We start from the raw sequence: 59,259 nt of genomic DNA, 5'->3' as shown, positions 1-59,259 counted from the left end.
CGCAAGTCTCCCCACTTTTTTTGTTGGATTTTATTTATAATCTATTTATTTAAACTTATAAAATTGTTATAATCTATTTATTTAAACTATCAAATTGATTTTTATAAATACGTAGCTATACAAATATAGAGTTATAATAATCTCATAAACATAATTACATATGCATATAAGTTCAGTTTGAATTAGATTATATTAGATAATTTTTTTAAAATTGCATTCAAAATTTGATTCAATGTAATAAGAAAATTTTAGATTTTTCAATTCGTTCAATTTATTTATTTTTCAATGTAGTTTTTACTGTTAACATTGGATTAAATTAGTTTATGTATGCCTTGCATATTATTCTAGAGAACTTTTCTGAGGAGTGTTAGCGAAAGCGTGTGAAGGTATCACAGAATGGTGCGCGTTAATGATCTATGCCAAAATATGAGTAATTGGGAGTGATAAGTTCTTTTCTTTATCTTTTTTAATACAAGAGATAGTGCTTAATTATGGTAATTACTACTAGTTCCATTGTGATGAATCATCTTGTCCGGGGAATTATATATATATTTGTTTTGAAGATTGCGAAAGAGAAGTTAATGGACTCGAGATGGACTCAGTAATCGTCTATTGTAGCATGTCCTGATTAAAAGGGAAAGAAATAAAGAAAAAAAGGAGAGAAGGACCTAAAGAACAACGTGAGAGAGGTTGTGATAGATCTGTATCTGCAGTTGGTGTCTGTCAGTAACAATAATGTTACCGAACTCCATGAAAATTATTGTCATTTGTGAGCAACATGTTTCTTGAACCTTGAATGATAGCTTTTAACTTTTATCCACCCTATGCAGTCACAACATGTCTATGAAGCAGACATATCGAAAAAGGTTGGGGTTTGGGGAGACCCACATGTGGAGGACAGCCAAAGAGGTAGGTAAGAAAGGGTTCTTACGACAGCCTCCCACAAGTACCTAAGCACATGACATACTCGCGTTGCTGTGCTGGCTGTCACCATACTCAAACAATCATGCAAATGCAAATCGTACGCCACAGTTTCTTCCTAATCTCTCTTGTGTATTGGGGTGTGTGTGTGTGCAAGCACTGATTGCGGAGAGACGACCTTAGGTTGTTCCTCCCTTTTGGGTTAGCTAAAACTACCATTGTATATAGGTTGATCGTTTGTAATAAAAGTGCCCAACTGATTGCCACCACCAGTGATTCACAATTTATTAATGTGAGTAGTTATGCCATTTATCTGTCATTTATTATTGGTAAATTTAGAATTACAGACACGCTAGATCTATGTGACTCTCTATCAACACATTCAAATTGGGGACTGGGTAGTTTTGGGTTTAATGTTTTTCTTTTAAAACTATTTATTTATATATTTTAAATAAATCATATATTAACTATATTTGTATTTAAATAACATACACGAATTAATATACAAGAAGAACTTTTAAAAAAATTAAAAAACTTGAACTCAAATTTAGTCAGAGTGATTTTTTATTTTTTTGTTGTTGAAGTTGAGTCAGGAAAAAATAGGTACTTGCAAGTTCAAATTAACTGTCATGCCTAGATTAAAATGAGTTAAGACAAGTGATAACTAATTCAAATATACCCACCGTGTTTAATTAAGCGAGTCAGCTAATGTTTTTAAAATTTTGTTAATTTAGTGATTCAATTAGAATGGAACAAAAAACTTTCAAACATGATTGTATCAGATTAGATTGAATTAGTAAACTACAAACTCATTCAACTTTTTATTTATTTATGTATGTGTATGTGTATACAACTTTTTAACATATTTTGATATCTGTAACTACTTTAAAATTTTGATATTTTTCATGACCCAACTTAAACCAACCTAAAGAGAATGATAAATTATGCCAAAAATTCACCTGACTTGACTTTATTTTATTAGCTTGGATCAATATCTGACAAATGGACTAGAACCTACCCTTAAATGAGAAGACGTTTCAAGATTAATTGTTTATATTATAATATAGTTGAACAAAAATATTTTTTATTTTTGAAATAATAATTATTTCAACATAGATATTGTAGGTAAGCATGATTCCAATTGAATTTTCTTTTTTACAGCAAATTGAGAGGAGGGCGAGGTTCCTTTTCTATTTCCCTAAAATTTAACTTATTTAAATTGGAAAAAGTACGATTGCTCACAAGTTAGCCCAATCTTGTTTTAAAAAAAAACATTTCAAGCCAGTATCAAAATCAATTAATTCATTTGGCTTAGTTCTGTGAATTTTTATTCTAACAAAGTGAAAGGAAACTCACCTATTATTATAACTTTCAAGTTTAGGTACATCCATGAGGCTGCTGGGACTGTAGTGTACTTTCTCATATAAAGTCAAAATGATAGTCTAATAAAACAATTGCACTGAAATATAAGAAACCAATGGACAAGTTTCTTTGGAACCAAACGAAAATGTGTAATAATTAACTAGAGAAATGTGAAAGATGGTGAGAAATCAAAGATTTTCAAGTTCTTACCTCGTCAACAAATCAACAGGCAAGAGTGGTTCTGCTGATTTTTGTCGTAGAATGGCCAGTCGTGCATGGCATATTTAAGTTTTATAAAAAAAATTCATCGTGACCCCCCCCCCCTCCTTTCCAAATAGAAGAAAATAAATGATAGGATTAAATTTGATATATTAAAAAAACAATTAGATAAAAAATTATGAAACTAAAATCACTTATAACTCAAATAAAAAAAAACTAAAGTTACAATTAAAATAATAGTCGTTACATTTTAAATCTAGAAACCTAACCCAAACAAATATTTCATTCAAATAGTACATGCTCAATTCTTTTTAAATAAGGTATTAGATTTTACTATTGTGTATATAATTCCTACTGAAAAGTTAATTTTACCGTATTATGAATATATTTATGAAAAAAATATTGCCTATAAATCATACTTGTAATTATCTGCAAAATCTAAGATTCACATTTATATTGTATTTAATTATCATTGATATAATTCATCCTCAACCTCAAGTCAATTTATCATTTAGGTTTGATCTTTGGTGTTTTAGAGTTTCCCACAAGGCAACAGATAGGCACGTATAAATGTGTTAAAAAGAAAAACTCACTGACATATCTCTGTTGCAAAAATAGTAGGTGGTCATTGTGAAGTGTGTGCACCTTCACTGTGCAATTATTTTGTCGGTAGTGGCAATCTAAGTCTGAGGGAATTGCAAGGGCAGTGATTATAAGAGTGAAAAGTTGGGGGAAATGGTCACAAATAATTACCCAATCTATTTCCTCTCTCAGGCGTGGAGTTGCAAGGCCTAAACTTGGAACACAAGGTTGGGTTGGGGAGAGAGAAAAAACGGAAAGTGGAAGGTGAAGCAAAGGGCACAATACAACGACAGCCACACACTTATCTTTTTTCCGGTTCTCCCCTTCTCTCTTCTAGAAACGTGTCGCTGTCTCTCTCTCTCTCTCATGCATGATAATAAAGAACCACAACTACCATTCCCATCTCAATGCTTTCGCACATGAATACCCAAACTACCGATGCATTTCTTTCCGGGAAACCCACAACAACCCACTTCCTTATTTCACTCTTTTTTATTTTACCTTTTTCTTTAAAATGAATTTGTTCGATAATCACCTTGAAAACAGCTTCACATGTTATGGAGCAATTATTGAAAAGGGATTGATCACTGATTTATTTAAATTTAGGAATGGAAATAATGTAATTCTCTGATCTTAAAAGGGAGCAGAGATCACGTCTTGTCTTGGCTTGCCCATACTTTAATAATATCGTAACCCATAGTTAATGTGATTTAAGTAGTTAAATCATGTGATGCTAATATAGTACTAATATGATAAGAGAGAGAGAGAGAGAGAGAGAGAGAAAGGTACCAGACTACCAGTACCAGCCACTCTACTCTAACCTGTCTCACCAACTCACATCTAGAAGCAATAAGGGTCACTTCCATTGGGTCAAAAGCCTATAAAAATCACACCCAAACACTTCTCCTGCGAGGGCCGGCCCTTGATATTGTTTCAGCAACACAAACACAAAAACCAACATCAACACTAAATCTTTTCATTCATTCATTCATTCATTCAAATTTCATAGTCGCAACTCAACTCATATTGTCAATAGCAGTAACATGGGAAGGTCCCCTTGCTGCGAGAAAGCCCACACAAACAAGGGCGCCTGGACCAAAGAAGAAGACGATCGCCTCATAGCTTATATTCGAGCACACGGCGAGGGGTGTTGGCGCTCTCTCCCCAAAGCCGCCGGCCTTCTCCGCTGCGGCAAGAGTTGCCGCCTCCGTTGGATCAACTATCTCCGCCCTGACCTCAAACGTGGCAATTTCACCGAAGAAGAAGACGAACTCATCATCAAACTCCACAGCCTCCTCGGCAACAAGTAAGCAACTTACCCTTAGTTCAATTCAATTATCAAATGTCCAAACAATAACATTAAAAAATAAAAAAAACATCATAGGTGGTCTCTAATAGCTGGAAGATTGCCCGGTAGAACAGACAATGAGATAAAGAATTATTGGAACACTCACATAAGAAGGAAGCTACTGAGCAGAGGAATTGACCCTGCAACTCATAGGCCTCTCAACGACCCTTCTCCTTCTCCAAATCACAATAATAAAGAAGCTGCTGCCGCTGCCGCCGCCGCCGCCGCCACAATATGTTTTGCTGCTAAACAAGAGGAAAAGGACAATACCAACGCGTGCGTGTTCGTCGAGAATAAAGATTCCAAAGGACCCACTTTGGAACGCTGCCCTGACTTGAATCTTGAGCTGACAATTAGTCCTCCTCGTCAGTCTCAGTCTCAGTCTGATCAGCCATTGAAGAGAACCCTTTGCTTTTCTTGCAGTTTGGGTTTGCAGAATAGCAAGGATTGCAGCTGTGGGATTAACGCTGCTAGTGCCAACGCCCCTTCTTCTGGTTATGATTTCTTGGGCTTGAAAACCCGCGTCTTGGATTACAGAAGCTTGCAAACCAAATCAAATTACTCAAAGAACTAAATTCATTAGTTTTTCTTTTCTAATTTGTATAATTAATTAATTAGTTAGTTGTTGATGCAAAAGATACAGTGCCGGTACAGTTCTTGCCCAATGTTTTCCCCCTTTTTTTATGAATTGGAAAAAGCACAATTATTTATTCGTTCTCCGCCAGCAAAATATTATATCAATAGGATAAGATTAAAAATATAAAAACGCAGTGTTTCGTATGTAACACGGGTAAACAACGCAATCTTTCCGAATAGAATGACAACTGTTACTATTATTTCAACAAAATTCAATTTAACATTTGATGATTCACACAATCATAAAATATAATCCTGCATCATTATCTGTTTACTCGATTAATTTACATCTCGTGCTTCAAATTCGAATAAGTTTAGATTCAACAAATTAGATTCAGTGCACTCTTTTCCCTTTTTGGATTCGGTCACATTTTTAGTTATTTTAATCTAATTTAATTTCGTAGCATTTTTAAAAGTTATACATATTTGATCATTTTTGAAACTTTTTACTTGATAATGATTATCACTATTTCCATTTTAATTTTATCTTATTAATTATGAATGTCTAATAATTTTTCTTTTATGGATCACGAAGCAAATATAGTGAATGGTAAGCTTTTCGCCCCCTCTTTTTCCATTGAAAACTATTCAGTTTGTTTGTACTTTAGGATGTTTCTGAGATTGTCTTTTATGGATAAGATGAGAGAGAGAAGTTAAAATGAAAGGGTGGTAGGTAATAACCTAATTAATTAGTTTAATCTTCCACAAATCGCAGTAACAGCTGCTAGCTCAATTAATACGCTACCCAAATTGCGTGAATGAACTAACATTTGTTTGTAGTACCACATATCCATCATATATTCTACCATCCTCCTAACATTTAATTATTTAGGTCATGAGTCGACAAGCTTCATAACTTAGGTATGTAACGGTATACATGATATCAACCTACTTAGGTTGTGCCATTATTCCCTTTTTTTCTATTTTTCTTTTCGACCTTTCACAAACCTTATATTTCAATTTGTATATAACTCGTTTATGTCACCTGAAAAATACAGACCAACACATGCACATTACATTTTGGATGAACAGATGAAAGACAAATAAAACTAACTAGTGTTAGCAGTTTTATGGATGATATTGATCTTCCTTAAGCTAATCAAAGCCAACAACCCTAAGTAATTGCATTAATTAAGCAGCCTTGGATGAATCTATATGGTTTTGGTACTCAAGGAATGTTTCATGCTAACTTGGGCACTTGGCTAATGTAATGCTAGCTGCAGATTTGTCTTTAATTTCTTTGTAATTTGCTGTTAAAATCATGCTTGCTGGCTGCTGGTATTCTTTCTCAATAGTAGCTAGCTAGTTGCGTATTGACGAGATATAAGAAACCTTTTGAAGTTGAGATATAAGGAACTTGAATAGGTAAATGACACAAATCAAATTAATTAAAAGCTGGTAGCAACTAAAATACAACTAATAGTGAAATGATCCTACCAACCATCCCAATTTTATCTGCCACATTAAATTAGGGTCATGTCATGGGGTCACTCAGTAATTTGATTAGACTAGAGACCATGTCCATTCACTCGCTACCACTTCAAGGCTTACATTCATATGTCATTATTATGATCCTGCCACACATATTATTTAATTTTCTGCTATAAAACTCAACTTCTCGAGCTGCTTAAAATTTAATTTTTCAATCCATTGGTTAATTTTTTGCCAAAAATAAAACTACCATGTTATTTTAGTTTGTGTTTTCAACATTGGTTAAATGTTTATTATAATTTGTATTCTTTATAATGAAAATTTTAAAAATAAAAATCCTTATAAACTTTATTTTGATTTTATCTGTAGTTGATATGAAATCACAACACACATTTTTCATGACTGAAATTACAGATTTAAAGTGGGAAAATTATAAGACTATTTTTATTTTTAGTAAAAAAGTCACGAGATCAAATCAATTACACTAAAAAACTCGTGAAGGTTTTTTTTTTTTTTTTTTTACAATGAAAGGTGATCAGGTATTTGATCTAATATAGACTCTAATGCTGCCTTAACTTTAAATTTGTTCAACTCAATTTTAAAAGCTAATTCTCAAGCAAAAATCATCTAATTCTTTTATAAATTATACTTTAGTCGTGTTATTTAATGAGCTATATATATAACAAGTTATTCTTTTCATAATCAAATAAATATTAAAAAAAACTTTAAATTTATCGAAATAAGATAAAATTTATTTATTTTTTTATAAATACTTGTCCAACAATTTATTTCATTAACCGACGTAGACAAAAATGCACATATACTTAGAAAAAGAACAAATATATATTAACAAAAGGAATAGAAGTGGTAGAGTGAAATAGGAAGGGATGGATATGATATCGAAATGATCCGAAAAGCAAAGGGCATTCCCACATATAATGGGAGCGTCACTTTAAAAGCATCAACAGCACACTTTTTGATTTTCAAATGTGTTAGGTAGAGACAATAGAAGCTTCCATGAGATATTTTTATGTTTCCTTTAAACAAAAAATTACGGCTCTGAAGATTGAAGATATGAAGATATTTGATAGAGAGAAGAAGGTTGGGGTTATGGGTTATGGGTTATGGGTTAGGAGAGTTCTGTCATTTTAATTCATTGCTTTATTTTCCCGTCAACGAGGCTACTAATTGTTTCCACTTTCTACTTTCTACTTTCTCCATTGTTAAATTGGTTGAACCTCCACCAACATCACATGCGCTTCCTTTGTGCTCCCTCACTTCATACATTTTTTTTAAAACAAGTGTTATGCATTCAATTATATTTAAATTTTGGATTTAAATACGAGAACAAATTATTTAATATGTTTTCTTTATCAACTTTTTAGTTAACAAAATAATTTGATAAAATTTTCCGTATCTGGGACATATACAAACACCCATAATCAAATTTATAAAACTTGAAAAGAAAGGGAACGCAAGAGATAAAATATTAAAATGTTCAAGTAGCACTTTAAAGTAATGAGAGCAGTGGGTAGGGTTTAAATAAGGTATTACAATAGTCATCCGTACACACTGTTTTTAAAAATACCCACTGCCAAATACTAATCTGCGATTGCTCTTTAAAAATGTATATACATACCAACTAAATAAACTACCTAGCAATATAATAAAAAAAAATTACATACACACGCACACACAATGTCACATAAACTAATTGATGTTATATATATGAGTTTTTTCATCATCTGATTGATCTATCTATTCATTTCTTCTGTTTTTTTATACATTCTCAACATTACTATTCTGTTGGTATATAAATAATATATTAATTGGCCACACAAAAGAGAGGACAACATTATTTAAACAAATAATATAATATAAATTGGGTTGAGTTTTGTTGTTTAAAGAAATTCCAAAGAATCTCAACTCAGGACTCAACTCATTCTCTAGGTTGATTTTTTTTAAAACTACCTAACTACAAAATCAAGTCAACCCTTAATTTATAGATAGAGTTGGATGAAAACATACAAATCCGCAGATTGAAGTAACTCGATAAAAACCTATCTCTACTGGGAAATAATTATACATTAACAATTACACCAATAAAATATTGATAAAACATGTCAACCCGAGAGAGGGAGAGAACAAAACATTACAACTTTTGGATGTCTATGGCTATGAATTGCTACCAAATATTTTTACGATCTGGGGCCTGCCTTGGATCATTTGGGTAAATTGGACAACCATAGTCAATAAAAATCAGCTGTGGGTTTTATTCAGATCCTTTTCCCTGCAGCAATGAATTGAAAACTGTCAGAGTCTATGATGCAATGAACAAATAGCTAGTTGCTAAACCTCGCCACTTGTCAGGGACTGACAGGAACATCCCAACCCTTTCCTTCTTCATTGATTATTAAATGCAATAAATGTTTTTGTTTGAAATCGTTCTAGAAGTTCGTTCTTTTTCATCATATCAGTTTGGTTTTAAGTATAAAAAATTTAAAAAAAATATATATATATATATATATATATTTACTTAAAAATATAAAAATACACTCACTCGTATATGTTTTAATGCATTATGATATAACTTTTAATAAAAATTTATTATTTATTGATTTCTGAATTAGTACAAGCTTGGAAACTATAATGACAATCCTTAAGTTTTTATTGCATCATTATTGTATATTTACAGTTGGCAAATTAAAGCTCTGATGACTTTACTTCTTGTGGTTATGAATTTTAATGCTTTAATACTACATTGCAAGAGGAACTCCGGTAATGTCTTGGGCCACATCTGGGCCTCAGTGTACCAAATGGTGATAGTGACTGGGTCACAGGAGCAGGATTATTGGCACTTGGCGCAAGATAGGAAAAACGTAGCTGGTAGGAAAAGTTCACCAAGTTTGGTGACATGTCTGTGATGAAATCATGAGAAGGAGATTGAGATAAGGGTGGGAAGAAGAGGGTGAAATTAAAGGGAAAAGGAAGGGCATGAGCACAATAGTGAGGAGAAGGGAAATTAAAGGATATGATAGTGTGGGGAAGATAGGCATGGATTCCCATATTGTTAGGTAGTGGTTAATTGCTTGGGTTTGTGTGATGGTGATTGGTGTTGAGAGAGAGACATCCTAAAGTCATCAATCCCATGTAGTCCTTTATCAGTCAACTATCCATCCCTTTCAACAAACGGAACCTATCCCATAAATCTTTTCTTTCTTTTTTATGTTTTTTCCATAAAATTATAATTAAATATAATTTTTGCATCCTCTGTTCTCTTACTAACCTAAACCCAATCTTATCTCTATTTTTGTTCACACGTCCCACCCGTATCTGCCAACCAGCATATATTGCCAACATTATCGTTAACTCAACCTATTTTATGTTATTAGATCAGATACGGGTGGTGGAGTTATTGAAGTAGAGTGGTCCCCTGCCAAAAACCAATGGAAAAAGGTACTTTTGAATTTTAAAATTCTTATACACGTTTGTTTAACTGCTTTGCTGATTGGTTTGGTCATTTAGGCCAGATTTGAGTTATATCAATGATACATCGTGTCTTGTGATCCCAAAACACTCTTCTTTTTGTTAATTGGGGGGACAAAAAGTAATCGAGGTAAGAAATGAATTGGCAGTTTTATAAAATTAAAACATGCATGAGATGATTGCGTGGGTGAAGCTGAGAGCAGACACATATTTGGGTATAATGGATAAGGCGATTAATTTACAATTCCATTCTGTGACATGCATGACTTGAATTTGCTGTCCATATGTTTTACCAAACATCCTTAATGGAGACTTCAATGGGATTACGAAACTAATTAAGACAACTTCATTGGAAGACATTATTTTTATTATTATTTTGGTTGGCAGGCAGCGCTGTTTGTGTTAATTAGTTGACACGCAGGGAAAGCAAGTACCGAAAGCACGTGTTACATTGTGAGTTGGCCATTACAAATTATTGTCCTCTATGTTCAAGCTCTTCAACAACATCTTCATACATTCAAGTGCGTGCCAATAATTGGATTGTATTAAGCCCATATGAACAAATGAAGGAAACTTTTGTTCCATGACAAACCACTTCACATTCTCCATAGTCTTGTCTAGTCATTATGAATGACAAGAAGAGAACAACCATTGTAACCGGGAGGCATATAATATGATAGAAGAAATATTATAGGGGGGAAAAAAATTAAAGCTAGTAACTTCAATTCCTTCTAGAACAGACCTTAGGGCACTTCCCTTTTAATTTAGTGGTCTTGGATTAAATCCAAGGGTTGCTTTGAGTGTACTTTTGTAATTGGAAGCTATTCCATGCTTTTGGGTAGTTCTGCTAATGCTTTTTAGAGAATGATAACTCCATTGCATGATACAAAAGTAACGAGGATGAATTTTCCAGCGAACATTTTACCGAACATCCATTCATTTAGAAAAGTCCCATGATTTTAAAATTTCTGAAATCTTCCCAATATAATATTGGCCACAATTGATAATCGGAAGTTTGGTGAATGATCTTTTTAGACATGACATTAGCATCACATGGTGTTGGGCCCTTTATCCTACAATTAAACTTAAAGTTCCGAGACATACCAACGATGATCTTAAATGTGATAATGACATTTTAAACGGTAAGCTACAATTATTGGATTTGTTTTTTCAGTTTCTTCACTTTCACGAAGCTCTGAAATCGGTCCCATACACAACACACAGGCATGAGCTGAATCTTTCAGAAAATATAATAATAAAAAAATAAAGGATGAGATGAGAGTATAGAGAGACAATGCATGATTTCACTTTACAAGGTGTATCACCATTCCCTCAGGCTTGCCACAAGCATTGAACTTTGGAAGCAAGATAAGTCAAGACCTAACAAATAACAACTTGTCCACAAGCACAAGGCCACGGTTGAGTTTGACAAATTTAAAATATAGTCGTAGGCCTTCCACCAACTAGCACAATCAATCCATTTTGACATCATTACCGTCGCTATTAGATATTGATGTGATGTGGGTTTCGGGGCATATTGGCAAAACATTAACTACTCTAGAGACGAACTAACAACTTTCCCATTTAATTGCCATAGAGCTCCGTTAATTTTGTCAATTCCGTGTTGAATGGTGTGGTTTGTAAAGAAAAGGATGTTTCATGTGCAAAAATTCCAAGTTGATGATATCAGTGAGTCACTAAGCTGGACAAAGTTGGAATGATGGCATCACTATTACTCTTGAATCCTCTTCCTACCACACTCTCCACCATCCTCACAATCAATCAACCAACCTGTGAACTTATTTTTTGGATGGGTACGTGATTTTCGATACAGCGGAGGGAAGACGAAAGAAGAGAGTTTAAACAGATTTTTATATATTCATGAATTACAATTGACATGTTGTAATAATAAAACCTAAAATACTCTTTCTAATACTACACTCTCCATTTTTTTTATCTATCAGTTATTTTACACAGTTTTAAATAATATTTAATGTCTTAAATTTCTATAAAAAATTATTTCATTTTTAATTTTACATTTTTTAATTAATAAAATATTTGTATTTATTAATATGTAAAAAGTAAGGGTATAATAAAAAAAAATAGAAATATCAAATGAGTCGATCTAACTAATTTAGTTAAAACTTATGTGAGTTAGAGTCAAAAAGTCCACAAATTCAAAAAGTTCATAATGTGAAAAATCTATAAAATTAAAAAGTTCATAAAATTAAATAGATTAAAGCTGACACATGAAATAACTACTTTTCAAAAAAAATTATTATAATTTATTAAAAATATTTATTTTATAAAATATTTTTCATTATAAACTTATAAATAAATATAATTACTTAAAAATAGATAAAAATAATTAAATTTGTATAATATCAAATATTTAGAATAAATCATTATTATTAAATGATATTAAATAAAATATAATAATTTATTATAAATTAACTTACATATTTATCTAATTTTTATATGTATTATTAATAATTATTAAAGTATAGTAATATTTTTCATTCATATAATTTTATAAATAATTTCTTAACATGTTATTTTATAATTTTATTTGAATATTAACTCTAAAATTGTTTAAGTTTAAATATTTTTATGTTATTATTATTATTTATTTATTTTTATAAAATTATTTTAGAAACATCACATATTTAATAAATATTTTTAAAGTCACAAAGAGACATAAAAATGATAATAAAAAGTAATATTAGTTAAATTTATTAGGTCATATATATCAAAACGTTCGAAATAGTTTATTTAAATAAAATTTAATGTGTTAAAAAAATAAATACAACATTATAATCATTAAATTTGTAGACACGTGATATTTAATATTGTAAAATTTAAATTGACTTTGAATTGATAGAATTTTTTATTTTTTAAAATACATTTTTTTATATTTAAAATATATTTTTAATTAATTTTAAATAAATATATAATAAAAATAATAAACAAAACATGTGTATTTTACTAAAAAATTAGTACAAAATTTATTAATTACTCTCTAAAAAATATGTATATTTATTTATTTTTATATACATTATATATTTAATAAATATTTTTAAAATTACAATAAAAATACAAAACTGACAAAGAAGAAAACAAGTTAACTAAATTTGTTAAGTCATCTATTTTGTAAATGCTTAAAATTATTTATTTAAAAAAAATTTAATATGGTAAAAAAAAAAATACAACACTTTTATCATAAAAATCATAGATATATAATACTTAACATTGCAAAATTTATTAATGTAAAAAAGTAACTTGTAAACTTAATAAAAATAAATATTTATAAATTAAAATTTTGACTCATCTTAATTTGATAAAATAATTAAATAATTTTTATATTTAAAATATAAATTTTAATGAATTTAAATAAAATAATTTAATAAAAATAATAAACAAACATATTATGTTTTTTGCTAAAAATATAATACAATATTTATTAATTACTATTTAAAAAATGAGTTAATCCAGCTTTTTATTGTATATTGAGGCGGTAAATAAACGCACTACATATGGGGCTTAAAAAAAATTAGAGCTTATAGTAAGTTGTGTAAGGTAGGTTCTGAACTTAAAGCTATATTGACAGCTCTATAAAAAAATATACTTATTTAAACTCTCGATAAATAAAAAAAATATTTTTTAAAATCGTGACAAATAAAAAAAAACTGGAGTAAAAAGAAAAATGACACATGCAACATATCTTTGAATAACACATTAAATTCACCCTTTTATTTTGACTGTACATATTTACTTTACAGTTGGATTAATTTATTTAAATTATGATTTTGACAAATAATTTTGACAGTGCGTCATTGTGGTAAAACAAGCCTCTCTCTCTCTTTCTATTGTATTTTTGTGACAAAGAGATTGAAATATAAAACGGTAGAAGGCCAAAGCCCAAAGGCTACAATCGGGGCTATGCCACATATCATATACAATAGAAACACAAACTCTCCTGTGGCTGTGGGCCAAATCTGCAGAGGACACCTATCTGATTCACATGCCTCTGTGATAGTATGAGAATTGCAACTTGCTTTCTTACTCCATTTGTTTTTAGGCCTAATACTCAAAGCTAGCCATATGCAGCACACTAATCCATTTCATTTTTCAGCCCATTCTACATCACCCTCTCATACTAGATGTCTAAATTGTTCCCTGCCAGCCCACTATGAGTATGTTGTCATTCTTTCGCTCATTCTGTCTTCTACCTGGTTTAACTTGTATTAACAAACCATACATTATAGCTTAAGTGGTGAGAGCCAGTAGGTTATATGCAAGATGAGTAGGGTTTAAATTTTCCAATGACAAAAAAACTTGCATTAGCTAACAAAATTATTGGGGACCACTCCCACCAGTAATTCTCTCCACATACGTTTGCAAAAAGCTTTATTTTCTTTTATAGTGGAATGAAGGTGCTACAAAATTCGTTTCATTCCTTTATATTGAGACAATAACGGAGGTTCTTCTTACAGCTGCTGAGGAGATCCACATGGTTTTCCTTCGGTCCCTCATGGCTATGGATCATATCAATTACTTTGTAGGTTCCATGTTGACCACTTTTGCTTCCGACAGGGGCCAATGGAAGGTTGCCTTTCATCATAGAATCACAAGCACATCCATGTTCTCAATCCTTCCCTTCTTTTCCATTTCAACCATCCTACAAACTCTTGACAAAAATAGAAAACTGTCGCAGACTAATATTAAACAGTTGCAAAGGTTTAAAAAAATTCATTATGATTTCCAGCTCGAAGTTGACAAATCTATATCCACTATATAAATAGACAAGTGACTAATATTAAGTTCGTTACATGGAGTACAAATAGACTTCTAAAGGATTATAATACGAAGTTAACTTAAACTCACAAGAAATTAAAAAAGAAATCTCGCATGATCTACATCGTTAAACAGGTCATGCACCAACTCACAACTTCCACTTTGAACATTCAAGTCACACCACTGCCTAAAACCTAAACAAAAACAAAAACAAAAACAAAAACAAATAAGAAAGATATAAAGCATCTTTGTCCATTGACTGAGAGTCACATCGATCACAAGTGAGTGACCGAAAGTTTAGTTTTCGTTTATAGTGGTTGGGTTTGAGTAACCACTATGGGGCTACGAACCATGTGCTTCCCATCCGTCCAAGAAAGCGACCCGAACGCCGCCCCGGACTCACCCAACACCAGATTCCGGGTGTCCGCCGTCACCGTCACCACGAACCTCCGCTTTTTCACTGCCTCCGAAAACACAAGTCGTGACGGCCTAACTGTCACCGTCACCCCCTGCAACTGCGACTCCACTCTCACTCTATAAACAGAATTTCTCGGGCCCACGTTCGTCACCGTCCTCATGAACGTCTTCCTCGCCAAACCTCTGGACGACACCGGGAACAGAACAACAAACGACGGGTAATTCAGATTCTCCAGCAATGGCTTCCTCGGGGGACAGTTGGGCGGCGAACGCGTAATCACCTGAATCAAGTTGGGCCCATAACCGATACCGCAAAGGAAGGTAACGTAATCATCACTGGTCATGTCGTAAACCAAACCAGGGTCCATGGCACGACCCAGGTTGAGATGTCCAGCGCCAAAGTCATAGGGCGTGGAACCATTGCCGGTGGCTTCGTCGGTCATGAGGCGGTTCGTGTTGTCAACGATCGTCGCTGTCGTCATCATCGCCGATCTTATAGCCGCTGGGCTCCAATCAGGATGCGCAGATTTCAACAATGCCGCTGCTCCACTCACGTGAGGACAAGCCATTGAGGTACCCGACAAAATGTTGAATTCGGTTCTTCGAGGGTCCGAATCCAAACCCGAAGGACCAACCGCGTCCGTCCAAGCCGCCAGAATGTTGACTCCCGGAGCAATCAAATCCGGTTTGAGTATCTCCGGGTTCAACCCGTTGGGTCCCCTGGACGAAAAAGAAGCCACAACTGGTGCTGGTTTAATTCCAATTACAGTGCCTTTGAAATCAATTGTGGCTGTTGGATTCGAAGAGGAAGAGATGTATGCTTTGATGGCATCCCCCTCGTCAGCACCGAGAGCACAAGTGGGGAGAAGATGAGCGTCGCCGATTAGACCTTCGCCGTTGGAAATGCCGTTCGCCAGAATCATTCCCACTCCACCGGCTTTCTTCACCACCAGCCCCTTGGCAACTCTAGGGCTACTTCCTCGATCGCAAACCACTATCTTCCCCTTCACCATGTTTGGGTCCAATGCATTCTCCATGCACAGCGAATCCGTAATAGCACCAGATTTTCCAGGGTAGATTAGTTCATACATTTTCTCCTTCAACGGCGCTCCCGAGTAAAGAGACACGCCGGAGAGTCTACGCCCGTCGCCCAGTATCACCTCCGCCGGGAAATCACGATCGATAGTGCCCGCTCCCACCGTCGTCAACCATGGAGAGAGGTTAGTCACCGACATTCCACTGGGCCCGTCATTTCCACCCGAACTAGACACAAAAATTCCTCTTGAAACTGCACCGTAAGACCCGATCGCAATAGGGTCCAGGTAGTAAGGGGAAGCGATGCCGTCTCCGCCGCCAATTGACATCGAAATGACGTCGACACCGTCGGATACGGAGGCGTCGAATGCCGCGAGGATATCGGAATCGAAGCAACCGGAGTTCTTCCAGCACACCTTGTACATGGCCAGTCGCGCTTTCGGAGCCACACCCTTCGCGATTCCAGAAGCGTAGCCCTCCATGCTGGCTTCAAAAACGTAGCGACCCGCGGCAGTGGACGCCGTGTGGGTTCCGTGGCCGTCGGCATCTCGAGGAGAGTGGAACTCGACGGTGTCGTTGATGGATGCGCCACTTGCCTCGTGACCTTTGGAGAAGAATCTCGCGCCAATCAGCTTCCTGTTACAATTTTTATGTGAGAATTTCACACCCGTCTCGCACACCCCTTTCCAGCGTCTGGGAATGGGGCCTAAATTCGAATCGCTGAAGCTCCGCCGCTCCGGCCAAATTCCGGTGTCGAAGATTCCGATGATCACGTCGGAGCCGTAATCGGATTCGGACCACAGGCCACGCTGGTTTCTCAAGCCAAGAAACTGCGGGGAGCGAGTGGTGTGTAGTACCCGGCGACGGTCCTCGAAGACCGCGAGCACGGAGGGGTGCTGGCCAAGGGATGCAACTTGTTGTGGTGTTAACACCGCGGAGAAGCCGTGGAAAACGGTGTCGTACAGATGGAGGATGCGAGTTGGCTCGGCGAACTCGGCGGTGTACCAATGATAATGGGTTGGGAAAATAGAGGGCTTTGATTCGGAATCAATTCTGAAAATGAATGTTTTGGAAACTTGATCCTGCGCTAAGATTTGCGATAGCAAACTAAAGATAATGAATAAGAAGATGCAGGAAGGTAGTGCGGGAGGAGGAGTGGCATTCACCATGATTTTAGCCATTGCAGTAGCAGTAGCAGCAGAAGAGTTGTGAGTGTAGTGGTGGTGTGAGTGAGAGTAGAGAGTGATGTATTATTTATATGAATTAGAAACATATGATGCATACACGCGCGGAGATAGGGCAAGCCGAGGCTTCTTTTCAAGTGTAGACAAAATATAGCTCTAGTTTAATAAGTAGATTAAGTTTATTAATTTTGGTTAATAGTGTATTATGTTTGTGTGTTCATTTGTCCTCGTTGTTGGATGCGACAGCTCCTTATGCCCATCCATGAGACCTAAAAAGACGGGTACAGTCCATGATCTTGGCCCCCATTCTTTTTCTCTAATGAATGAAAGCGATGTCATTGTCCGCTGAGGGCATGAGACTCCAAGTTCTTTCCCTTTGCCTTTCATTAACTCTGTTATGTTACTCTTTATTTAACTGTAATGATGTATTAGATTTGGGATTAAAATTAAATGAGTGAACAGAATCTGAGAGGGGATGGGATATTTGGGATAGCAAAGTTGACGAAAGGTGCTTCGAATTTCACAGAATCGATGTCAGTGGGCACTTTCTTTGCTTGGCACTACATGGTGACAACTTACTTATTTTAATTACACGTTTGTTATCAGTAAAACACTTTATTATGACTAAGTTAGTCTTGTTTTTTCTTACATATTACTTCTATGAGCCAATATCAATATAATACGTGAAAAACGTCTTTGTTTTAACTAAAACGGGCTGTGATTGTTTATAAACTAATATTGTGGAGTAAAAGCCAACGCGCAATATTGTAGAGACATGCAATGAAATCCCATATCATGAATAGGGTATGAGTTATCCTCTCACTGTCCCATGTACTTGACGCACTTTGTTTCCATGCATGCCAACTTGTAGCCTCACCTACTAAGGTTTTATCGAAATACTAGAACAAAGTTCGCCACGTAATTTTCCACTCTTATCTACTTTGTCAAATAAGCTAGCTCTAAAGCTCTAATCAAGTATTTCCACTCTTTTTCCCCGCCACGAAAATATATGAGAACGCTAATTCTTTTACAAAAGAAATACTAAAAAATCATATCTAACAAAAATTGAAATATTAATATCATTTTTATATTAACAGTATGATCCATCATAGAAATATGTAATTTTTCACTACAAATATTTGATACAGACCATCGATTTAATTATGGCATTAATTAATACGATATATCATACTTACAATATAAGGTTATATATATTCGTACTAACATTTATTTTTCTGATAATTATTTAACATGTTTCAAAATGAACAATAATATGTATATAATAAACTTTTATTAAAAATAAATATAATACCATATAAATGATTCTTATGAAAATAATAAGAGAAATATTTAAAGGCGAAAAAAAAGGAAAAGATGATGTGGGGGAGATGAACGGTGCAGATTAGACGCCTACGCTGATGGCGGAGAAAAGCAGGCTTGTGATTGGGAGTGGGGGGTCCCACGTGAATTCGTGCCTGTTGTTGAATGATGACATCATCGTTCAATTTTGTTCTGTTAATCGCTGGAAAGCTTACATTGTCAGTAGTTGGAGGGTATCACTTTGCCACGCCGTTAGTCAACGAACTATCTCAATCATAAATGCAGCAAACCAGAGATGCAATTATTTTAAAATATTATTTTTATAAAAATTTAATTAAATATGTATATTTAACAAATGAAATGATAACCTACTCACAATCACAAAGTTTAATTGCAAAATTTATTGGAATAAATTAAATAACTATTAAAAATTATGTCTTACTTTTACAGTTTTTTTTTTTTTAAGAAAAACAAACTTTTCTTAACATTTTGTACATAATTAGTTGCTTTATTTTTATATTATTATTATTGCATCATCGTCGATCATAATTCATTATTTTGTTTGGTCCCACCTTATAATTATAATACTTCTTTTATCAAAGCAAAAGATTATAAAATTAAGGTCTCAGAAAAAGTTTGATTTTAGGTGCTTATGGACTAAACTCTATCGTTTTTGTCCCTTTGATTACCAGACATTTTGTTGACTTCACGTCAGGTTTTGCGCCTTTTTATTTATTTATTTATTTACGTGTTCCTAACCAATCAAAATATATAATACATATATGTACTTTCAATTTTAAAAATAAAAATAAAAATTCTGTGCCAGATTCTCCTAGTTCTTGGTTGTGACATTATAAGTTAAAAATGCTTTTAAGTACATATTGGATAAATGAAAATAAAATACTAAAATTACAAAATAAATTGTAGTAATCAAGATAATTTTTTTAATAAACTAAACCTTTGATTTAAATGAAAAAAGGCCTCATGTTAATACAAGAAATACATATAATTTAATAATTTAAAACTATTATTTAATATTTAAATAGAGAGGTATTTGGAAGGAAAAAAATTTGTATGTTACTTGACAAAAGCAATACGTGTGTGTTTGAAGAGATAGAGAAAAATGAAATGTGTCATATTTTAAAATATAAAGCTTGAATCTTTTAGTTTTTCATCAACTATAGAGAAAAGAGATAGCCATTAATTTTCGTAACTCAATTACAAAAATAATGGCTAAAAATACATTTAACGCATTTTAATTACCATACAGGTGGAATGATAGTGATTTTCTTTTTAGTTTTTGAAAAAATAAATTAAAAAATCAGTCTAAATTTTGTGTAGAGTCGAGTATTAAAACTCTTATCCCCGCGCACTATTGCTAGAGCAAGTGAGAAAGACAATGTATCTCTTATTTTATTCTTTAGAATATATTTTAATCCATTTATAAATTTTGTTGAATGAAAAGCAAAATACCTTTTTATAGACCACAGCTGATCTAATTATTATAAAATATGTATGGGATTCTCATAAATAAGACGTTCAAGGCTTCACCATGAAGATTAAGAGATACATTAGATCACATATGGACCAATCCAACTATACACAGCTCTGACGTCTAAGTGTGCCGTTTGCGGTTTGCATGTCCAAAATGTTACTTTTACAGAGGCCCTTCATAATATGTCTCCTTCCTAAGTTTCTCATACGTTTTTGCATTCCCTTTTTGTTCCTACTTTCAAATTCTATTACTAGGGACATTTTTTGGGCTTTCACTCGTTAACTTGATAGAGTACGTGTTAGTGAATTCCATACATACAATTCCAGAAACAAAGACTAATTGTTTTAGAAGTAAAAAATAAGGCCAAAAAAAGGGGAAAAAGTCGTTTAATTTTATCGCTTAACATATAATAAATCATGTTACATGAACAATCTTAAAAGGATTATTTTAGTCTCTCGTTTCAATTTATTGGGTAAAAGCGATTCAAAAATAATAACGAGCGTAATTAATTCTATCCCATAAAAAAGGCGTTGAGTCTAAACCTTGACGAAGCGACACAATAAGAATAACCACGGTTGTAAAAGTTTAATTGGTTCAAATGAAGAATGAAGATATACTTTAACATTGAAGTTAATATTTATTTTAGTAAAATAATAATACTAAAATTAGATTTCATACTTAGTGTGTCATTAATGACCTATTTAAATGATCTAGTCATTGATTTTCGAGAATGAAAACATCTCAATTCTCAAAACAGTGTGCAAATCCAGATTTGATAATCAAAATTTGGAAAAATTAGAGTTTGCATGTGTCAACTAATTGATTTTATGTTCTCATCCTAAGGTCATTTTATATTAGTTACATTCACTTATTCGTTGGCATGTAAAGATCACTTCCTTTTAATTAAGACAAAAATATTTAAACTTTATATCAATGTCGTTGCTTTTTGCTTTTTGCCTTCAAAATGGGTAAGATTCGTTTTTTTAACTTTCAAACATATTTAATTTTTATATCAAAATTACCACGAGGTAAGCAATAAAAATAAATAATCTCAAAAAAATAATTAAAGAATTAAAATATTTTAAAATAAATTATTAACCTCTCTCTTATACTTTTTAATATAATTTTACTGTATTTTTAATAATTTGTATTTATTAATAAGAAGAAGCATCAGCTAGTGCTTTTGTGTGTCACTGGTCTCTAAACAGTGCATGATAGTGCCACTTAAGTCTAAATTCAATGATAATTAAACCGTCGTAGATAAACATCATGCCAAACAAAGTATGATTAAATCTAACCACATTAAATAGAATTTATCATTATCATTTAAGATCGGAAACCCCACTTACGTATATCACATTGAATATACCAGCCAAAAACCTACATAATAAAGATATATTATACAAAACGAGAGGAAATTAATTAAGGAAAGCACATGCCATGGGGGGTATATAGCTGAATTAAGACTCAACAGAGAACAAACATTTGAAGATAAAAGGATTAACTCGGGACTTGTATTTGAATGTACCTATTTGGCTATGTCTCTAATTACATCGAAACCCATCTCGGTTGGTTCGGTGGCCTGAAGTTCATAGTGGATTCCATCCAACGCTCTTCGCAGCCCATCCTTGGAAGTTGCGTATAGCATCTTTGCTCTAATCCTTGATGCCGTAGGAGACCTGTGATCATTCAATCCATTTACTCCCTAAATCATTAAATTATCAAATCAATTCCCCACCAGGGTCCCCCCCGGAAAATCATCATATAATATTATAATTCCACCCATTTTCCCTTGCCATTATATGCAACATTATTGCTACAACTGTAATAGACGAAACTCATAATTAACATAGGGACACAGGACACTCGATAGGCTATTTTTGTTTCTATGCAAAACCCCAAATCAGATAATGGTCGGAAGAGCTTCTAAAATATAATAAGAAAAAGCCAATTTTTATAAACTCCTTGATATAACAAAAGTTAAATATTTACTTAAACTGTTTATGTATATGAATTCCCAACAATGGTAATTATAAAAAGGCGATGAAAGAGTAAATATATATAGTAATTAATAGATGAAGTAAGTTAGCTGGGGGAATTATAGAGTGCGGTGAGGGACCATGCGATGAAGAAGATCTTGCTCTTGCGGCAGTTATCAACGGTGACGAAGTCGAAGTCAAAGACAGCATATCGGCAATCATCGGTGGGCAAGGAGGCGGTGAGATCATGATAGTTTTCGGTGGGGCCACCGAGTTTATCGACAGTGACGAGCCTGGATCCTTCGTCGATCTTGAACACTATGTATCTGTGCACCTTCTTCCACTTCATATCCATGAACGAGTTCTTGCACTCATCCGTTACCCACATTCCAGTGGTAGCCTGTTAATTAATCAACAACACATACATAATCTATATATGTATCTAAGTATAACAGACAGCACAAATCAAAATACAAATTAAACAGAGGAAAGTAGCATTACCATCTTGAAAGCCATCGCCATTGTTTCTGAAGCTGTAAATGTAAAAATGGTTGGTCGGGTGGTGTGAGAGCAACCCCTCCCTCTATATATAAAGTTAAGCTCCTCAAATGCCATTCGTGTTATCTCCTATTTACACTCTTGTCCTACATTTCCACTTTTTTAACATTGTTTACTTTCTCCAATTTTTTCCTTTCAAGTTATTACAGACTAAATTATATTGGATTTTTTTAACAAGTGTGGCACACGATATTTGTTATTTATAATTTAAAGTTTTACTCTTTTTTTTAAAGAGAACTAATATATATATATATAAGTCTCTGAGAATAAAATTTAACTAAAATATTTTATTTAATTTTTGGAAATAATCTTCCGATAAATGATTACAACTGCATACCTGATTAAAAATTTGAATATAAAAATTATAATTTATAATATTTACGTTTGAATAAATAAAATTTAACTTCAATCCAAACCGTTGTACGTCCATAATACACCAAGTTGAACGTACGCGATTATTATTATGGATTTTGTTGACGAGATTTGCTACGTAGTACCAACTTATGATTGCACGAGCATTAAATTAGATAAATAAAAAAGAGGTTGAAAATGATTTGTATATCATTGACGATGAAATGACATAAATCTATTACACGAATCATGACGGTAATTTAAGTCAATATAATTTATGTGAAAGAAGTATTTTGCATCAGTGTCTCCCAAAAATATATTCATCTCACAATGGGTGATGTCTCCACTGCGTAACTTGTAATCTTGCGGAATGCACAAAGACATGTAGAGTAAAAATATTCATGTGTTTATTATAATTTTTATTTATTTATCTTTTGGAAAAAGAATTGCTCACTGTAAAAGAGAAAAGAAAGTAAACAGCAAACACAGAAACAGCATTAAACAATATGGGCATTAAATAAATAAAATACATCATTCATGTTTATGACAAATAGCTACATAGACAGTATTAGCTCAGGACAATGGAGACAAAAACCATGGAACATCTGGGATCACACACCCACAACCCTCAACTTTTTCTGACAACAGTCTTTGCGTGAAAGTAAAGCAGAGGAGAGGAGGTAAAGGAAAACAAAAGAGAAAAAGGCTGCTTCACCGTACACCTCAGTTCATGCTCGTCCCACCGATCATCAGTGATCGTCATCGGTTCCCTTATTGTCAGGTTAACCATCGTTTGTTTGCCTTGTTATACGTCCTCTGGTGTCTCAGTTCTTCAATTTTTAGATTTCATGCCCCAAAATCTGCTATTTTTCCGTACAATTATGTAAGAAAGCCAACTAGATAATACACTTTATGTACGTCACCCCTATGAACTACAGAACTAGTATATTGAGATATACTAGTGGATATTTAAGGGCTAAAGTAACGTTTCTTGTAGCATTAGAAGAGACATTTTTGGGTATTACCTTTTTTATATTTAAATTGTGTTTTTTGGGATATATGTTTATAAACATAAAAAATGATACGTGGTATTATATACGACATTAATTTTTTTAGTATAAATAATAGAAATTTCTCGGGCAATATATTCAAAATATTAAATCTAATTCAAAATCAATTTCGTACTAGGTTTTCTTAAAGCTTGGTTTATCAATACAAGAAAATGCCAGGGTTTCTATGTAATAAGTCCTTGGTAAGAGGGAAACTGGAGATAACTATCGGGGGAAGATACGAAAGTGGATGGGAACTGGGAAGCTATGGACTGGGCCAGTCTATAAGGCATTTGGACTTAAGGATACATCTTGTCCATGACTTGTAACATTAAAATGAATTTTCAAAAACAGCAGTATATAACGAAGATTCAATGGAAACCGCATTAGCTCCTTTAATTTCTTTCCCTTTCTCTACAGAATACAGGTTTGGGTTAATGTAAGTAGTGAAATACAATAAGCAAAGCTAACAAAAATAATGAAAGGGGTAAAAAAAGTGCGGGATTGTCATGGGGGGAGGGGACTGACTAGTGAGATTTCCTAGACATTTTACAGAGGAAATTTAACAAAATTTGTAACATGTGGAACAATTTGTTATCATTGCAACAAGAAAGGTCATGTTTCCTCATCCCACTGGCTCTTGGGTATCTCCCCCGAGTCCGCAATCACTACCTTCTTTCTGGGTTTCCCGTTGTAGGTTCCAGCACCCCCTTCAATTGCAAAAACAGTATCCATACCTTGGACAACCTTGCCAAATACAACATGTTCTCCATCTAACCTGGAACGTTTGCAAGCCAACTGACATCAATTTATCATAAAGAGACTCTGCCACAACGAAAATCATATAACTTGTAAATTATGTACTCTCTACATGCAACATTAACAAATAACATTTGGCCAAATGATCCCCGTTTTAGCCTATACGATGAACTGACAGGATTGAGAAGATTTGTCTGGACGCAACAATTTGTGTGCATGGCGGAATAGCTTACCAACTGGCCTTCACCGTGGTGATGAAAAACTGTGAGCCATTGGAATCAGGACCGGAATTCACCATAGACACAACGCCTGCAACAATGAAGTAGATTTACAAAGAAACAACTTAAACATACAACTCAAAAATGAAGAAAAATGTCAAGTTAAAAGATTATTTAAGAAAAAAGAAAAGTAAAATGCTTGCATCCAACCAAATTTGTCACAGACCAGCATGTGAATGTTTTATCCTGAAATTCTCATCACGAAAGGTTCCACCATAAATTGATTCATATCCTTTTCCATCACGATGAACAATGTCTCCACCCTGAATCACGAAACCGGATATTATGCGATGAAACGGTGTTCCTTTGTAATGAAGTTTTACACCACTAGCACTCTTTCCTTTCTCCCCTACACAATATGTAACACCCATAATCAGTAGGTAAACAAAATGGAGTTTAAGTTAACAAAACAAGACGAAGAGTTTAATACCTGTGCACAAAGCTCTAAAATTCTCTGCGGACAGAAGATTTTCAATCAATTAAAATTGCAATGCATAAGGATAGTCTAAGCACTACTTGCGTAAAATGAAATAATATCCAATGAGGTAGCTTCACGAAGTAGATTTGACTTTAAATTTACTGAAAAGACTGAAGTCCATACCTAAAGGGTAGCTCATACTTAAATATATATTTAGCCCTGGTAAAATATATAATTAAATTTATTTTTAGTCTTACAAAAAGTTTTGCTGGTTTTGATCTTCATAACTTATTAATTTTTTTAAAGTTGTCCCTGTCACCACTTAGTAGTGATTTGATATAGATCTAATTAAGCGACGTAAACAATCATTTAAGGTTGCACACAATGTGACGAGTTTAGACACATGTCATATCATCAATAAGTGGTAATAGGTACAATTTTAAAATTTATTATGACCAAAATCAACAAAAAGAATTGAAGAATTATTAAAATCAAATTTAATCATATTTGCAAGGACTAAAAACATATGTTATCTTAAAGCAACTAAGCTATAGACTAAAGAATTGCATTAGGAAATCAATGACATACCCACAGTTTTTGGTACAACTTGGCCATATAATCCAATGACAATCCTACCTGCAGAAATTATAGAGTATTACACATGAGTTGTTACTTTTATCTGCCTACATCCTCCTTCTCACAAAATACTTGGTAAATCAATTTGGTTCAAATGAGAGCAATTGGTTACAGTATCTAAAAAAAATAGCTCCAAACCTAAATGTTGTCCATCAATGTCAACATCCAAGAATACTCTGTTTGTAATTTCAGGCTGTTCTTCCACTTTCTCCTCAACCTACATCAGAAAAGAAGAAATTTTACTATTGACAAAACACAACAACTAATAAAGAAGAGTGTAAATTTTGAAGGCCTCAGACAGTTCTCTTAGTACAAGCGTACAGACATAAAGGGATGAACAAAGGTTATTAAAAAAGGTTAATAGGGTATGCGGCTCCACTGAACTTTTACTTTTATTCATTACTATATAACTGGTTTACTAGTTTTGCACCAACATTGTATGAAAATTTCCTTCATGAAGATTATTGAGTAATTTTGACGCCACTAATTTTTACAAATACAGATAAAAGTTTCAATCAGATTGCTAACATTTGTCCCATGTGAGCATTTGTCAAACTATCTCCTCAATTTTCCAAACCCTTTTTTCATTGCCTCCACTACTCAAAATTGCTAAGTCTATTACTGCAGACGTATAATATGGTGGAGGAAAGAACTCCCTTTGTATTTAGAAATTCCAATCCATCAAGAACTTACTCTCCTTAAAGCTAAAATTTTTAGGTTAATGGTTATGAAAGGCTTCACTATATTGTTTGATGTTTCTTCAACAAGTTGTTAGGACTTGAAAGATGGACAAGCACAAATCCACTCTACCTTGTGCTGAAATTTTACCTTTTTCCATTAGAAGAAAGTACTGAACCTTTTCCCGTTTGATCAAAGAGGCTGAAATACCATATAAATAGCCAGAAATACCATATAAATTAACAGATCTCCCAACGACTTTCCTAAAAGCTTAATGGCCTGTTTGTTTAACTCCTGAAAAGGGGTTTACAGTCCCCCAATGCACAAACATGCAACTTGAGGCACGTTATCCCAATGGAAAAATATTTGCTGTGGAGGAACAGAGTTTCACATAGGGAAACAAACAGTTGCTGCCTTGCACAATAGTCCTTCGGCTTTAAGCGAAAATAATACACAAAGTCTACTCCAACTTATACTAAAATTCATCTTTTTTAATTAGAAAAATGAACGCTGCAAAAAATCAAACTCCTTGTTTTTTACTCTTCTTAATGGCAGACTTGAATACAAATTTATGCAAAACAAATTCAGAACTTCCTTAACATGAACATCAACTTCTATGTTACCACACAACCAGATATTTGAATTACTGATAAAATCCATAACCAAGATGCATAGACAGATGGAAGACCATACTCCATATATTCCTAAAGAATCCATTGCCCACACAGGTAGATTAAATAATAGTAAATACTCGGCACTTCAGAAGGGTTGTTGTCCTTGGTAATAAATATTTATCTAAACTCCAAATCATTAAACCATGTTATCCAAGTTTAATTTTAATGGTATTGAAGTCATTGTACAATCAGCACGCAACTGCAATCCCAATACTTATCAATCTGAAGATTCAACTCGCCTATGTATCCCAAACCCCATCATCATTCAAGCAGCCGTCAGAAAATCATCAAATTATCATCACCATTCCCCAAGGTAGTTAAACAAATTGCCAAGTAAAGGGATGGATTACAATGCAAAGGCAGACCACAACGTTATCAGTAGTATCAAGGCTGCCATATTGCAGTGCATGAGGATAAGGATGTATATACCGACCAAGCTAAAAAGAGTTACGGTAATTACCTCGGCAAGATCAAATTAGTCAGCGAGCAATACTACAACGCAAAAGTTAAAATCTGACTGCATATGCATCGTATCAGAAAGTGAAAGTAAAGAAAGAAAGAGGTTGAATTTCACCTAAAACTAGTGGAACCAATCATTCAATAGTGAAATTAAATTAAAACGGAAGCCCCATTGAACTTGTGTTACTAGATTCAATGACAGATAAAATAATTTGCTCGAAAACCGGCAGAATTATCCGAATCAGATCCATAGTGCAAACTGTAAATAGAACAAATAAAAAAGGCATACCCGTTTGGAACCAGATAATGCGAAAATCAAGAAAATTGAGAGAACAACGAAGAGGAGGAGGCATCGCGGTTGAACGAGAAACGAGATCGCTCTACCCATTGCTTCACCACCCACTATATCGAGTTACATCCAATCACCAAAAAATCGCAACTTTGAGATCCTCCATGGCGAGAGCGTAGTGGAATTCTCTCGGAAGCGCTCAATGGCCAAGGACAAATGAAATCGCAGCAGTGCACAGTCGTTGAAGGTCGAAGCTGGTTCAAGTTGCAGTAGAGGTCTGCAAAGGGCATAAACGTGCGAACCAAATAAATCATTGTAATGGTTTTTTTCTATTCGATTTTGTAAACATCAATTTTCAATATTTACAAATAGATTTTTAAATTTTTTTACTATAATAAATATTTATTTTTAACTAAAATGTATTATTTAAATTATTTATAATGAACCTTAAAAAATTTATATTAATATTTTTTAGTTAAGACATTATACTAAAATAATTGTTATTATATGATAATTTATTTTATTATATTTCTTAACGTGTATTTTATTCTCCAACGTACAGCCTAATCATATAAGGCATGTGGCGTGTCCTACATGTTATATTTCATACGCAGATTAAGAAGCAGGAACAAGTGTTTATGCTTACATTTATAATGTTGTTTAAGTTTAAACGAATTTAACCTTCTAATCTATCTATTTTTTACGTGAATTAATCTTTCAAAATTTGAAGCAAAATAACTTATGCACGGTAGACAGATTCATCACAGCTAAGAAATTCAGTGAGCCCAAATATTTGTATTATTTATTTAATTATTTCGTCTAGCAACAAAAAAAAATTTACTAAATATTTTGTGGTCAGCAAAAATAAATTACTCAAAAAAATTGGTCAACATAAACTATTTTTCTTCAGCTGTTGGATTGGGCCCCGTTATTGAAGACAAGCCCCGTACCCCGTTCTACTACTCCCTTGCCCAAACTCATTTAGTTGATATTGTTATTTTTAAGTATTTCGTAAAAGATTTAACAGTGCCCAGCTGATGAAAAAAATATCTTCCCTCCTTACTCCTACATCTCTTAATGAAAACTCCTTAGGCATAATGTTAATAATGGAGCCCCTTAACTTGAGTATAAGTTTTTAACATGTAAGTTATTAAGACCTAAAACCAATCTATTTCTTTGAAATAACTTTAATTTTAATTTTAATTACTAATATATATATATATTAAGAAAAAAATTCCTTCAATTATATATTTTTAAATTACAGAGTAAAAACAAGCAAAATATAACGTTTTTAGTTTTGGTGAAATTTGGTATTTTGCGGCATTTTTTTTATAGTAAAAGAAGGTTAAAAATAATTTAATTTAATCAAATTGATTTATCCAAATTTTAAGAAAAGGTGAGAATTTGAAGGCACTAGATAAAGGGAAAACTAAGTAAGAAATTAAATTTACTTCCCCTTACAAGCAGAGGGATTTAATTAGATTGAATAAAGGTTTAGAGATCAAAATTACCTACAATTCAAATTTAAAGTACAAGTTTTGTTTTTAATTAAAAATCTTGAGAGGTAAACCAAAGTTTTGAAATTAATCTTCCTATGACGATGATGATTAAGTAATATGATAGCATTACATTAAAGAGAAAAAGATATATTATTTTTATTAAATAATGTCTCATCATGATTAATTATAAGATTCATTAATTGAAATTTTAAAAAAACTAAATAGGTCAAAATCTAGTTTTTTTTTTTTTTTACTAAATGGACTTCTAAAAAACCTTAACCTAACTCATTAAATAAACTTATTTTTCATTGTACGGTGTGGTAAAATTATTTAAAAAAAATAAATTAAAATACAATCTAAACTTTAAAAAGTTCAATAAATTTATACATATTTTAATTATGAACTGTAATTTTAGTTTAACATATCTATTAATAGGTGGTGTTTGATTATTTGGTCCTATTTTGGTGGTTCTACGAATTCCAAGGCTAACATAAATTTATCCCAGTCAAAAAGAAAAGCAAAGTAGCCAGCGGTTGGTTGCGGGAAGTTTGGTCTATTTTTGGTGCTTTTTTAATTTAGATGGATGGAAAAGAGAAGGCAGCATCTATAAATACAGCCAGTGGAAGAAGAATGATCAGGAAAACGAAAGAAGAGGGAGAAGAGTGAAGATGGCGTGTTTTGAAGCAAGTCGCCTTCTCTCTCTGTGCCTCGCTTTGCTCCCAGTGCTTCCAGCGGTTATCTCCGCCGCACCGGAACCAACACCAGCCCTCACACATCACGGAGGGCGTCTTCTTACCGGCCACTTGTCGGTCGGCATCGTATGGTACGGTCCAATCCCAAGGGCACAAAAAAAGGCTATTCTTTCCTTCCTCAGGTCCCTAAAACAAAATGAAACTGCTGCCACTGACCGACCTCAGGTCTCATCATGGTGGAACATCGTCGAGAGCTATCAAACAATGGCCAAGGTTCCAACACGTGGCATCCCCAATATCTCAGTAAAGGTGATCAACCAAGCCTCTGATCCAAATTACTCTCTTGGCAAAGTGGTCATCAAAGACTTCATCAAACAACTCATCCCCAAGGCCACTGGTGGAAACCCAAACGCACTCGCTATCATCGTAGCCTCAAAAGGCGTCACCGTTCAAGATATGTGCGCTGGATCATGCGTCCAACACGGGCTCATAGATGATCAACTATATGTTGCTGTGGGAGACCCAGAAGAGGAGTGTCCTGAATGTGCATGGCCATTCGCGGGGACAAGTGGTGTGCCACTGAAACCCCCAAGCGGGGACATTGGAGCAGATACCATGGTGAGGTTGTTGGCCGGTGGTTTGGCAGGTGCCATTACCAACCCATTTGGTGATGGGTTTTACGCATATGGACACGGTGAACAACTGGTTGAAGCGACGAGCAAGTGCTCTGGTGTTCTTGCAACTGCCACTGTACCTGTGGATCCCGTAAGTGGTGGATCCTATAATAGTGTTGGCGACCAGGGTACCAAGTTTTTGCTCCCTGCTATTTGGGACCCTAAAACTTCATCTTGCTGGACCCCATTGTAGGCTTCATTTTTTCAACATTTCCCTCACTTCGTTGCAGGGTTTTATATATGCCTGAATTTTTTTGTTTCATTTTCTCCCTTTGAAATAATAAAACTCGAAATGTTAGAGTGCTCTCCACTAAAATATGATAATATTAAACGTAATAATTTTTTATTAAAATAATAAATATTAATGATCCGTGTTGTTAAACTTCAAGATATATTAAATATTCTCTTTAAATTATTATAAAATATTAAAAAAATATTTATAGTTTTTTCAAATGCACCACCAATGCTATATTGACTGTATCGTGCATCCCTCCTTGCAAAGCTATCATGAGCGTGGACGTTACCACATACGGAAATTAAAACGCTCGATCGTATATTTAAGGTGGACTCATTTTTTACTTATAAAAGAAAACTTAATTCTTATTAAACTGGTTCGTATCTAGATTTTATACAAATTAATTCTCTATTTTTGTGTTAATTACATGACTATAAGAAAATAAATTATCAATTAAATTATGATCAAATAAAATTAATTACATAATACAAAATTATATTTTAATATAAATAAGTGAAATAATGTATTATACATTGAATATGCAACTGTTTGGTTAGTATAAATATTATAAAAAATATATAAAAATTAATATATTTGAGTAGCACCGATGAAATTCTGTTGGACGCGCGGCTGGTCTAAAACCGGTTGCGCTCATCCGTCAAGCATATAGAATGGTAGTTCCAATCAATGGTGCCTTTTAGAAGCAGCCACTTTGAAAGATACGACGGAAAATAAAATTGACAAAACTAATATAAGAATTTAAAACATGTAAATATACAAAAAAAATAATTGATCAAGGCTTTGTCGATAAATCCTAATCATATATAAATCATTTAAAAAAAAATAAAATCGAATAGGTAGTGCAATTGGGTTGGTGAAAAAGAAAATTTTGAAACCAAGTCTGATACGATGATGGGGGTATATGCACAACATCTTATCTTATCTCGTCGAAAACAAAAGCGATAGGGTCTTCTCAGTTGAATAGACACACAACACAAATGACAGAATGATAATCAATAATTATACATTTAACTTCTCCAAGATGTTGATAATAAATTAATCCAGCTTTCTTCGTTATCGTTGTTGCCACTTTCTAGGGAGCTTAGTATATACGTAAACGACTTTCAGCTATGATTATTAATTCCCTTTTAGATATCCATTATAATAAAATAAAACCTTTTCCCTCCTGATAAAAATTCATATTTCCTCTAATCAAAAGTACTTCCTTCAATTAGTTCAACAATTATATGGTTCCTTTTTTTTGTTCTTTTTGAAAGGCCCCACCAGAGTTTATGTTTGATGGTAACATTTGCGATCGCGAGATGGTGTACACTCACTGTACAGCTCTATCGGTGCGTTGCGTTGGTTTCTTATTCTTAATTGGGATTCATGACTCGCAAAGTATTTACAAGTTTATTATGAAGGAACAATGATCATGATTAGGAAAGTCTTTTTTTATGTATATTATTAATTTATATATAAATAAGATAAACAAAAGAAGAATAAATGATTTAGAGGGTAACATTATACTCAAAATAAATATTTATATATTATTTTCTGTGTCTTATTTCATTTCATTATCTATTTTATGACATTCATTGATCTCTTTTAAATTATAAGATTTTTCGTAAAAATTATTCTGATTTAAATTCCTTTAACCGTCATAAAATTCCCTGTGGGGTGATCTTTAGGGAAAATACCAATAAACCGCTAGTCTGATTGAACGTGGCTTTCAAGTTTCAATGTCATATCTGCTCCTCAGAAAAAGCCTCTTTTTATTTATTTGATGAAGATAAAAGAAAAGAAAATCCCTACAGGTGCCTTGGGGCAGAGGGATAGGGTGAGTAGAGTAACGCAGGGTGCTGGGATATAAGTACGGAATAATGGATTGAGTGGAATGGAAATATACGAGTGAGACTCTGACAATCAATCAATCATTGAAAATAAAAATGGGTTCTGAGTTGATTGAAATTTCCACCGCCAGTAAATGGATGGGCTTCGTGGCGGCCGTGTGGATTCAGGCAATCTCCGGCAACAACTACACGTTCTCGAATTACTCGGACGCACTCAAATCACTCATGCATCTAACACAAATTGAGCTAAACAATCTCTCGGTTGCAAAAGACGTTGGAAAGGCTTTTGGGCTTCTTGCAGGCCTGGCCTCAGATCGATTGCCCACTTGGGCCATTCTCCTCATTGGCTCTCTCGAAGGCCTCATCGGATACGGCGTTCAGTGGCTTGTCGTGAGCCAGAGAATCCAACCCCTCCCCTACTGGCAGGTACACCATTTCGTTTCCATTTTCATTCCCAAAACCACACTATTCTATTCTCATACTTATCTTCTGTTAACACACGCAGATGTGCATATTTCTATGTCTTGGGGGTAACAGCACAACATGGATGAACACCGCCGTTTTAGTCACCTGCATCCGCAACTTTCGCCGGAACAGAGGTCCAGTTTCCGGCATTCTCAAAGGCTATGTGGGGTTGAGCACCGCCATATTCACCGACCTGTGCTCTGCTCTCTTCGCCGACGACCCTGCCTCCTTCCTCCTCATGCTGTCTCTCGTCCCGTTCGCCGTTTGCCTCGCCGGCATCTTTTTCCTTCGCGAGGTTCCTCCCGCCAATTTCACCGTCGCCCAGGACAAGGAGGAGTCCAGGTACTTCAGCCTTTTCAATGCCGTCGCCGTCGTCGTCGCCGTTTACCTCTTGGCTTTCGGCTTCGTCCCGAACCCCGGCGTTTTGGCTTCTCGGTTGTTCGCTGTCGTTTTGCTCCTTTTATTGGCGGCGCCGTTGGGAATCCCGGTCCACTCTTACTTCAAAGCCCGCAGGTTGAACCGGTTGGAATCGGCCTTGGATGTGGAAGGGCGGGTGAACGAACCGTTGCTTCGAGGGCACCAGAAGGGAAGTGAAACAGAGGCGGAAGAGGCGGTGATGGAGAGGCGTGGACCGGCGGTGGGGGAGGAGCACACGATATGGGAGGCGCTGAAAACGGTGGATTTTTGGATTTTGTTTGTGTCGTTTCTGTGTGGGGTTGGAACCGGTTTGGCCGTTATGAACAATATGGGTCAAATCGGGTTGGCCCTCGGTTACTCGGACGTTTCCCTCTTCGTATCATTGACCAGTGTTTGGGGCTTTTTCGGTCGGATCATCTCGGGTTCGGTTTCGGAGTACTTCATCAAGTAAGTCACTCTATCTCCTTTTTACTTTTCACGTGTGAATGGAATTGTTTCTTTTTTCAACCACGGGCGAATGGAATTAAACTTGAGTCTATCTGAACCGTCTTTTGGGTCACTTGAGTAGCCATTTTGTATATCTTTCTGATTCCGATCGATGCATATCATTTGTTATTGACTTTCTATTTATAGTGTGTAGTCCCTCCCAAGTACAAATTTCCTTCTTTTTTGCATTTGGACTTTACTTTGTAATGTTGGATTTTATTGTTGACAAAATTGTTGGAGGATTGAATCGTTGGTTTGGTTATGAAATTTGACTAGCATTGTTAGTTTTACAACTTCCCCCCTTTTTGCAGGAAAGCAGCAACTCCTAGACCTCTATGGAATGCAGCGTCTCAAATTCTGATGGCGGTGGGATACATACTCTTGGCCATGGCTATGCCTGGTTCCCTTTACATAGGGTCTACTGTAGTTGGAATATGCTATGGAGTTAGGTTGGCCATTACTGTCCCAACAGCCTCTGAGCTATTTGGCCTCAAATATTATGGTCTGATATACAACATTCTCATCCTTAACCTTCCACTTGGCTCTTTCCTCTTTTCTGGTCTGCTTGCTGGCATACTATACGATATGGAGGCAACTACCACCGCCGGAGGAGGCAACACTTGTGTTGGGGCTCATTGCTACAGACTAGTTTTCATAATCATGACTGCATCTTGCGTTGTTGGCTTCTTCTTAGATATTCTGTTGTCAATTAGAACCATAAAGGTTTATCACAAAATTTCCATCACCAAAAATTCCAAGAATGCCTCAGTCACACCAAGTACTTCATGACCCGGAATGCTACATATAAGAGGGTATATCAGTCATTAGATGGACGACCGTTTTGCTCAATGACATCCTAATTTCTTCCACTAGTATGCTTCAGATGATTAACCATTCTTTTGGGTAATAGTGGCGGGTTAATTTGTTTGTACTTCCATTTTGAGTGCTTTGAAACATTAAGCAGCCTACTGTCTCTGCTGTAGATTGGGTTATTTTTTATGGCACGTTTTCAAGAAGCAGTGAGAATTCTTGTAGTTACAATTTGTAGAGAAAAAAATGATGTCAAGTTTTTTCGGTAGATGGAAATACTTGTTTGTTCTATGATGAATTGGTGTTATGCTGTTTTAGGTTTCAAAAGTATTTCAAATCAAAGACTTCACTCAAATTTCATCACCGATTATTATTTATTTACTTTTCTTTCTATCTGTTTCCCTATGATAATGTGATTTGAGGAGAGGTATCAGGGAGAGTTGATGTGAGAAAATCTAATTCCAAAACTTTTATGGTCCCCAGAAAACGATTTGGTGTTTTGTTTGAGTGAAAAGCCCAAACCAATACGCTCTTTGAAGCTGACTTATCATATATATAATAAGCAGCGTGTCATTTACCCGGCGGAGCTAATACGTCCGTTGCTACAATTCTAGCCAACAAGTGCTTCTTTTTTTAATTTAGGATATTCATTAAAGAATCATAACTATAAACCTTTTACTGAAAAACATGAAGTATAAATCATGTATTTCTAAGTACTTTAAAAATTTACTATTAATTAATTATTTTTTGTCATCCGTAGTATTAGTAAAAGAGGCCTCAACAGGCCAAGCCTGAAGGGTACACAAGGGCTACTAAGCCCTGCGGAGAATGAAGCCCAACAACATGGGCTACATACTATTAATTAATTTCTAAATAAGAACTTGACCCCAAAAAAAATTACTAAATCAGAAAACCATTGGTTAGCAATAAAAATAGCTTATTCTTCCCAATTGCAATGGAAAAGCAATTATCATCCACACCTATACAATTCCTCTAACAATAAATCAACATCACAACTTTTGTCATTTCAATTCAAAAGAATTATTTGGACAATTTGGCTATATTATTTTCTGTATGTTCTTACAATTGTGCAAAATAAATATTAAATAAAAATGTATTTATTTATTATCTTGAAAATATGAAAATTTTTATTCAATAATTAATAAAATTTATAAGCAGATAAGAGAAAATTTCAGAAGTATTGTTATGTAGGATGTTGTTTAAAGGCAGAATTATCTCCGTTTTCTTAAATTTATACTGTGCAAGTGCATCTTCTGGTTTTGGCCAAGCCATCAACATCGACACCCGTGGTGACACAATAAAGTTTAGTGTATATCACTCGGCAATTATTTGCCAAACTATTGTCACTGAGTAATTACAATAAAGTGGTTTAGTGCAACAATGTCGTGAGCCAATTGGACATCAATCATCACATTCGATTATTATTTAATTTCTTATCCATTATTTAACGTATTCTAAAATTTTGTTTCAAGAGAGAAAAAAGAAGATAATATAGTTATAAAAAAAAATGCGTACAAAAAGAAAATATAGTTTAACTTTACTTTATTTTAGAAGGGCCGAAGCTACTTGTACACTTGGGCTGGCCTGAAAATGAAAATAGGGTATTCAAACAGAAAACTGTTTCTGGACCCAATAAAAGGAAATAAAACTTTTGTTCTAAATGGAAGAAGCTAATGATAAAACCAGCACCTTTCACTCAATGGGTTCCAACATTTGTTGATCCTCATTATATGTGGTCCAGGGAGCCTGTTGTCATCAGAACCGAAAAGAGCATATTTGATGGACTACATACACTATCGTAGAAAGCCCATTTGAGAGAGAAAATATAATAAATTGACGAGTATCACTGTATGCTTCCTTTCTTTTCCATATAAATAAACAAATTTAGACAGAAGTTGATGATGCGAAGCAGCAAAAGGGGAGCATACTTCAGTTAAAAGGTAAATATGTAGGAATCTTAAAAAATCAAATTGACGTGGTCCTTCTGTGAATCATTTCAGTTTTGCCCATTCTGTGTTGCTAAATTGGTTGGTAACCTTGCTTGAAGCATAAGGCACTTACATGGGTGGGAAGAGCTCTACATTTTGTGCACATCGTGGGTAGTAATCTACTAGTCCTATGGTCCAAAAAAGGAAGAGCGCGTGCTGATCCTATGGTTTAGCTAATGAGTATTCAATGGTCCATCGAAACTACATTGATGGCTAAGGAGGTGGTGATGGAATCCAAGTGGTGCCATTCTGGGAAAGTTCACGCCATACTCTTTGATATTAAAGTTTTTATTTTCTCCTGTTTTTTATAAGCAAAAACATTTTCCTCCATGTAAATGTGAGAAATATGCAAAATCAAGAATAAACAAGCAGTTGCAACATGACTTAATGAAGTTTTATGTCATCCACCTATATTTTCATTCACCCAACAACTTGTTCCAAAATTAGATTACCTGGTTTCGTCCTCAGTTGGTAATTCATAAATGGGGTATATGTGCTTTAAACAATCAATCAATGCAGATTCCATTTTATTAATAGAATTAAGTTGAGCAAGTAAATCAATTCATAGCAATAAGTCATTGTCCCTTTGCACCTGAACAGCTATACAATGCAAAGTACCCAAATATGGAAGGGCATGTTCCTTGCCCATCAGACTAATGACATGTTCTAATAACTCTCGGTGGCGTTAGAGGTGGTCTAAATAATTGTGCAAAAGTTATCTTTCTAATTTTTTTTATTAACCTTAACCCATTTAAGCAAATACTAATGTTTTTTTATTAAAAATAGAATCATTTATTATAGACTATTGAATTTATCAAAATTTTATCATGATATACTCTTGAACACAAGTTAATTTTTTTATTATATTAAAAATATAGTGAAGATTTTTGTTTTTATAAAATCTTATTATTATCAGATTTTATTTTATTTTATTTATCCGCAAGTCCAAAATAGGAGAAGTTATTAGAAGTAGATATTGGTGTGTGTTGGGGGCGTTTAAATGACGAGGACAAATTTGTTACCATCATCAATTAACGTTACAAATTAGTGAACGACTGGTGAATTGGTAATTAATGATGCAGCAGGAAACTGAACAAATAGGAGAGCTTGCCAACTGCAAAGCATTTGGCACTAAACAGTCACATGAATTGATGGAGCATCTGAAGACAGTGCACGGGTCTCTTTAGAGTTCCTGTTCCCTTGTGATATCACCTCCCCAATACCATTAAACCTTCAAAGTACTTTCTTTTGTCGCCTCTCATACCCTCCCTGTCCCGTGTTTTCTGAGACACAAGCAGTGATAACACGGGCATTTGTATGCATGTTAAGTTAAACAGTTCCTTTCACAGTTTATAACTCTTCTGTTTAGCATCACTAGGAGAGTGACCGGCTTCAACTTCCAAGTTCAAGGATGCAACTTATTCCATTCTGTAGCGTTATAGTTTTCTTCCTTCTAATAGGAGTTTCTTCGGTTTCTCCTTTATACGGTTCTTGTTCCTACTCCTTTTCCTGTTTAATGTATTTTTAGAGGTAAATTTTTAGTCAATAAAGATTCTCATTATTAATCTTTGTTGCACTTGCAGATGGGCCCCTATATGACTCCACTGCTTACACTGAGGTAGTTAAAATAAAGCTCATTTAAACGTTGAACATGGATTATCACTCTACTTACTTAGAAGACCAACTAAAACCTTGTACTATGCTATGTGATTCATGTTCCTGACACCAAATGTTGTTGACAGTGCAAAGAGAAGGCAGAGGAGCCACTTTACGGAGGAGGACTTCTCAAAAGCGTGCTTTTGTCTGTTAATACTAATAGCTGCATGCCTTCGCTTGTTCTGGACAATAATCTCACTCAAGGCACCATTTACTCTTTCTCCGGTGGGGTTCTCTTCACTCACTTCAGCATTCTCAGTTTAATAAAATTACAATATTTGACTTAGTTTTTGCACTCCCAGTTATAGTAGATAAGTTATAAAAAAAAATTTCCGTTGCCGGGACTCGAACCCGGGTCTCTCGGGTGAGAGCCGAGTATCCTAACATTATTAGAGTTAGGTGGCTTGTTGCACAGTTGTACATATGATGTGGGTGCCTGATTATATGTTACAGTATGGGTGAGAGTTGAAGACTCAAGAAGTTCAGCTAAGGTAAGGGCCAGCCTGCAAACGGAGAAAGAGGTATATGATTGCATAGGGACAGTTTCTGCCAAGCGCGGATGCTGGTCATTTCTCAAAGGTGGATTTGTTCTCAATTGGCCTTCCAATTTTTCTACAATCTTCTTACAGGTACATTTATTTTCTTTGTTATTTTACTTAATAGTATAACTTTAAGCTATTTCAATCAATATATTTGGTTTATTTTTCCTTTGTTTTTGGTGGATTAATCAGAATGTGGACAGAAAAGATGTCAACATAGATATTGTTAGCCCATCACTCCAGCCATTTACTAAAGAACAATGGAGAACCAATCAGCAGTATATAATCAATACTGTGAGCACAAGTTACTTAAACTTCATTATTTGAGCGAAACAACGGAATGCTTGTTGTTGTGGTTACAGCATTAAATTAACTAAACAAACTGAACAAGTGATGATGTTTTACATGCAAAGACTTTAAAAAACACCAAATTTATGAAGAAAACGGATGTGTGCGCTATAGAGCAGAGGAAAGAAGAATTTAATTTTGTTATCCTCATGCATTTAACAGCAAAGAAAGCGTGCTGTCACTATTCATGTGTCAGATAGTAACGGGAGGAGATTGCAAGGAGCTGCCATCTTTGTGAAGCAAATCTCAAAAGATTTCCCTATTGGATCGGCAATAGCAAAGAGCATCCTTGGCAACTTGCCCTATCAGGTTCGTATCTTTTCGTGTGCCCCACTTAATATATATATATATATAAGAACAAAAATTTTTTAAGTATAATTTATTTTATTACTTTACTTGCCGTTATTTAAGTTAAAAGAAAAATTTAAATTAGGTGTTACACTGATGTAAAAAATCCTTCCATATATATATATATATATATTTCACAGCATGGATTGTCGAAGTATAGCGTGTTTGTGTTGTCGTTAAATTCATCAATCCAGTTTAGATTACTCTAACGCCACAAGTTATAACTTTTACGTTTTTAAGACACATAACATAACAAGCCTCATTCTTCTGTGCGCACAGAATTGGTTCGTGAAGCGGTTCAATGCGGCAGTCTTTGAAAATGAACTAAAATGGTACGCCACGGAGCCTCATCAAGGCAAGGTCAATTACACCATTTCAGACCAGATGATGCAATTTGTTAGAGCAAACAAAATCATAGCCAGAGGGCACAATATATTCTGGGAAGACCCTAAATACGCCCCACCATGGGTTCTTAACCTTACTGGCATCCAGTTACAATCTGCTGTGAATTCCCGAATACTAAGTCTCATGAACCAATACAAGGACGAGTTCATACACTGGGATGTCAGCAATGAAATGCTTCATTTTGATTTTTATGAGCAAAGGCTTGGACCTGACGCCACATTGCATTTCTTCCAGACAGCACACAAATCAGATCCTTTAGCAACGCTGTTCATGAACGACTTTAACGTGGTGGAAACATGCAATGATGTGAATTCCACTGTGGACGCTTATATCTCGAGGATAAGAGAACTACAACAAAATGGTGTCTTTATGGATGGAATTGGCTTGGAGGGTCACTTCACAATACCCAATCCTCCCCTTATCAGAGCTATCTTAGACAAGTTGGCAACACTTGGCCTTCCCATTTGGCTTACTGAGGTTGACATAAGCAAAACACTTGATAAAGATACACAGGTGAGTTTGAGTAAATCAAGTTCTACAAAACAAACAAATGAATAAATAGAAATGAATGACATTTACTATACTGAATCTGTTTTATACGTAGGCAAATTATTTGGAGCAAGTGTTGAGGGAAGGGTTCTCACATCCTTCGGTGAATGGGATCATGCTTTGGACTGCATTTCGGCCTAATGGATGCTTCCAAATGTGCCTCACAGACAGTAATTTCAAGAACCTCCCAGCAGGTGATGTGGTGGACAAGCTTCTTCAAGAGTGGCAAAGTGGTCGCGTAGAGGGAGTCACAGATGGGCATGGTTCCTATAGCTTTTATGGGTTCTTGGGAGAATATAGAATTAGTGTTAAGTATGGTAACAGGACTAAAATTTCAACCTTCTCGCTCTCTCGAGGTCAAGAAACTCGACATTTTGATATTACCTTGTGATTCTTAATTTTATTTGTCAAGCTGCTTAATTGTTCTTGATCCATGTAGTATTGTCAAATCTGCAAATTCATCATTTCAAATCGTACAAGCCTTTAATCGACATACTGTCTCCAGAATTCTTCTATTAAACACTTTCCGTAGATAATTTTTTTGGAATACTGTTTGTTGTTTCTTTTTCTTTTTCCTGAGAAATTCACTTATGTTAATCTGGATTTACCGTTCCACTTTCTTCTTCAATTTTAGATTGAACTCTTGTACTAAAATTTTAATATGATAATCTGATTAAAGAATAAAATAAAATGTCTAAAATTAAAAAGATAAACATGATTCTTTTTGAAAATTGAAACGCCGAGTCTGATCCTAATACGGACGACGTGATTCTACTTTTCGAAAATTGCTGAAGAAAACTTGTTGCACCTTTAATACAACTCCAACTAAAAATTTTACAACAAATTGAGTTCGTGTTAACTTCAACTAAAACGTTTTAAACTTACTAAAATCATATATTGGTTAAGCCAAGATGTTATCTCAACAAGATGTTTTTATAGATATCTTTAAGAAAAATAAAACGGATTAGTTTGAGGATTTACCACTGCAATGGGGGCCCAGGATATTCTAAGCTTTATATAAATTATTTAAGTTTGTACTGTTGAAATTGAAATATTTCCCTTCTATAACTTAAAAAAAAAAATAGCATAATATATATGTACAAACACACTAAAACAAGTATTGTTTCGTTTGTACAACATTTTTCGTTCTTTTTTCCACCCACAAGTGCTATTGTATCACAATATGCAGCTCAAAATTCCTTAATCCATAGCAGACAAAAAGCAAAAGCCAAGCAAACTACTTGTCTCACCCGCAAAGTGAAGTTTATCCCAGAGGATTTATAAATCAGCTTCCTTTTGAAACCTCTCTCCCTGTCATCTCTGTCTAAGAAACCAAAATAAAGCCACACCCCGGCACATACTTTTATTTTTTGTTATTTTTACATGTGAAACTAACAAAGCCAACCCAAAACTGCTGATATATGTTTGCTACAGCGCTACTTTGCTTTATAAAGTGGAGTAAAGGCATGCTTAAGGACCCCCCCCACAATATATTTTCAAATTTCGAAGTGGTTGGTTTACAATGAAGAAGAATAGCAAAAATTCGTGAACCCATTAATAAACCTGCAAATTTGCACTGTCGATGTACATTTAGAAAACACAACCTACGAGTATGAGAACACTAGGGCAGCTAGATCATGAAGAGAAAAAGCAAAAGGCTAACAATGTAGTAGACTAACACAGAGAAAGGAAACGTCCTATGAGAGTCTCCCATAGCCAAACCAGCCAAATATGACCCATCTGCTAGCACGTCCTCTCCAGACCCTGAATCATAACCATCAATCGAATACCCAACACCCTGCTCCGAAACCGTCGATCCCCCTTGTTGTGAAGTTGTTGTGGTCATGGGACTTGTCTCTCGTGAAGATTTCTGACTGCACAACGTACCACACATTCAGACAATCGTATATTTCTCAATATCACTAAAATAAAGCCTCGGATTTCTGTCAAACTGTGGTCGCTGTGGCCATTAATAAAAGCAAACCCACCAAACCATTTATTATTTTCGCAACAAACAACTAATTTATTATTATTAACAACAGAAGCATTATTAAAAAAAAAAACAACTCAACTTTGGCCATATAATAGAACACGTAATTAAATTGTTTTTCAAAAATGCATAATACATAATAGAATGAGCCAAATAACACGTAATCAAAATGCTTATAGTACTAGTAAGAAAAATAAATACAGTGGAAAAGCAAAGAGAAAAAGTATAGGAAAATAGACCTGGGAGAGGACGGACAGAAGGTGAGCGTGTAATCGGAAGCAGCACAAGTAAAAGTACTGGAAGCATCGTCATAAGCGTAACTATAGGAAGATGGGCATGCAGCCTTGAACATTTCCGAGTACACAGAGGGCCTACATGTCGCCGGCGAGCTATACTCGCCGCTACAGCAGTACTCAGGGCTACCAAAGGCCTCACATGCGCTCATGCACGCGCTGCCGTCCCCGCCTTTCAACTCCGTCGGGCATTGCAGGCTGAGATCCGACGTGCATCCCGTCGAAGCACACATACCCGACGCGCCACTCCCTTCCACGATCATCGGAAGATTGTACCCGTCAACAAGACTCACGTCGTAAAAGTCTTGGCCAACAGTGCCGAGCGTGAACTCGGCGAGCGTCACCGGCGGGGCTGCACCCGCACCATCGCATTGGAGGTGGCCGGAGCCACAGTCGCCGGTGAGGCAAGTCCCGGAACCGGATCCGTCGAAATTGCAACCGGTTCGTGCCCAGAAACGACCGGACCAGCCGGAGGGAGCTGGGAAAGAGGTGGAAGAGTCCTTGGGGAGTTCGAAGCCTGTGGTTTCGAGCTTTGGGCTACCGGCATTTGCAAGAATAGCTGGCCACACTGTGTAGTGGCATCTGTTTACAAATGTAAACGTAGTACCCATCACACCTTAATTACAAGTCACAACGTACGATGAGTCATTATAAGCCAACAAAAATTAACCTAGGTAGTTGAGTAGTAGGAATATCAAAGATAAAACCAAAACCTGGAAGAGTAAAAAGTAGCATGAAACAGCAAAGCCATGGAATATAGGGATCCATATGTATTGGTTGTGTCGAAGCAACAATGGTGATAATGGAGCGTGGAGAATATAGTTTTAGTCGAAAAGGTTTTGGATGAAGCACCTGAAGAGTAGAGTAGTGGCTGGTTCCTCACAAAACGATGAAAAACAATACTTATATGTATGTAATGTTATTAAAAAGTTAATTAAAATGACTTTTTTGAAAAATGAAAACTAATCATTATTAACGAATTTATTTTGCTTATCATTTTATTGTAGATGTAGTAAAAGAAAGATCTTGATAATATCAATCCTTAAGGAACATTTACAAATAAATTTTTTTTTATTGAAAAACAATATATTATATTAAAATTATAAAAATATAATAAATATTTATTTTTTATAAAATTTTATTATGATTAATCGTTTATCTTCAATTTTAAAAAAATAAAAACTAATCATTATTAACGAATTTATTTTGCTTATCATTCTATTGTAGAGGTAATAAAAGAAAGATCTTGTAGTATCAATCTTTAAAAAACATTTACAAATAAAAAAAATTTATTGAAAAAAAATATATAGTATTAAAATTATAAAAATATAATAAATACTTATTTTTCTTATAAAATATTATTATTGTTAATGATTTATCTTCAATTTAAATTTAACGAAAATGATAAAAGAACTTCAACGATTAATTGGATGCAGTTGTTGTATTGAATAATAAAAACAAAAAAGCTACGCACTCGGTCTCTTGATTTGGATCCAACCGGAGGGATAAATACCTGTCTCACCACTTTAAATATATAATATTATTGATAAAATTGTCATATTATTCTAGTTTTATAGATAGATGTTTATAGTTTTATTATATTCATTTTTCGTTTAAATTATGCTTTATTATATAATTGAACTCTTTTTGAGTTATTTAAAGAAAGAAAAGCAAGCAAAGAAAGTCAAGATAATTTCCTTGACAGAGAAAGCCCAACATTCCAAGCCTACAACAGGACCAGGATTTGTAAACCCAAATATAAGCTCTTATGTAGTGCAATGGGTCAAACTCTATTGGCATTGCTCTGATTAGTGCATGCCCAAAAAACAGATATTCTTAGTGGGTTTTTGTGTTTCAGTTCTTAAAAAGTGAAATCAAACTTTGGATGTGTTGACCAAACAAAAAAAGTCATAAAAAGAAAGAGGAGCTAGTGCATCTCACCCAAATTTTTTCCACCGGAAGAAAGGTGAAATGGGGGAAGGGATGTTGTTTTTTCTTCCCGAAATTTTAAAAATAAAATGATTTTGTATAACATAAACAAATATAAAAAATAATGGAACAAAATTTTATTTTTTCATTTATATAAAAATTGTTTTTTTTACTCTTTCTTCTACTAAATGAAATAAGTAGAGAAAAAAAGTAACATTTTTATCTTTATTTTTTTATTTGAATTTAAAAATAAAATGATTTTGTATAATATCAAAAAATATAAAAAATAATGGAACAAAATGTTTATTTTTTTCATTTATATAAAAATTATGTATTCTTTTTTTATTTGAATTCAACATCGTTGAAGGATGCTGAATTTGAGAGTTAGAGGCTAAGAGAAAAAGGGAAACCTACATAAAATTAATGGGTATCTTATTTTATTTCTTTGAATTCCGAATACTCTTAATAGGAACACAATTCATAATGTTATTTAGTCTCTGGCATTTAATATTTTTTTTGTTTTAAGCTTTTCATGTTAGTCGAAAGGCATGAAAGTATTTTCTTTTTTTGCTTGCATGCACCTACTTTTTCATTCAACTATCATTAGGCAAATAACCTTAAAGAAATGGAACAGATAAACGAAGTCTTGAATAGAAGTTATTTTTTCCATTAAGTGGACTTGCTACCGAGGCAAATGACTGGGAAATGCAGAAGAATGTTTTGTTGGATCATCATAATGCAGAAGAAAGCACTAAACTGAAGCAAACTTCTGTGTTTGATACATTGTTTTTTTCGTCACAGGAGAATTTATAGCAACTAGCATTGCCTTTATTAATTCATTCAATCCTAAAAACTGTATTAATTACTCCATGAATTCCTCTATCGATTTGCAATCAGTATACACTAATAATACTCTTCATTGATGACAATTCACGAATCAAATTGTGCCTTTATTGAAACTTTTGACAGATATTTCCAAAAGTAACTTCTAACAGGAAATGAGTAAGGAGGTCTTTAGTATTAAGGACCAAATTCGTCATATGACTCATGTTTCTATTTGCCTCTGACGTAAAAGTGATGCGGATCTATTCTTGGAAATCAGCTAGGAAAGACTCATAATTGAACCACAACATGAAATTTACATTAATCATCATTGTGCTTCGAAATTGCTTCAAAACGTGCACAACAGACTGAATATACTAATTATTCAGACACCCACGTTAACCACCACTTCACCTGACAATGGACGACAATAAAAATTTAATTGATCCATAACAGTGATAATTCTCTGCATCAAAACACTAATATCATCAACAGCTGATATTAATGAATGAAAATTAGAGGCAAGGTGCTTATTATGCTAAGAAGACATTTGATTTGAACTACTTAGAAGGTCTGCAACAGCTTGGAGGTGGTCAAGGAGACACAAATCACAGAGAATGTTTCTGGTCCCATCCCACAGCCTACAAAGTAGGACTAAACATGCAATGGGATGTGGGCATCTAACACACTTCCTAAGTAGTTCTGCTGCAGCAAAACTATGTGCTTTAAGGGTCTTCAAGTCATAATTAGTGAATTCTCATCAACCTTGCCTGCAAAGAAAGTCTTGAAATAATTATGTAATAAGTGAGGCACTACATACTTCAAGGAACTGCTACTGCATTCCATATACTATTCTTAATTTAAAAGAAAAAAAAAACCATTACTGTTTATCATCTTGAGAGCAAGGAAGCGTAATAATTAATGACCTCTTTAACTAACTTACTCGAATAAAAAAATAACCGAAGGTGAGTAACTTTTCCTACTGTTTTTAGGCCAATGTCATAAAGTTCCAACATAATGAAAGAAAGCAAGGGAAGAAAAGAAAATAATTATTTTGTCCAATAATGAGAAATAATGTTTTATGAAGCTTTTTCATCGCTTTAATTAAAGGTTTGAAAATGCTGGACAATTATATGACAAAACTGAATTAAAGGTTGGCTTTATGCCTTTATCTATTTTGTCTAGCTTGGCTTTGATATTAGCTACGAGCAAAAAGAAACATGAAATTGTTGGACTAAGCATTCCTTCAGTAATAAAAAGAATGAGAGAATCTTTTTTATAGAAGTTTTCTTTTGGAGCGAGGGAAAGGAAAAGAGACTCCATAAGGTTGAGATAAAATAAATAATATTTTTTTCTTTCGGGGGGAAACAGACCAAAGGAAAATCATAACAAAGAATGCCAATGAAGAGGTGCAAAGCAAGACACTTTATACAATTTCACCTTACATTATACTACATTATTAATGTAAGTAAGTAAATAAATTACATGTGGAATAGGGAATTTTAATTCAAGTTTGAGCATTGAATTGGGAGAAGGGATCCTCGACTCTACAGTGTTGGCAGCTTTCTTCGACTTGCAAGCGACCACGCCAGTTTGGCTGTAATCATGCCGTCTACTTTGTTATTATTTCCTTCACTCCCTGCTTTGATTATTATTATTATAATTATAATAATAATAATTATTATTATTATTTGCCACCCCTAACTTTACCCTGTTCTCCTACTAAAAACAATGCCTTAACCAAAGGAAAAAAAATGTGCCCCTAACAGCCTAAGAAATATGGTGGTAGCAAAGGTGTTGGCAGTGTAGCAAAGGCAGTTTCTAAACAAATATATTTGGATGAAAGGGACTACTGTTGGTAATATTATATAAGCACCAATCAAGTACAAGGGGTTCTAATACTTGTTCTGATCATGTAAAAGGATTTTAGGACAAAGCAAGTGACTCTGAAAAATAGCGAAACAAACTAATTTCAAATTGTCAAAATTTAATTGAGCAATCAACTTGGAAGCCGGGGAGAGTAGTAAATGATACACTTTTGCTTTATGATTAATATATTGTCACATATACAAAGGAGGAAAGGGCAAATATGAAAAATGACAAGGAGGCTAAAGCTGGAGCATCATTAAGTGGACAGGTGGCAGCGGATCTGTGATCGTTTCTTCTTCCCTCTTTTCTCTCAGTATCTGCTACTAATTCCTTTTGTAGGCAACCTTTCATTCTAAGAAACTAAGATTCAATAATATTTACAGAGAAAATTTCATACTCACTTTTCTTGTTCAGCTTACACATTACATATATCTCCCGTAAATTTTATCTAATATTAATTAATATTTCAAAAAGAACATGTTATAAAATGTCTTCTTAACCTTTTCAGACTTGTAATTACAAAAAGGGTATCTACAGCAAAGGGATTTTCATCAAATCTTTCGCTTCCGAGAACCGTTCTGAACAATACCTTTCAAACAGTCTTTAGCAGCCTTAGAGAACCCTTTTGTGTCATGTAAATCAGTATATATACCCTCACTCCTAAAGTCCTCTCCGATCCATCCTTGTTTCAAATCTCAACCAAACTTGCCTCCCACAACTAGCAGTATTAAAACCCACCTAGAGAATAGAAGAACGAGTCACCAACTATTAGTAATAAGAAAGTGCAAGAGCTTAAGATATTGATCAGGAAGTAATAAAAAGAAAATGGCATCGGACAAAGAGGTTGAAAGTGTAATAGTGGGGAACTATATGGAAATGGAAACTGAAGGGAAGCCTAAGGATATTAAATCCAGGTTATTAAGCATGCTATGGCATGGGGGTTCTGTTTATGATGCCTGGTTTAGCTGTTCTTCAAACCAGGTTAGTTTATGAGATATATCACTTCTTTCTTCTTGTCAAGTTAGATTATAATACAGCTTGAACTCCATTCTACCCCTTTGATCTTTACACGTTGTTATGTCAGGTGGCTCAAGTTCTGCTTACGTTGCCGTACTCATTTTCCCAGCTAGGAATGCTTTCTGGAACTCTTTTTCAACTCTTCTACGGCTTGATGGGTGGGTGGACGGCTTACCTCATCAGCACACTCTATGTTGAATACAGAACCAGAAAAGAGAGAGAGAAAGTTAATTTCAGGAACCATGTCATCCAGGTTCAACTCTCCCACATTCATATTTTTCTTATCTTTGCAACTATGAACGTCATTGTGCCTGTTGTAACTAGCTTAGCCATTGCAGTGGTTCGAGGTTCTTGATGGGCTCCTCGGGAGCCATTGGAGAAATGTGGGTTTGGCCTTTAACTGCACATTTCTTCTATTTGGAGCTGTAATCCAACTCATAGCTTGTGCAAGGTATATCTAATCTAACCCCTATGCAATTGGGTCTCTAACTCTTCTTTAGTTATTTGAGTTTAATTTTTATTGCTCTATGTCTATATTGCCTTTCGTCATTTTTATTTCTACTTCTATTTCAATGAATAAAAAACCTTTGAATGTTGCAAACTTCTTTGGGAGTATGAACATGGTTAACTTTTGTGCAGCAACATATATTACATAAATGACAATCTAGACAAGAGGACTTGGACTTACATCTTTGGAGCATGCTGTGCCACCACTGTATTTATCCCTTCCTTCCACAACTACAGAATTTGGTCCTTTCTGGGCCTCCTCATGACCACTTACACTGCTTGGTACCTTGCTGTTGCCTCTCTCCTTCATGGCCAGGTAATAATTACATTCCAAGGAGTATATATTATTCCTACTAAATATGCATGAATCATTATATTTATTAATCTTAATTTTTATAGTCAACTCTTATATTATTATAATAACATAGTTTTTATTTTTTCTATCTCTCTCTTTCTTTCACCCATTAAACCCCCAAAAATTAGATATCAACGCATATTTTTCATAATAATACGCGGTCTTGATGTCGTTGTAATTGTGAAGGTGGAAGGGATTAAGCATTCGGGTCCAACCAAATTGGTTCTATATTTTACGGGGGCCACAAACATTCTCTACACATTCGGGGGACATGCCGTCACTGTGTAAGACTAATATCTCAGATATTTCGTATCTTATACGTTTTGACAAACGTGCATTGTTTCTTTCACACTGCTTAGATTTTGGCTTCGTGTATACAGCACGGATCTATGATAAATGTTGCAAATTAATGGGATAATTCTTGCTAATTAATTTAAATGTTAGTTATTTAACTCCCATGCACTGCCAACTATTCTTGCTACTTGCTAATGAATGCCAAACTAGAAAGCGAATTAAATAACAAGGCAAGGTGCACCCACTGGAGATGTAATTCTACTTTGACTTCTTTAAACAATGTATCTATGGCCATCTTAAGTCCTTTCTCCATTGATTTTTCTTTAAAATGTTTAGTGGGAGTATCTAAACTTTGACGCTGACGTTTTTCCAAATATTCTGTATGTTTTTTTTCCCAAAAAGAAAAAATCCTGTTAGGCATGCATGCAAAAAAGTGCCCTTTTCGGGGGAATTTTCTTTAGTTTCCTTTTCGGCTGTAGAAAGCCAAGGTTCTTTCTCTAAAAGGGTCGACTTTAATGCTTTTATCATGAAAGGACCTGATAAGTCTAGCTTTGCTTGATGAAACTTGCACATTTTCTCACAGCTCAGCAAAACCAAATTTTGAGCCAAAAAGATTTTCTTTTTCACTGTTCTCTTCACTATTTTATTTTTAGGGGTAAACTCCCGTATGTAATTCGTAAGGTTTAGCTATTGTCATTTAACTGATGATTTTATGAAACAGTTTAATTTCTGATTTTTAAATACATCATTTATTTTACTTTTATAGTTAAATTTTTTTATTATCACCAAAAGTTAAATTAAAACTAAAATTATTAACAGTTAGAATCTAGTTCACTCCCCAAAAGTGATTTCTTTGTTAGCATCCCTTCTAACTCTCAAGTTCATGTATATAAAGAAACTACAACATAAACTTTTCTGATTTTTTTAAAGAGTGATATTCTACTGATTAATAAATAAGACATGTTTGGTGGTACAGGGAGATAATGCACGCGATGTGGAAGCCTCAAAAATTTAAGGCCATATACTTACTGGCTACTCTGTATGTGCTTACACTGACGCTCCCATCAGCAGCTGCAGTATACTGGGCATTCGGAGATATGCTTCTAAATCACTCCAACGCTTTTTCTCTCCTTCCAAGATCACCCTTCCGGGACATGGCTGTCATTTTAATGCTCATTCACCAGGCACGTATCTGAACTAATTAACTAGTTCATTATCCATCTATTTTATTATATTATTTTTCATACATACGTCACTTATCTCGCATATATGCTAAACAATAACTTGAAGGAACGTATAATATATACACATGGAGTTGGCTCCCCTCTTTTTTTACTAATTGAATTTTGGAAACTCTGCAGTTTATAACATTTGGGTTTGCATGCACGCCACTATATTTGATGTGGGAGAAAGCAATAGGGATACACGAGTGTAAGAGCTTGTGCAGGCGTGCTTTGGCGAGATTACCAGTGGTGATCCCCATATGGTTCTTGGCCATAGTTTTCCCCTTCTTTGGACCCATTAACTCCACCGTTGGATCCCTACTTGTCAGCTTCACCGTTTACATCATCCCTGCCCTCGCCCACATGTTCGCCTTCAAATCACCTGCTGCTCGAGAGGTATACATGCCATAAATTAGTCACTCACTTTGAGTAAAACTTTATTATTCTTCTCTTACTACTAGTACCATAACACAAGTTGTATAACTATATGTCTATATGCTGCAATATTCCCACTCTCCTCAAGTTAAACAAATATACATTAATTATGAAGTAGCTAAAAGAAAGGTAGACTACTAAACAAGAAATTTTAATTTCATGGAACAGTTACAGAAAAATAAAGTGTGCATGTGGGTCATCTCATCACACATCACTGAAACTTGTCGGAATCCAGAAATTTGATCGAGTAGCAGTGTTAGATTTTATTCCGTTCTTTATTCTGGGTAAATTGTATCATGTATAGTTGCTTTTATTAATTGTGCCCAAAACTTAGGGAATATGGAAATATGGATAAGCAAAATCGTGATTGTGAAGCGTTAGCGTATAGTCACCGTCCAGCAGACCAGACCCGGGACTTTCTCCCAAACCATCATTCTTAAGAATTTTACTTTAACTATTACAGCTTCTATTTCATTTATACAAGAGTAGCGCTGTTATATTGGGAGATAGAGACAAAACATAAAAACTAAAGATGATAATAAAGAGAATATTGGCCAGCTCTGAATCTGATTCTTAATCATTTTTACATTTTATTTTTTTAAAAAAATAAAATAGAGAAAGAATGTGTTAATACGTGTATTTAAAAAATAATGTCAAAATGATGTAACTTTTTTAATTTACAAATATGCAAAGACTAGGTCAAAAAGTGACACTGATTAACGTATTTTTGAGATGGGTGTATAAAAAAAAATAAAAATGAGTATATAATTTTACGTATAGCATTAACTTTTTGTAATTAAAATAACCAAAGTGATCAAATAATTAATCTTGGTTTCTACTTTCTACAAGCGTGCATTTATTTGATTATTGATGGCTTGAAATGCAGAATGCGGTGGAGCAACCTCCCAGGTTCGTGGGAAGATGGGTGGGTGCCTACACGATCAACGTATTTGTGGTGGTGTGGGTCCTAGTGGTAGGCTTTGGATTCGGTGGATGGGCGAGTATGGTCAACTTCATACACCAGATTGATACATTCGGTTTCTTCACCAAATGTTATCAGTGTCCAAGTACATTTCCTTCTATGCTGAACGCCACCGCGCCTTCCCCTCGTCGTCACTGAGTACTTTCACTCTTCAACTTCTTGTTAATGATTGATGGGAGTTTCCCCACCCAAGGTTTCACTGAAATATTTATCCCTGCATTTACCTAAAAAGCACGCTAGCTTAGCTATTGACCACTTATCAATGATCAATACATTTGATTTTATGAAGCAAGATAAATCGGAGTTTGATCATATCCTGGATTCTTCGTCATCGTTTGTTTCTAATTACTACCCTTTTCGTGAAACACTCGGCAATATATGATGCATTCTTCGTCAGTATCTTATCTTTCTCTTTGTTTCTTATAGTTGGTAGCTGACAACAAAATTAAAAGGGGATAAAGAAACAGTTGCACCAAGTTTATTTCTAACAAAATCCTAGACCAGCGGATTGAGGGAGTTACCTCGCGTTGCGCTAAAAGAAAACAAATATATCACCGAGTAGAACCACTAGATTTTAATCTAGTTAAAGATTTCCTCTCTCAAGGATTTTGTTTTTATTGTCATTCTCTTGACATGATCGAAATGAAGCATCCAAGGAAACCTTGTTTAGTTGCATTTGCTAATCCAAATTCAAATGCACTCGATACTGGTGATTAATTAAGGAACTTAGACATTGCCAAATGCCAACCGTATCCCGAGTAAAAAGAATCATTATGGCTAAATTAACCTTGGTTTGTTTGTTTACATGAGTTTTACACTTTCCATATGATATTATTTACTACGCATGTTATGAAAGTACGTAATAATTTTCATGCCAAGAAGGGGAACAAATGAAATTCTCATGTTCCGGCCGAATCTGGGAAAAGCAAAAAGCCAAATGAAACCCCTGATCAATGTAATATTGAAAATGATTAGTCATGAAATAATGGCACGACGTGGAGCAAGGAACAATAGAGTTACAGTGCAGCTTTTCCTTGTCTCCAAGTTTACAAGGGCGGCATAACTGAGTTACTGAAGAAAAAGGAAAAGGGCAAATTAGTAACGGGGCTGGTGCATTTGATGTTACTACGTAGCGTTGCCAAGAGCAATAAGGCTGCTGCAGAAGTGACATGCAGTGCTGTGTGGGGAATCTAATGATAATCGATCATCCAAGAAAGGCTAGTGCAATTAACAGTATACTCTATGAAGTATCTAAGGCCCCCATTAGAATTCTAGTCCCACGTTCAGCTTTTAGCATTACAGGCATGCGAAAGAGCAAGAAAAGAAATTGAAAATAACTAATTTTAACATAAATTTTGTTAACTTTAATTTTAAAGCTGAATTTAAGTATTTATAAATAAAAAAAATTAATTATTAAATTAAAATTATAAAAATATAATAAATATTTTTTTAATAAAATTTTACTAATATTAATTGCTTATCTTCCTATAACAAAATCATAATATTAAAGCAATTTACACTTTGCTGTAAAATCTCATCCTCTCTGACTAAGGGCAACTATGCTATCAACATGGGGTTTAGAATTTGAAGACATGCTCGTTTCTTTGATTTCAGCGCTACTCTATTGATTGGAATAATGATTTCTCTCGATCAATTGGGCGTGAAATGGTTACAACGAACAGAGATATAAAAAATAAAGGTAAAATATTTCATACCTTCAAAAAATTTCACATATAAAATTTTAACTAATAATATCTAAACACATATTTAAATAATAAATTTATTTAATAATAAATTATTATATTTATTATATTTAAATAAATTAAAAAGCAGTTAAATATTCTAATAGAAATAAGATACAAATAAAATTAAATAAATTAAAATTTAAAAATAAAATAATAATATTATGTTAATATATTTTTATATTTTTAATTCTATTATTAATATTTAATTATTATATTGATATATTATATTATAATTCTTTTTTATAATAAATAAAATTATATTTTATTTAAAATTAAAAATATTTAGACACCTATTTAAATCATAAATTTATTTAATAATAAATTATTATATTTATGACATTTAAATAAGTGACAAAGCGATTAAATCTTTGAGTAGGACATAATTAAAATTAAATGAATTAAAATTTAAAAATAAAATAATATTATTATATTAATATATTTTTTATATTTTTAATTATATTATTATTAATATTTAATTATTTAATTATTATACTAATATATTATGTTATAATTTTTTATTTATAATAAATAAAAATTACTTAAATATAAATTATAAATTTATAAAAAATAAAATAAAAAATATAATATAATATATATATATATACATTAAAAATATATGTAAATAATATATATAGTAGAAGAAATAAATTATATATAATAATGTATAATTTTATAATTTATCACATATTTTATTTATATAAATTTTTTAAATACAATACCCTATAAAAAGTTATGGGTACTACAACAGAAAAACATTAAAAAATAAAATGTGATAAGTATACGGTTAAAAATAAAAATAAAATAGATATTAAAAAATGTGTTTAAAATGTAATAGTTTATTATATTAGACACTTTTTTAATGATAAATTAATCTAAGGTTCATCAATTTTTTTATTTAAAAATAATATGAATATTGAGGACTGATTAAGTATTTAAAAATAAAAGAATGTTTAAATATAAAACAAGAACATATATATAAATATAAATATATTCATATAATAATGAATTGTAGACTTTATTTATTTATTTTATATAAAATTTAAATCATTTCAATAATAAGTATCATTTTATAATATTTCATATATTGCATTCTTTTGTCAAATTTAAGGATAAGACATTGTTGTATGATGGATATTTTTTTAAAATGTTCATTTACGTAGAGGACAATACTATATGTTTATTCACGACATTGTGATAAGAATGCCTTGAAGAGAAATGTTTATCATAGTAAGATTTAAAATTACATTATTTATTTACTATTCTGTAGATAATTCCTATTTTGATACAAAACAAAATAACCCTAGATTAAATTGACAAGGGCGATGAGCCAAGCATTGCTAATTTGAAGTTATATACAGTTATGGAAGGGGTGGGAATAAAAGAAAAGAGAAAAGAGAAGTGAACATGAGTGGTGTACAGGGATGTGAAATCAGCGGAATCCTCTTCCTCTGGATTGGTACAGTTCCAACCTACTTTTGGCTTCTGGTAACAGTGGTTTAATGGAAGGTTCTTCGGCGAGATGGCCCTGTTTCGTGCACCACTCAAGAACAATGAGGACCTCTTCCTGCGCAAGGGTATCGCTTTTGGGGACGTGTAGCGCTATGTAACAGAGAAGAGTGACGGAAGGAATCTGAACCATTTGCTCCCCAAAGTAAACCAGCTGAATCAAGTGTTTGGCACCCCCTGCCTCTATGATGGCGTTGCAGTGATTTTCGTGGAGATAATTGTCCGTACAAGCGAACTTGTTGAGTGCGATAGCGGCTTCCATGGAAACTTGGGCTTCTCTTTCGTCAAGGAGCCTCACCAAGGGCCCAATGATTCTGCTTTCCGTTGCTCTGAAAGTCCTCGCCAAATTCCCAATAGCTCTGATGCAAGGAATGAGTAGATTAGAGTCTTCTTTCTCAATTATCTTGATAAGCTGTTCCACCATAGCCTTGGCAGCAGGGGAAGTTGGCTTGAAAGCAGAGCGTCTCAACTCTGCATGTTGTTCTGCCACACATGTGATTTCCATCAACGCCATTGCTGAATAGGATTGCACGTCTTCGGGGCCTTTTTCCAACAGAACCACGAAACAAAGAAGAGCTCTAGACTCTGTTATGCTACGACACACGGTCAAGTTTCCCCTAGAGAGTTGCCATAGTGCCCTGGCTGCCATGGTCTTCATCTCAGCCTTGGTAACAGGGTCTTCGAATTCCCTACCCTTAATACTCGTCACAGCAATTGACACGTGCGAATTCCCAGTCCCATGGTTCTGCTGCTGCTGTTTCTTTGTATTGTTACCCTTGCCATAATTTCCCTGGCCCATGCCCTTAATGGCCATGGTGTTGGACACCACATTGTGCATGTGGCTTGATGTTTGGTTCTCCATTGGGTGGTGAATCTGTTTATCATCCTCTTCATGCCTCCTGTTTATCTCATCTTTCTCTGTGTTACTCGCCATTAGAAGCGAATGAATGCTCTTGTGCTTATTGGCAATGGCATACTTGCTATGCTCTTGAATGGTCTCGAACGCCAGATGGCTAACCAGCAAGCGTATGGCATTGTTCTGGGAGAAGTGATCCTGGCATTTGGGGTGATTCGCCGCAAGCTCCGAAATAGCCCACGCCACCACCATCTGAACCTTCATGTGACCCTCTTTCAGGACTTTCGCAAAAACCGAGCAAACACCAGCATTCACAATGTGCTCCACGCTTTCCGGATCCTTCCCCAGCAACCCAATGGCTCTGGCAGCGTTTTCTTGACCCTCCAATCGCCCTTCTTTCAACAATTTCAGGAGCGGGGGTACTCCACCTTCCTCGATGATGAGCTTCCCGTAACGGTCGTTGTCGCGTGCAAGGGAAACCAAGGAAGCTGCAGCGTCGGAACGTTCGTCCAAGGAACAGCCAGAGAGCAAAATGGCGATCTGTTCCCATATGAGGCAGAGAATGGGTTCGTTGGCGGCGATGGGGGGAAGCCCCAGATACTCGTCGTCGCGTTCGTCGGCGGAAGCGGAGACTCGGAGGAGCCACTGGACGTCGCCGATGGAATTCTCGAGCTGCATGGAGGTTTTGCGGAAGGCGGTGGTTGGGATGATTGTGAATAGACGCTTGATGACGGTGTTGGCGCGACATTTTGTGACGAGTACGAGGGCTTTGTCGAGAACTTGTTCTGTGTCGTCGATGATGCGTCTGGTGGGACGCTCGTAAAGGTCGCTGCTGTTCCTGGCGGCTTGGCGGAGGAGACCTGCGAGCTTCTCTGTTTTGGCCTTAAGCTCGAGACATTCCTGTCTGAAATTCTGTACCTCTTCAGACATCTTAGAAACCTGGTCCGCCATTTGTATCGGGCTCGCCAGGATCTCCTTGACGATGCTCGACATGCTTTTAGCGGACCCTCACACGCAGTACGTGTGCTCCCAAAACAATTTTGTTTTTTGTTTTTTTTCAATTTATTCGATTCGTAATTTTCTTTTTCCAAATTCCTGTCTCATACGTTTAGCACATGCAAGAGGAGGAGTAGTGGCGGTGATGGTGGCGCCGCCGGTGGGGAGTGAGTGAGGGAAATTATGAGAATGATTCAACGCCTTTTTCTCCAAAATTTTTGTTAATAATTTGGGGTTACATATAGTAGCTGCAAATGGTTGGTCTAAACCCATCCAAGACGTTTCAAGTACTGGGGTCCCCACAACCCATCCATCAGCGATTACGCGCCACGCTCTCATCCTACGGTTTCTTGCTCTCGTAAAGCCTACGTCATCTTTCGTGCGCCAGAGAAGCCAATCCACGCGCCACGGAGGTGAGTCATTGATTACACGTCGCGAGAGAGAGCCATGCAATAAATTATCGATTAAACTAATTAATTTCGAATGCTTACAATAATCAATTCACAACAAATAAACCAATTCAAATGCTCCTTTTCCGTTGGTATACTAATAACCAAGTTAGTAGTGAAAAATGAGAACGGCCTTCTCTGTCGTTGGTGCTGGTTAATAGCATGATATATATATATGTATCATTTTTTGCCTTGTGTTTTTCAGCTTTTAAGAAGACATGCACTCGTTTGAAATTACAGTAATACTTTTTTTTTCCATTATCCACTTATGAAATGTGAAATGGATAAAAGAAACAAAAAAGGGAAAACATAAAACATATCATATAAAAATTAAGAAATTAAAATGTATATGCATAATTTTGGGTGAATGAGAATATAAAGAAAAATTATGACTTTATAAAAAAGTCTCGAGAAACATAAAATAGAGCGAAAGTGTGTCTTTTTTTTATTTTATGCTTGAATTGTTTTAAAAAATAGTTTTTATAACATATATCTTATTTTTTAAATTGCTTAAAAATGCACTGGAGATATTAATCATTAATTTAGTTTAGTCTAGGAATCAGAACTGCGTCTCAGCTATTAATATTGATCACCAGCCTGCCTCAACCCTTAAGCTTACATACTCGTGTAATATGAAATGGTTATAAC

General features: G+C 34.5%; 10 protein-coding genes across 10 annotated transcripts; 5 read left to right on the top strand and 5 right to left on the bottom strand.

The window, feature by feature from the left end:
• The first annotated feature begins 3,995 nt into the window (after nucleotides 1-3,995).
• Nucleotides 3,996-5,140, top strand: LOC113866389 (myb-related protein 308-like). The gene is made up of 2 exons (XM_027501291.1): nucleotides 3,996-4,390; nucleotides 4,469-5,140. Exons 1-2 carry the CDS (start codon nucleotides 4,128-4,130, stop codon nucleotides 5,004-5,006), a joined length of 801 nt encoding a protein of 266 aa, XP_027357092.1. The 5' UTR covers nucleotides 3,996-4,127; the 3' UTR covers nucleotides 5,007-5,140.
• Nucleotides 5,141-15,087: 9,947 nt separating this feature from the next.
• LOC113866341 (subtilisin-like protease SBT1.6) lies at nucleotides 15,088-17,412 on the bottom strand. Its single transcript, XM_027501220.1, has one exon. The coding sequence runs from the start codon at nucleotides 17,410-17,412 to the stop codon at nucleotides 15,088-15,090; it is 2,325 nt and encodes a 774-aa protein (XP_027357021.1).
• Nucleotides 17,413-21,758: 4,346 nt separating this feature from the next.
• On the bottom strand, nucleotides 21,759-22,757 carry LOC113866391 (actin-depolymerizing factor 5-like). The gene is made up of 3 exons (XM_027501293.1): nucleotides 22,711-22,757; nucleotides 22,350-22,609; nucleotides 21,759-21,909 (listed from the first exon to the last, which is right to left on the bottom strand). Exons 1-3 carry the CDS (start codon nucleotides 22,729-22,731, stop codon nucleotides 21,759-21,761), a joined length of 432 nt encoding a protein of 143 aa, XP_027357094.1. The 5' UTR covers nucleotides 22,732-22,757.
• A 1,786-nt stretch (nucleotides 22,758-24,543) lies between these two features.
• On the bottom strand, nucleotides 24,544-28,662 carry LOC113866390 (peptidyl-prolyl cis-trans isomerase CYP21-1). Its single transcript, XM_027501292.1, has 7 exons — nucleotides 28,359-28,662; nucleotides 26,397-26,475; nucleotides 26,211-26,258; nucleotides 25,635-25,658; nucleotides 25,371-25,553; nucleotides 25,160-25,235; nucleotides 24,544-24,945 (listed from the first exon to the last, which is right to left on the bottom strand). The coding sequence occupies exons 1-7, from the start codon at nucleotides 28,455-28,457 to the stop codon at nucleotides 24,783-24,785; spliced, it is 672 nt and encodes a 223-aa protein (XP_027357093.1). The 5' UTR covers nucleotides 28,458-28,662; the 3' UTR covers nucleotides 24,544-24,782.
• Nucleotides 28,663-30,525: 1,863 nt separating this feature from the next.
• Nucleotides 30,526-31,416, top strand: LOC113866340 (protein EXORDIUM-like 1). The gene has a single exon (XM_027501219.1). The coding sequence runs from the start codon at nucleotides 30,526-30,528 to the stop codon at nucleotides 31,414-31,416; it is 891 nt and encodes a 296-aa protein (XP_027357020.1).
• Nucleotides 31,417-33,136: 1,720 nt separating this feature from the next.
• LOC113866384 (protein NUCLEAR FUSION DEFECTIVE 4-like) lies at nucleotides 33,137-35,964 on the top strand. Its single transcript, XM_027501284.1, has 3 exons — nucleotides 33,137-33,737; nucleotides 33,817-34,640; nucleotides 34,991-35,964. The coding sequence occupies exons 1-3, from the start codon at nucleotides 33,408-33,410 to the stop codon at nucleotides 35,466-35,468; spliced, it is 1,632 nt and encodes a 543-aa protein (XP_027357085.1). The 5' UTR covers nucleotides 33,137-33,407; the 3' UTR covers nucleotides 35,469-35,964.
• A 738-nt stretch (nucleotides 35,965-36,702) lies between these two features.
• Nucleotides 36,703-41,734, top strand: LOC113866339 (endo-1,4-beta-xylanase 4). The gene is made up of 8 exons (XM_027501218.1): nucleotides 36,703-36,772; nucleotides 39,082-39,116; nucleotides 39,241-39,379; nucleotides 39,608-39,783; nucleotides 39,886-39,987; nucleotides 40,204-40,350; nucleotides 40,669-41,307; nucleotides 41,399-41,734. The coding sequence occupies exons 1-8, from the start codon at nucleotides 36,703-36,705 to the stop codon at nucleotides 41,732-41,734; spliced, it is 1,644 nt and encodes a 547-aa protein (XP_027357019.1).
• A 1,239-nt stretch (nucleotides 41,735-42,973) lies between these two features.
• LOC113866338 (thaumatin-like protein 1) lies at nucleotides 42,974-46,911 on the bottom strand. Its single transcript, XM_027501217.1, has 3 exons — nucleotides 46,888-46,911; nucleotides 43,573-44,261; nucleotides 42,974-43,217 (listed from the first exon to the last, which is right to left on the bottom strand). Exons 2-3 carry the CDS (start codon nucleotides 44,235-44,237, stop codon nucleotides 42,974-42,976), a joined length of 909 nt encoding a protein of 302 aa, XP_027357018.1. The 5' UTR covers nucleotides 44,238-44,261; nucleotides 46,888-46,911.
• Nucleotides 46,912-49,071: 2,160 nt separating this feature from the next.
• LOC113866337 (auxin transporter-like protein 5) lies at nucleotides 49,072-53,197 on the top strand. The gene is made up of 8 exons (XM_027501216.1): nucleotides 49,072-49,227; nucleotides 49,331-49,516; nucleotides 49,602-49,714; nucleotides 49,903-50,086; nucleotides 50,312-50,409; nucleotides 51,396-51,603; nucleotides 51,781-52,038; nucleotides 52,964-53,197. Exons 1-8 carry the CDS (start codon nucleotides 49,072-49,074, stop codon nucleotides 53,195-53,197), a joined length of 1,437 nt encoding a protein of 478 aa, XP_027357017.1.
• A 3,033-nt stretch (nucleotides 53,198-56,230) lies between these two features.
• On the bottom strand, nucleotides 56,231-58,159 carry LOC113865942. Its single transcript, XM_027500770.1, has one exon. The coding sequence runs from the start codon at nucleotides 58,157-58,159 to the stop codon at nucleotides 56,234-56,236; it is 1,926 nt and encodes a 641-aa protein (XP_027356571.1). The 3' UTR covers nucleotides 56,231-56,233.
• Between the last annotated feature and the right edge of the window lie 1,100 nt (nucleotides 58,160-59,259).

This window comes from Abrus precatorius, unplaced genomic scaffold (assembly GCF_003935025.1).
Source record: "Abrus precatorius isolate BTA unplaced genomic scaffold, Abrus_2018 Scaffold4, whole genome shotgun sequence".
NCBI classification, from domain to species: domain Eukaryota; kingdom Viridiplantae; phylum Streptophyta; class Magnoliopsida; order Fabales; family Fabaceae; genus Abrus; species Abrus precatorius.
This window is presented reverse-complemented; position numbering and strand designations above follow the sequence as displayed.

Excerpts from the sequence above, each read along its gene's own strand:
- LOC113866389 (XM_027501291.1), top strand. The coding sequence starts at position 4,128 with ATGGGAAGGTCCCCTTGCTGCGAGAAAGCCCACACAAACAAGGGCGCC. Across the intron at positions 4,391-4,468 it reads CACAGCCTCCTCGGCAACAA|GTGGTCTCTAATAGCTGGAA; the intron begins GTAAGCAACTTA and ends AAAACATCATAG.
- LOC113866341 (XM_027501220.1), bottom strand. The coding sequence starts at position 17,412 with ATGGCTAAAATCATGGTGAATGCCACTCCTCCTCCCGCACTACCTTCC.
- LOC113866391 (XM_027501293.1), bottom strand. The coding sequence starts at position 22,731 with ATGGCGATGGCTTTCAAGATG. Across the intron at positions 22,610-22,710 it reads TGGCGATGGCTTTCAAGATG|GCTACCACTGGAATGTGGGT; the intron begins GTAATGCTACTT and ends ATTAATTAACAG. Across the intron at positions 21,910-22,349 it reads AAGATCTTCTTCATCGCATG|GTCTCCTACGGCATCAAGGA; the intron begins GTCCCTCACCGC and ends GAATGATCACAG.
- LOC113866390 (XM_027501292.1), bottom strand. The coding sequence starts at position 28,457 with ATGGGTAGAGCGATCTCGTTTCTCGTTCAACCGCGATGCCTCCTCCTC. Across the intron at positions 25,236-25,370 it reads GATAAAACATTCACATGCTG|GCGTTGTGTCTATGGTGAAT; the intron begins GTCTGTGACAAA and ends TCATTGTTGCAG. Across the intron at positions 24,946-25,159 it reads ACCACGGTGAAGGCCAGTTG|GTTAGATGGAGAACATGTTG; the intron begins GTAAGCTATTCC and ends CAAACGTTCCAG.
- LOC113866340 (XM_027501219.1), top strand. The coding sequence starts at position 30,526 with ATGGCGTGTTTTGAAGCAAGTCGCCTTCTCTCTCTGTGCCTCGCTTTG.
- LOC113866384 (XM_027501284.1), top strand. The coding sequence starts at position 33,408 with ATGGGTTCTGAGTTGATTGAAATTTCCACCGCCAGTAAATGGATGGGC. Across the intron at positions 33,738-33,816 it reads AACCCCTCCCCTACTGGCAG|ATGTGCATATTTCTATGTCT; the intron begins GTACACCATTTC and ends TAACACACGCAG. Across the intron at positions 34,641-34,990 it reads GTTTCGGAGTACTTCATCAA|GAAAGCAGCAACTCCTAGAC; the intron begins GTAAGTCACTCT and ends CCCTTTTTGCAG.
- LOC113866339 (XM_027501218.1), top strand. The coding sequence starts at position 36,703 with ATGTTGTTTAAAGGCAGAATTATCTCCGTTTTCTTAAATTTATACTGT. Across the intron at positions 39,784-39,885 it reads TTTCTACAATCTTCTTACAG|AATGTGGACAGAAAAGATGT; the intron begins GTACATTTATTT and ends TGGATTAATCAG. Across the intron at positions 41,308-41,398 it reads CACTTGATAAAGATACACAG|GCAAATTATTTGGAGCAAGT; the intron begins GTGAGTTTGAGT and ends TTTTATACGTAG.
- LOC113866338 (XM_027501217.1), bottom strand. The coding sequence starts at position 44,237 with ATGGGTACTACGTTTACATTTGTAAACAGATGCCACTACACAGTGTGG. Across the intron at positions 43,218-43,572 it reads TTCTGTCCGTCCTCTCCCAG|TCAGAAATCTTCACGAGAGA; the intron begins GTCTATTTTCCT and ends TACGTTGTGCAG.
- LOC113866337 (XM_027501216.1), top strand. The coding sequence starts at position 49,072 with ATGGCATCGGACAAAGAGGTTGAAAGTGTAATAGTGGGGAACTATATG. Across the intron at positions 49,517-49,601 it reads TCAGGAACCATGTCATCCAG|TGGTTCGAGGTTCTTGATGG; the intron begins GTTCAACTCTCC and ends TAGCCATTGCAG. Across the intron at positions 51,604-51,780 it reads TTTTAATGCTCATTCACCAG|TTTATAACATTTGGGTTTGC; the intron begins GCACGTATCTGA and ends GAAACTCTGCAG.
- LOC113865942 (XM_027500770.1), bottom strand. The coding sequence starts at position 58,159 with ATGTCGAGCATCGTCAAGGAGATCCTGGCGAGCCCGATACAAATGGCG.